Below are 55,783 nucleotides of genomic sequence, written 5' to 3'. Positions count from 1 at the left end.
TTTTGGCCTACTTCCGTTTTTCAATTTAATTCCAAGCAACTAATTCAATGCTTGTAGCATTCTAACTCAATTATGTCGAAAAATACAGAAAAACGGTTCTGTCGTTTATCTTTCCTCATCTCCAATACAATTATGTCATAATAATTCAATTTTGCGCAGTGTTTTTTGTTCTCGTCTGTGAAGTTGTTATTGATGACACAGGAGGTTAGCCGCCACAAACAATTTATCTAAATATTATTTTTTAAAAGTGTCATTTTGTTATTTTTTATTCCATAATAAATTTAACGCTAACATTTGCTTGTTGTTTGTTTTGACTAAAAATCGATACAGGCGATATTGTGTCAGGATTGTTATTAATGATCCTCTGGATCACATTAAAAGATTGTCCGTCATTTCTACAAATAGCTTCCATATCGAACTAGTCAATCTTAAAATAGTAGTTATATTTTATAAATATCAATAATGAGTAATACTTTTAGTATACCTGCTACTTGATACCCAATAACCAATGTGTTTTCTATGAGATTGGGTATCTTAAAGACTTAAACATTAATACATTTGTCAGGAACACATATTTTATAAATAAAATAAAAATGTTAACTTTAAAATAACGCAGCAAGTTACTGATGGCGTAAAACCAAAGTTTTTTTAGTAGGATATGAATGTTAAAAGGCATCTACATAATTTGAGCAATATTGCTGTACAATACCTACAGTTACTTGAAATATTATGTACACGACATTTTCGCATTCAGACGCCATAGAGAGGTTTTTGACGCTTATACTGGTAGTCCTCCTACAGTGAGAATTGTAACTATATCTTGTGGTCAAGATTAATATTTCACAGAATCACGAGTGTTGCTGAAATTATTATAGTGAACTACCTTTAAAGTTGACAAGTATATAATACTAGTTAATGACTAGCATCGCTATTACAGAACAGAACAGAACAGAACTTTATTACACTCGGAGCCATCGTTCGATGGCATTTGAGGAATACAAGTATACATATATAATATAACAGCATCAAGATGACAGGGTTTGAAAAAACAATTCATAAACTGTGAATAATGAAAGTCTTAAGGGGAACAGAAATGTTTGTTGATAATAGTTCTAAATCTACACACGTGCCTATATTTTTACAATTAAAAATCTGCTTAAATTTGTTGTCTTGTAAAATAATATTTGTAAATATATTTACATCTATCTTCTGTAAATTTTGTACTTATAAATAATTCGTGAAATTCATCACCAACATCATCAGCAATACACTAGATACATTTCCTGTTTTCATATAAAATATTGGTCCATCTTCCTGTTTCAATAGGAAAAACGTGGTTAGCTATTTGAAATCTAAGAAATGTATTACACATAATTTTATCAAATATATTGAGATATGTTTCAAACACTAAGTTCTCTTTAAATAGTCTGTAAGTTAAACCTTTACTGGATTTTGAAATGTCACTTTGGCAATTCTGTAAAAATCGAGTCTTTGTTTGACTAATGTCTTTAATCATGTTACTAAACTCAACATTTGCTTGTCCCAGATATTATTTAGACCAAGCTTATAAAATATATCTCTAACACTGATAATCCATTTATGGTTTGTTCCACATTGTATATAGTCATAAAACAATAATTTGTAGATCTGTACTGATAGCTTGGAACATTTATCTGTTAGAAGACGAAATAGTTACAGTTTTGATGCAAACTCCGAGTAACAAGTGGATCAGATCGATATGCTGTGAAATCCTTATTTTCGTGGTTTTGCTAAAATACACTTTTTGTTAAGTATTTTAATTCATGAATAAAAAGGCAGTATTTTATTTTCGTTGTTTTTAAATTTGTCGACTAGACTGCACTCGTCCACGAAAATTAGATCACCACGAATAAAGATAATTCCACAGTAATATAGTACCACTTGTTTTCAAGCAGGTACTGGAGTCTAAATAGGGGTATCACTGTTCATGGATACAGTGATATTCACTGCCACGACATTACAGAGTTGGCTGCATCATTGTAAATGAACTGAACCTACCAACATAGTTGCCTCCCTTTCATCGTGCTAGCTTGACTTTTATACATTCATATGTTAATGACAAGGCCTTCAATCTAGATTACCATAGTATGTGAAATAGTTTTAAGGAAAGCCAAAGTATTTTCAAACTCTTTGATTCAATGTTTCGAAATGGTCGTACAATCAACTGACATTTAACACCAAAGTTTCAACACAAGCATAAACAATCGTACATTTTGATTATCACGAAAACAGTTTTCCTTTTCTTTTTACGTCAACCCAAAATGGAATGATTTACAAAAAAACATTTAATGTTTGCTAGAACGAGTATTATTTGTAGGACCGTAGATTTGATAAAACATATACATGGAAATATTTTAACTGATTAAAAGGGGAAAGGGAATTGTTCCCCCACTTTGATGAATGTTCTTATCCAAGAGCAGCAACAAGAACAGACAATGGAACACGGCAATACGACAGATAATCTGTTTTATTTGTTTTATAATCAAATGTAAACGATCGTGGTGTTACAGATTGCATAGAAAACGACTTGTCATACTCGAGACGGTCATAGCGCAGGCCCGTAGGAACTGGGGGGGGGGGGGGGGGGGGGCGAAAATGTACGTTGTTTGTCCTACTCTGTATATATAAAAACTGGCTTGTGTCCAAAGATAGTGTGTCCCCTACTCCAGATATCGTTCCTAAGGGCCTGTAGATCGCACTGTTAACAAGGCGAATGTGGCTGTGCGATGACACCAAAGCAGCTACACGTGTACATATAGTGAGAATAAACCTAGATATTTTATTAACAACACATCTCATATTTATGCAAAATACCCTGTTCATATATACAGTATGTAATATGTACAGTGTGTAATAGTCCTATGAATCTATATCATAAAGTATAATATAACTTTCTGAACACAACTTGCCTTTCCAGAAATCATGATTCCAGGGATCGAAACATTTACCCAGCAATATTGGTTTGTATTGTTTACATTTACTTTAACGGCATTAAAAAAAACTATCGCCAACTCTTTTCTCATTCCCCCAGTGAGCCAGTCGTCTGATATGATCACGACGTAACTGCTGCCACTTTCGATGAAATTCAGCCTTTAAGGCTGCCACAACATCTTCTACATGAAAGGCCTTTTAGGGATAAATCAAATAAAGTGTACACAAGTGTCCTTTATTTTTTCAATGGGTACTTAAAGAGACTGTCCCAAGTTTGCTACTATTGTAAAATGTTTTCAACTAACAAAGACCTTTTAACCACTACAGTTACATACTAAATATATTTTCTTCTTTAGATCAACAGTGGCTGTTAATTCAATGTGTGTGTGTGGTCGGCCTAGTGTTTGTAGTTGTCCAAACTGAATTTTACCTCCCAATAGGTTTACACATACGAAACAAATATAACAGCAAATACAACGACGTTTTAGCCACTACAGATATTAGAGTGATGAGAAACGTATTGAATATACAGACATTGGTATTCTAAACAAGAAAATGTATATAAGATGTAATTTTAGTCTTCAAAAAGGCTCTGTAGGAAGCATTTTAACAATGGAAACAAACTCAGGGCAGTCTCTTTAATTAATTTCTCTGTGTATATTTCTCCACTTACATTATATGGCCGTTATAATATATATATTTGCGATACGTTTATTACTAGTACCCAAAAAGTGGAAATTAAAGGTGCAACCCTGTTTCGTGAGTAAATATCAGTGTATATGAAAATACACAAACCTAGAGTTATAAAACTGTTTATTGTAATAGAACTGTAGATGTTTAATTAGTCGTGACATTTTATTTTATTTAATCTAAAACATCTAAAACATAGGGCTAATGATGGTAACTGACAATAATAAACTACACTGCAGTGCAATTAATAGTTCATTCCAAACTACGTACTTTCCAAATATAAACCATAATCTGTTATGGCGTAATATATTAATGCATTTGTATTCAAAGTAAAATATATATCCAGGACATTAAACAGCTTAAGCAATGATTTGCATTAAAATATAAAATTGGAAACCACATAATCATACGTTCTAAATATATGGATAGCGTATATAAAATACATCAGCACACTGAAAACAGGATAAAGAACATATTATGAAATATACAGCTATGATAATGTTTATAAACATTATAAAGGTTTCGTGATGGAAATTCCACAACTGAACTATATACATGTTAAACGCCAAATGAGTAACTTGTGAACATGGAGTGTTAAATTTCTATTTCTCATTATTTAGATACCTTCCACAATGATTTTGATCATCATCTGAATCCTTAATGTCAACACTATCATTTGAATCCTGATCGTCAATACCATCATCACCACGATCATTCAAAAGGTTTTGTTGTAGACATTTGGAAATTATATCCACTGAATACGATGCATCACTGATCAAAATAATGACAGATGCTGTTCCATATTTTGAACTTGTGCATACCTTTTCAACTCTGGTGAAACTCTTGCATATTTTTTTTTTCATCGTTTCAGATGAAGAGACAGACTTGACAGCTGTGGTGAAAGTACTCATGATGGGTGTTATAGGTGGGACAGGATATTGTCAGCTTTCAAAAACACCTGATATCATCACTGTTTTGACAGTGATTCAACTTACTCCAGTGATCTCTGTCACATGCTAGGTTTGATTTAGCTAACTAGTCTGGAAGTGGCAGTCCTCTTTGCTCGGTGCCAAAAGAATGTATTGTTCACTAAAAGATCTCCTCGCGAGTCACTGGCCTCCTATAGATGAGGCACTGGATGTCCATTCGATTCTACGTTGTGTAAAGATACGGTCTTGAGTGTGGATGACGATTTTGTCGTTCAAAGTTATTTAAAGTCATCAGTATCATTAGCACTTAAAATCAGCAACGACGACAACAGATCCATCAACGTTTCCATAATCATCATTGAATTTGTACTTCATCATCATCATTTTAGTTAGGTGTGATTGTATATATATATATATATATATATATATATATATATAAAAAACAAAAAAACATTCACATTCTGAGAAATCAGTTAATTTTCAGTACAACAAAACTTGGAGTTTGAAAGTTAATTAATCATGAACGTGAAAATAATTAATCATTCTTAATACCGATATTCGCTCTATCGCTATATCGGTATTGCTTATATACAGCCGTATCCTGTGGGGTGAGGGTGGAATGAGAGAGTAGAGTAATGATATGTATTGTGTGATTCAGCAAGTCACAAAATCAGATGATGGCATCATCTTCTGGAGGTGACTATCCTCTAACAGAGTCTATATGTTAAGAATTTTCAATGTCAGGATCTGGTTCAAAATATATTAACTCTCTTTCGTTGCTGGGAAACCGGACCTGAAATATATATTAGAGGTTACTTATATTTTTATGATAAGTTTGTATCAAATGGCATAGTATGTATTTAAATCTTAATAAAATTACAAAATCAAATAAAACACATACACACGTACATACACATTACATTCATACTTTCATACATACATTCATCCATTCATCTGTTCATTCATTCATTCATTCATTCATTCATCAATTACTTCATTCATTCATACGTACGTACGTACGTACCTACCTACATACATACATAGATACGTACATAGATACATACAAAGAAACATAAATACATATATACATACATACAAACATACATGCAAATGGCCACTGTTGAAAAAAAAAATATTTCGATGATTCTTTGCTAGAATGGAACAATATATTTAATGCATTTAAGTGATTGCAGATAAGTTTAGATTGTTGACACATTTATAAAACAAAATGTCTGCATATTGCTGGAAACATAGGCATTTTACACTGGGGGTGGCGTGTAAAAACTAAATCTGTCCTGGAATGTATGTTCTGATTTTTGCATAACCACTGTATGTAGTATAAAATTACACAAAAAGTTAAACAAACTCATCAAAGATATAAAACACTTAACCCTCCTCAGGCAATAAGAACTAGACCCCCCACAATATATCAGAATGATCGATAATAACACAATTTTCTCTGACAATATTTAATTCCCTAGACTTAAAGTACGACAGCCCCCCTCCAGGTCCCCCACCATACACCCATGACTGACTGGAAACAAACTGAAACTAGGTCAAATTACTGACTGCCCCATTCCCACCAGGTGCCGGAGCCTGTCGTATAGAGGTCACGATATCCTCGTCAGGTCCAGGAACCGTGATTTGAACTGTTTTCTGAAATAAATGAACCTCATTTGAACTTGTGTTCTGAAACTTGTAAATCGTGATTTGATACTATTTTTCAAAATTAATACCAGTAACTGAAACTTTGCAGAAATACACGAACAACTGTGATTTGAACTATTTTCTGAAATAAACATATTCAACCATTTTGAGACATGTACAAACACAACGTAACTTAAGGGTTAAATATATACCTAGTATAAGCATACGAAGAAAAATGACGTTCAATACACTTTTAAAACCGTGCAATAATACATTCTCAATTTGCTAATTTAATCGAAGTAATCGAAATGAAATGTATCTCCTACTTAACAACCCCTACACACCCACCTTTTTCTACCCAAAACATGATAACTGGTAGAACTTGTACCTAGCATTAAGATGCCTGAACCTTCGGTGGCTATAGGCACGTTAATAGAGCTTACATTTTATTTCCATTTCCATGCACCTTTTATTCCAATTACCAAACATTTGTCATTTCCCTTTCAGTACATTTCTTATTCCTATTTCAGTGCATTTTTCATTCCCATTTTAATGCGTGGTTGTTTACTCATTTCATATTAAATGACTACTTCAAGCACCAAAAGTAAATAATATTATCTGTACGCATTATGTACATGTTATCACCTTGAAGGTTTTTTTTCTGCACCTTGTATGAAAGGCGTAGTCTGTAAACCGGATGATAATGGCGAGCACCAGACCACCAACGAGAATGTAGAATATACCAGACACGTTGCTCAGTGTCAGAGAACTCGTCTTCGTGTCCTGAAATATGTAGGTGTAATATATTACAAGAATTCAATACATCATCATTACGTCATAGCTTGCAGGAGCAACATGTATTACAATAATGCACTACACAAAGCAAGAGAATATAGATACTAGATTATTGCCGCAATAAAACGGCATAATAATGGTGTAATATTTAAAAATTTATATTCGCAATGTGACATTTAAAAAATTATTTTATGTAATAGCGAAATGATCATGTAGTGCATTATTGTAATATATTTTTATACCTGAAATCTGATATGCTAAGAAAAATAAGTAAGTTTTTTTTTTATCTAAGATGGAACTGCCCGTATGTATTAATGATATTCTTTCTTATTGTGAGACGGGATTGATTTCAGATCCATTCAAGGGAAACAACTTAACCTGTTTTCAGTGTATCTCAAATTTCTGATGCCATTAAAAGCATGGACAATTTTGAACCGTATTCGTTTATTTTAAATGTAGCATTTTAAAAAAGTTTGGAATTGAAATATATCTACGAAAATAAAGTGCAGAAGTTTAATCCGTGCAATTTTGCAAAACAATAGTGGAAACACTTAGAAAAAGCACCCTGATCGACCGACCTTGGAATTTTCTGCACCACATTGTCCTTTGTCATACCACCATTTCTGTTTGAGTCGATGCAACTCTCCGATCTCTCTGAGCTCCAGGACAGCTATGTTGATGGGTACTCTGAAAGTAAATAGCTAGGTCAACAGTAGTAAAAAAAAAAATTGTTTAACGACACCACTAGAGCACATTGATATATTAATCATCGGCTATTGGATATCAAACATTTGGTAATTTTGACATAGTCTAAGAAAGGAATCCTGCTACATTTTCCCATTAGTAGCAAAGAACTTTTATATGCACCATCCCATACACAGGATATAACATACCACGTAGCGCACTGGCTAGAGCAAGAAATAGACCAATAAGCCCACCGACGGGGATCGGTCCTAATCAACAGTAATTACTACTAAAATGCTCCCTTTCAATGACACGGTCTTTATACAAATCCTGTGTATCTTCCTCTTTTTGTGAACTATGGTTTGTGCCTGATAAATGTTAACGTCATACTGTTTTGTATATTAATTTATTCACAAACAGCGAACATTCTACCACTTGGCTAAAATCCTCACATGCAGCTGCTGAGAAAGAAATTACCACGTACTCAGTAATTTGATTACGGTTGTGTCGTACGCATTGCCACAGGAGACAGGCACATGTCAGTTAAGATCTAGAGTGATAGGGAGAGGGATGTGGAGCTTCACAGATTACAAAAAATATATACTGAAAGAGAATAGTCAAAACAGAGGATAAAATGGGGGAAAGTTAGATATAAACGATTTGATGATGTACGGAAAGGAGATAGCTGTACAAAGAGTTGGAACAAGTCGAGGGTGAGGGGGAAGTCTGCCGATATAGTTCCCTTTTAATGCAAAACCTTTTTTTCAAACACGTTTGTAAATATGTTTCGAAGTGTAGAGTGAAAGCGACCTCTAGCATATTATTTATTCAACCATAAATAACCTGGATGGAGAGGTTTTTACTTTATGTCAACCTATTTATTATTCGCATGGCTTACAATGAGTAGCTTCATACAAATTATCACTAGATTATAGGGGCGTGCTTGTTTGAAAACATTGGACGCGTTCAAACGATGAAAGAACGACAATGGCCTAACTCGAAAATACATTTTGCACTGGAGGAACAAAAAAACAACACTGAATGCATGTGAAAAGGTCGTGTGTTAAAACCAAACAAAACGTTTTGGATACAAAATGTCGTAACGAAAAAATAAGTTAAAAAAAAAAAAAAAGTTACAATAAAGCAAACGGCCGTACAAACATTAAACATTGCTATCCATATTATAAACTGAAGATATAAAGTTTCATGTGGTTCAACTAATGACATGGCAATGCAGTTTTTACTCCTGTCTGAAAATGGTAAAACTGAAGATATGACATTTTGGTCGACAACAGTTTTTACTAATGAATATTCGACAATGAGTAAAAAAATTCATCTGAGTAAAGGCGACATCACACGATATGAGTGTTGCGCATTGCATGGCAACCGATGAAATGGTAATGTTTGTCTTGCGCCAATAGGCTATTCTCGTACGAGTCACTCGTATTGTATGGCGTCGCCTTAAGAGGTCAATGAGTAAAACCGTGATTTTCAACTGAGTAAGGGCGATTTCACACGATACGAGTGTATCGTACGAGAATAGTCTATTACACAAAGCAACCGACGAAACTGTAATGTTTGTCTGGTTTATTAGCTATTCTCATACGAGATATCGTGTGACGTCGCCTTAAGAGGTCTATCGGCAGATTAATACTGATGCCACAACAGTTTTAAAACAAATTTGCGTCAAAAGTGAGTTTGTTTGGCCTTTTTCGTCCAACAGCGACGAAGTGTGATGTAAACCTCAAGTCTGATCCCATCGGGGTGGCGATGCCGTATCCCTTGGAGTCGAGGTTCCGCCCTGCCTTCATGGTGTTGCAGGGCAGACGCTGGTTCTGGTACTCGTTCATGGGCGAGTCGATGAAGTAGGCGTACTTCCCCTTGGAGTTCTGGACTCGTCGTATACCCTCAGCCACACTCCTGGTGAACACAGAGGGAACGGCGTCCATCATCACGTTCCACATCTTGGCATACACTGACACTTCAGAGTTCTTCAAAGAAATCACAGTCAAAATACATGTATATACTGATGGAAAGAAATAAGGGATCATGCAAATAATAACCGCCAATAATAACAGCATCTAAAACCCTCAATCTACAGTACAGTGTCAGACGTTGACCGTGTAACTGGTAGTCAGTTCGTCGCTACCGACATTCAATCCCACATTACAAATTTTTTATGCAACAAACATTGCTATCCATTTAAATTAAATGCGTTATACATTTCCATGTGTTCTCTTGGTTTTTCTTCATCAGTATATAATTTATGAAAGATGTTTCCATAAGGTAATTATAAATTAAACACTAGTAGTATATTTCAATTCACGTTTTTTTAAAGGGGACGGCATGAAATGTTATTTTTATTTTTTTATTTTCAGGACATTGAAAATATCACACATTTCGCAATACGTATTTAACCAATAAAACACGCCTTCATCCTCGAGACGGGCAGGGATGAAAATGTATTATTTATTTTACAATCCTAGCAGTCATATTCTACCCACCACATCCTCAAAAATTGGGTTTGTTTATTTATTGTTTTTATGAGTACAATAAACACCACTCTATCACAGACTGTTTTCCGTACTGGATTCATGTAAAGTTACGTTGCCCAAGCGGTGACAAAATAATCTGAAATAACACAACTTGTATCCATCGGACGTCTATCTTGAGATAACATTTTACTATTATTCAACATTATCTCATATAAAGTAACTGGTGTTAATCAGGCTTATGTGTTTACAAGCCACCTTTTAGACCCTGTTGCTTAATAGAGGACTGAATGCATCTGTATGTGCACCTACCATCTATAAAGTCAACTTAACCAACCTTGAAGAATTCAAACGTCGAGCCGTTTTCTCTCGTTCCGTATCTGATTTCTGGGTGTTTCAGCAAGTCGTCTGCGGAGTCGATTGGTACCACGAGTCTTTCTATCGTAAGGAACGCCGCCAGGTTTGCGGTGTACGAGGATATGAGGATCAGCGTGAAGAACCACCAGGCGCTGCCAACTATTCTGCCTGACATGGATCTAAAAACATCTGACTAAGCACCGTTATGTCAACTGATGTTATTTTGTATTTCACACTTTCGTAATAAAATATCGTAATTTTTGAAACTATATAGATCATTAATTAGCACAATTATATTAATTAAAAAACTAGATTTTTTAATGTTAAAAATCTATGCACATAATGCATTTGAATTATGAAAGTTACAATGTCAAAATTCTGGTTATGAGTATGAGATAATACCCTTTTAGGTAAATATGTATAAATGGATGATGATGGTGATAGTGAGATCTTGGATGATAATGCAGACGATGCTGACTTGGTATTAGGATCTTTATGACTGATGTATTGTAATGACGATGATGCTAACGACGACGATGGTCAAAATGATGATGGTTGCAAAGCAAAGCAAAGGAATTTGGAAAAAATAACCGAACAAGTCCAGACATATAAAAGGCAGACTAATATAATATTAACTAGCTAATGCCAGTTTCATATACATGAATCTAAAATCCACGATGCAGAATCTTAATATTAATGCAAATAGAAACATACTTACCCCTATTCGTAAAGATCTGAGGTATAAAAATACATATACCTGGTAGTATGTACGGTGCCTTAATGCGCCCAGATTCTGATGTTGCCCCAATGTCAATCAAACGATATTTCTTATGGAAATAACACGTGACTATTGTTACTGGAAATGAAAACTACTTGCATATAACAGGTGTGTACGTTTGTGAATCAGTTTGTATACAGGTTTGTTGTGAACCAGAGTGAACACGGGTTTACAGAGAGTGTGCACAAAACAAACATACGACATACAGACAACTGTATCCTTGAATATTCTATTATATATATATATATATATATATATATATATATATATATATATATATATATATATATTAATTTAGTTATGTAAAACATGCGTGCTTGTGTGTATATGTGTGTGTAACGTAGTTGCTCTAAAGTACATAGATCCCCACTAATGTTTAGTATTGTTATATTATAGAAATTATTCACTTTACATGTATTTATTGGCCATATGTCATCGAAGAAGCTTAGATTTTAAAAAGCATGCAAAGAAGAATATTTTTGAACATATTTAAAAACATGCAACTAAAATGTATTTAAAAAATCCAGGAAAAGGACAATACATAAGAATGCTTATAGTTGATTATGACCTATTTATATATAAGGTCATGCAATTCGTGCTCAAGCAATTCACTCTCAAGTGTTTTACTTAACTCTGTGCGATTTCCCTGTACGCATTCATGCAGTTCAGTTTTCGAGCAATTTTAATAGTCCCGTTTTGCCATGCAGCTTCATTCCTCTCTGTAGGACAGACAACAGTCTATTTAGCCCATTTGCATTCCCGCTTGTTCATGAAGTTACATAGGTAATGCTATCGATCTCTTCATCTAAGCGATCCGATTCCCTGATGCCAATACTTTGAAACTCATTTAATAACAAATTGATTCAGATATAATTATCATTAAGCAATATTTTGAATTCCCATCTAGCAATATTTTAATTCCCATCTGGCTATATACCAATGCCAAATTGTTGGATTCCCATCTAGCAGTGTTTTTACATTCCAATATTTAATTTAATTTAGCGACACACCTGCCAATGGTAAGATCCTCACCTACTCATACTAATTTGATTCCTCTATCCTTTGAGAGGATTGAAAAAGCTTTGAGTCAATTTAGCAATACACTGATTCCCATCTACCAGTCAACTGATCGGCACTTACTCATATTCAAATGAACCCTTATCCCTTGAGAGGATTAGCGTTACGACTGTTGGTTATGTATTGCACTATACTCTCTCCTGTCTATTCTGTCCATGCAATTCAATGTCAGCATGCAGACTCATGATGCACGTAGTTTTCAAAGAAACTAACTTGGACAAACTATTTCAGTCCAATCTTGGGACCAACCTTGGGGATATATCAGAGCCCTGCTGCATTAGGGCCCCGAGTGTGAACCAGAGTGTGTTTCTCATGTTGAACGAGTTCTGCGCCTCAGCTCCCGTCTCATCGACGTTCCACTCGAAAGGGCTAAAGCGGCCGACGAGGAAGAGGATGGTGCTGACGGCGAGGAAGCCGACGGTGATGCACACCCACACGGTGTTGGAGAAGGGCGCCATGAAGCTGAACACGCCAGGTTTCTGCTTCTCGGGTTTCCGGATCATGATGCTGATGCCGGACTCCATGAACGGCTTGGAGAAGTCCACCACTCGTTCTCGCATCTGTATTATAGACAGAGGTGCGATGGCTATGTCCGCCTCCTGGAAAATACATAATAATTACAAAAACTAAAAAAACCCAACAACAACAAATGAATCAGGGTTTGTACCAGACTGTACGGAGGATAACGTATTAATATATTGGAAATAAATAAATATTTATTTATTTATATATATATATATATATATATATATATATATGCTGTTTAAAATTTGTCAAAGTACATGAAATGCAGTGTCATTTCAAACCCATAACCACATAGTAGAGGAATGTATGGCCCGGTGTTTTTTTTATTAATCACCCTCAAATTATTTTCCAGCAGACTGCGAATGTATCCAAAAATAGTTTTGTGACTGGATATTCGTATTAACAACATGAACAATAGATCAGCTAGTAAACATCCAAGACTATTGTCATAATGGTTTGTTGGTTGGCATTTTTGTAATGGATGCCTTATTTTAACGTTGGCTACCAAAGAAAAAAGAAAAATCTTATTTTTCTGATTTATGGCTATGTAGCTTTAATTCAATGAAAACGAAAATATCAATAACTAAAGAGAAGGTTGCGTTTTAGACGGTTAAAAGAAGTACATTCTGAAAAATAAAACTATGGTCCATTCCACCAAGGAAAGTCGTTTTCTTACCACGTAGGAAGGTGCCAAAAGTGGGGCACACACACACACACACACACACACACACACACACACACACGCGCACACACACGCGCACACACGCGCACACACGAACATATATATGTATAAAAACCATCGCTGCTGCTACGCCAGTGCTTATTTATTTCTTAGCTGATTGTTTTCTAAATTGCACACATAGTGGGTTTTAAAAACATTTATTTCCAAACCACTTTTACTTTTCTTCATACGTCATATCAGACTGAAATTATTTACAAAAAACAATATTCATGGAGGCTGTAAAGGACTATAACTGTAGATATATATTTCAAATAACATTTTGTATGTCAACATCCCGTGCTATTATGCCGTTAACTACAGGTTGAGAAGCGGGACCTAGCCCAGTGGTAAAGCGCTCACTCGATCTGGGCTATTTCTTGTTCCAGCCAGTGCACCACGACTGGTACATCAAAGGCCATGGTATGCACTACCCTGTCTGTGGGATGGTGCATATAAAAGATCCCTTGCTGCTAATTGACGCCATATAACCGTAAAACAAATGTGCTGAGTGCGTCGTTAAACAAAACATTTAATTAACTACAGATTGTGTACTGTTGTTACCTCAGATTGATACTTACGTCATTCATGAGTTCGCCAATCATTCCATTCCACGACCCGTCTTTCTGTCTTCCGCCGTAGTTGCCGTCCTTGACGAGTCTCAGAACGTAGTCGAAACCGACCACCTCGGCCACCATGCGGGCGACGTCCACACAGAAACCTTCATACCGCGGCGTGCCAGTACACGGTGTCCCGTCCCGTAAACACCGGTCCATTGTGAAGGGACTTTCCTAGTGATAACAGAATAAACCCTACAGAATGTGCTATTTTTTACTTTAATATTCTTTTTTACTATTTTGTTCCTATTGAACACGACAACAGTTCATATAAAACAATAAAGAAAAGAGATGGGAAAAGACGTGGATTCTCCACCCAAACTGCTGAATTAAAAATAATAATGGGGATGCTGTAACTCTCCCATCCAGGACAATAACCAACAATGTACCCTTTGAAATGTCTTTTTTGTCTAAAGAAAGCCCTGTATTATTACCCATAGCACGTATGGTAGGCCTAGTTAACCGCATGAACAGATCCAGACTACTAGCGCATTCTGTAGGAAATAAATTTTGCAACAACGATTATGTCCCTTGCAAGATATCATCACTGACTAGTTACATTGTGATTAACAATGGCTAAGAAAGAAATATGACGTCTCCCATATATAATAATAAATGTGCACGCAGCACGGTTTTAAATATAACCCAATGCCTATGATAAAATGTATAAATACGGAAAATGTCGAGATGAATATGTATCTTTGTTTTCTCTTGGTCAAAATATAGTGATAAACGGCCATGTTTGTTTATAGTAGCAAAGAAATATGTAAGAAGCTACACAGTTAGCCCACCTTTTTCAATAGTGAGCCAGTGAAATGAGACTAATCCCGGACCGGTTTATGTGAGTAACTATGCTAAGGTACGAAAGCCAGTATATTATACCGAATGGTACCTTGGATTGCGAAAATGTATATTACTGTGATCTGATTTTTGTTTTTCTGTTCACAGTTGTTTTAAACTGGGTATGGCTCTGAAACAGCACACATTTTCAATATACATTTACTATTGCAAGCATTGCAAACAGTATTAGGATGACATTAATTGAAGTCGGACTTTTAAATGACATAATTTCAACTGAAATTTCCTACAAAGTCGAAAAAATTGTTTAGTTTTACCAAAATGGTCGTCACAATCCGTGTTCTGTTTGGACACTTCGACTGAGATTGATCCGGTCTTGTCATGTTTGTCGTTATTCCGATGGCCTTTGACCACGTGCCAACCTGCAGTTTAAAATGCTCGTCACGATGCAGCAGCATGAAGACACATTTGACGATATGCACAATGCACAAATTAAGACAAAAATGTTGTAATGAAGAAACCAATTTCAGTCATTTTCTTTTATTCCTGACTGTTAACCTATTGCTTTGATATACTGGTGCTGATGATATGGTGTTATGCCAGTACTCTAGTGGTGTTGTCAAACAAAACACAATTTAAACTTTGCAACAAAATAATTGTATTCCCCTAATATCCATGCATATTTCGCGGACAATGTTTTCAGTTTATTTGTGTACTTTGGTATTTATATTACCCGTAAACAAAAGTTCAAGCACAGTGTTGTTGGCATGTACCCTGAACATAAATTGATAAATAAAAGGCAATATAAAAGTTACGCAACAAATTGTATTCCCCTAATATCCATGCATATTGTCTCGGACAATATTTTTAGTTTACTTGTGTGCTTTGGTATGTAAATTATCCGTAAACAATAAAGGTTCAACACAATGTTCTTTACTTGTACCCAGAACAGATTTGATATATAAAAGGCAATGCATGTCTAAAATTGTATTTCAAGCTGTTGCCATGGAGAATAGTTTACAAGTATTATCTTACCTTGGTCAGTGGTTGTTTGTACGATAGGTGCATGATGTTTAAACTGTGATTATTCCGCGTTCCGCCCGAACTGAATGTCACGTCGCCAGTGTACCCGTTTATCAGATTCACCTACATTTCATGACAAAACATATGTATACAGCATAATCAATTTATTTATATACTTCTATTTAAATTGCCTTTCTGCCCATACACCCTATTTGGATGAATGGAGCTTATTACATTCTACATTCCATTTATCTATTTATTTATTTATTTGTTTTTAAATGTATTCAAAACAAGTATATACTACCGAAAACATTATCACTCAGTTTCTCACTCTGTCTTTCTATTTCACACTTTCTGAGAGAGAGAGAGAGAGAGAGAGAGAGAGAGAGAGAGAGAGAGAGAGAGAGAGAGAGAGAGAGAGAGAGAGAGAGATAGAGAGAGAAGGTGTGTGTGTATGTGCGTGTGCGCACGTGTGCATGCGTGCGTGTGTGTGTTTGAGAAGGTCTGCAATAAAATGACAGACTCGATGACGACCAAATATACGGATATCTCACGTTAACACCCCCCCCCCAAAAAAAAAAAAAAACCCAACAAAAAAACCCCACAAATTGCAAGAGCACTCGAATCACAATGGATCGGTAACGAATCTGCTATCTGTTAGCTGACGATTGTGGCACAATCGCAGTCTGATGCAGACAATGAATGGGCAACTGTCCTGTGAAATCGCAAGGTCCACACGAGCTAGTCTTAGAATGTGCCGAATTTTCCTTATACAAACATTCCTTTCCCTTCGTTTGACAGCCCTAACTGATCATTAGGTTCAGGTATTATTTTGATGACACCAAAGACAGTTTTTTGTGTTATCATCCACCCACGCTATTCATAAAACATCTGTTTTTGTATTTGCAATTATGTAGGAATTAGCTAATATTTTTTATCAAAAATGAAAAGAAGAAACCCCGCCGTAAATTAATAGTGACTATACAATAAATGTTTTATTGTCGTGAAGAATGCTGTTAAGTAACCGATATGGCGATGTAGAAATCACTGAGATTATGGTGCCAAATGAATTGCCATTTTATTGTTACAACATCGGAGATTTTATTGGTTCAATCTGCATTTTATCTGACATTATGTTACCTTCATCGCTAAAGAACGTGCACGCAACTAACTAATACTTTTCGAGAAGAAGAATATCACATGAAAAACAAACCTGAAAAAAACTCTACAAATCAACCGAAATTAATTATATTTTAATCACACAGAAGTTGTGCACAAGCAAATATAAAGAACTGCATTAAAGCATATCGTAAACATTCTGAAGGTTAAAAGTAAAATCAATGATACAAATAAACAACCCAGAAAGAAAAGTAATAAAACAATCGAACTGTCCGAACAAAACAATAACAGGAACAGACAAATAAGTAATTTACATATGCATGTACTAATATAGAAATTGAAAATCATCAACACAATCCATTTCGCTATGTACATACACATTTATCCTTATTATAGTAATAAATGTCCATTATTACATGTGAAATTAAATACTTTTGTACTATCACTCTACAGCATGAATGTTTTGTGGTAGGAGATTTTAACAGTCATTCCCCAAACTGGGGATATGCAGAGCAAGATAATAGAGATGAAGAAGTAGAAGATTGGTATACCAATATCAAGCTACAACTCATCAACAAACCCGATGATACACCCACCTTCTATTCTAGGCGATTGCTGACGACAACAGAAGCATTATCAACAACAGCCAATCGACATGTCTTGGACCAGCTAGCTGGTGGTGATCATCGTCCAATCAAACTAACCCGCAACATGCAACAACCACCACCAAAGCAATCAACGTTCCCAAGGTGAAATTATAAGAAAGCAAACTGGCAAATATTTTGTGCCTTGACAGATCGCTATGCTATTGCCATGAAAGCAAAGAGAACCAATGTAAATGGATCTGCAAGTGATATAACCACTGCAATACGCAATGCTGCCAAAGAAACCATACCCAAACTGAAAGGACTACAAATCATTCTGGACAGATGAACTTGAACAACCAAAAAGCCGAACAAAACAACACTGTTGAATATAATATCTCACTAAAAGCAGCAGCAGCCCAACTGAAGAAAACAATGAAGAAAAGTCAGAAAAAAGCTGGTATGAGAAAACGACAAGCCTTAACTACGACAAGGAAGGAAAAAAACTATGGAACCTTCTATCCAGGTTAAATGGACAAGACAACAAAACTGCACCAATTGTCATAGAAGAAGAACGAAGAACATTGACCGGAAAGTCAACTGCAGACCACTTTATGAAACAATACTCTAGTGTGAGTGACATCAAGATTTACAAGCATAGAAGAAAGCAAGTGAGGAAGGATATGCAAGAACTGAAATGCCAACAAACCATGTATGAAAATCAGAGTATCATGAACCAAAAATTCAGTATTATGAAGCAATAAATACACTGAAGCAGAGAAAAATCACCGGGGCCTGATGATGTTATAAACGAGATGATCCTTAACCTCGGTAAAGAGATGAAGAGAAAACTTCTTACACTCTGCACCACCAGCTGGAAGACAGGTGCTACACCTCAAGAATGGAGGAAGGCAACAATGATACCAGTCCACAAGAAAGGAAAACCCAACAATAAAGCAGCCAGTTACAGACCAATCAGCCTAACCAGTTGCACCTGCAAACTCATGGAGAGAATGATCAATACAAGACTGATGTGGTTCCTAGAGAGCAACCAAACACTCACTGAAGAGCATGCCGCATTCAGAAAATGCAGGTCAGAAGACCAAATTACCTACATTGCACAAAACATAGAGAATGCTCTTCAAGAAAGGAAACAGACAATAGTAGTGTGGGTAGATATAGATAAAGCCTTTGACAGTGTGGAAGGATGGATTGCTACTGAAACTGCAGCAAAGTTACATAAGTAAACGGATTAAGCAATACCTCAGCAACAGGAATGCTCGAGCTAAGATCCACAAGGAGGTGTATTGTCACCTATACTCTTCCCCGTGTATGTTAATGATATCAAGAAATCATCCCGAAAGGAGTGAAGGCTGCTATGTATGCAGATGATCTTGCTATATGAAGTTCAGAGGAATATGTGGGAACATCTCAAATTAGACTACAAACGGCATTAAACAAACTTCAAGTATGGAGAAATGACTGGATGATGAATGTAAATAGAAAAAAAAAGTAATAAAAAATTAAAATGTTTTTTTTTTTTTTAAATTACACAATCTTCTCTCTGTCGACAAAGCTTCAATTAGCTGTACTAAAAATCAATGACGAAACCCTACTGTATGAAGAAACATGCACCTACCTCGGTGTTACCTTTGACAAAAGGATGACATGGAAACAGCAGTTTGAAAAATGTCAGACAAAAGATAATATAAGAACAGAACGTATACGAAAACTAACTGGAACAGATTGGGGATCAGATTCAAGAACACTCAAGAAAGCATATGGCATGACAGCCTGGGGAACAGCTGCAAAGAGCAACTTTCAAAAAGTAGAAAATACCCAGAATTAGAACCTGGGAATTATAACAGAAGGACTCCGATCAACACCAATAGGTTACATGGACACAACAACAGAAATACAGTCAGTGGAGGACAGAAGAGATGGGCAAATCCTTACACAGCGGAAAAATATACAGCACTGATAAACCATCCAATGGGAAAGAGAATGCACGAACCAATAAAAAAAATAATAATAAAAAAGACTAAAAAGATCAAGTTTCTTACACAAAGCAAAACAACTGGAACAAACTCACCCGGCGGCAGCCAAACTGAAAATAATCGAACCTCTAATAACATACAGTACCCACCCACCCAACATGGGAAAGAGAAAGATTCCCAAAGATTATCGAATCCCTACCAGACATAGACATTTTTTTTAAATTATACACCACAGCAATTGAAAGGCATCACAATGGAAATGCTGATGACACACTATCCCAAAGACTCGTGGGCAAGGGTGTACACAGATGGTTCCACCAAAGATGCTGTTCAAGATGGAGGAACGGGAATATACATCGAAATGCCCAATATTACAAACCTCCATTGCCACAGGCTCCAATTGCACTAACTAAAAAGCTGAAATGGAAGCACTAATTGAAGCCACCAACATGCTGTTATTGCAAGGAGAAACAAACAATGGTGAAGTCGTCCTCTTAAGCGATGCTAGGTCTGTCCTGCAAGCCCTAAAAGATCCACAAAACACAGACACAAATAAACTTGCAACATCTCTAATAGATATTGGATCAAAAACAAAGACGATAATACTTCAATGGATACCGGAACACTGTAAAGTGGCTGGAAACGAAAAAGCTAACAAATTAGCGAAAGAGGAATCAACGAAAGAACAAGTCGACAACAATATCTCTTTCCGAAAAGCTAAATCTACCATAAGGTCTGCCATGAAAACAAAATGGAGCAGACATCACCCACTCTATGATAAACATGATGCCTTTATCAACTCAGCCGTAGAGAACAAGTAATAATCTTCCGACTAAGACATCATATGCACAAAACATTCAAAATTGGCGATTCCGAAGACTACCCTTGTGAACAAGCAGCTGAAACACCTGAACATATCCTATAAACACTGCAGCCTACACAACACACCCAGACAATTAATACGGCCAAACACAACAACACTCGCCACAAAACTGCATGAAGTTAGGTCAGGTCATAGGGCTTTACGTGCACATTCAGAGCAAGCTGTTGTAGCGCACGCCTAAACTGCATGAAACAGTCACTGAACTAATGAACACCGCCTCTTTTGTGGGAATGACTGGTCTGATGATTTGACTAACGAAGAACGAGAAGAAGAAGAAGTACTGCGCTGTTTGCATATATTACGTTCAACAAAGGACCTGTTTTTTCCAATTATTAATTATATCGCCTTAATGACGTCCGTTGGAAACATTTATTATAACATTTATTTTACGTAGTTTACATAAATAATTTTATCAAGCTAATAAAACAGACACTAATAGAACTAACATTAAAACCCGATCTCTAGTAGTATAGAAGTGTGGCGCTATATGACTTCTGTAGCAATGTTATCAGTGAATATCGGGATGGTGGGAGGATACACATAGCAAAAGGTAATACTGTAGTGATGATTACGGTAATTAGTTCAGCTATTAGACTCATCTGCCTAACATCGCCGGAACGTATCAATAACGTTTATCAACATGACTGAGTACGCTCCTTTATAATTAATGAAATTCAAAGTGCAGTACATAATATACTATAGAGCGCTCTTATAAATTCTGCACTGAACACTGTTACCATCAACTGATGGAAGAATTAGATAAAGGTCCTATGTCAAAGTTGAAACTACAATATTTCGTTATTTTCACATTTAATTGTAATAAATAACTACAAATCAATCTATGTCATGCATAATATTTCCATAATTTACTTTAGAATAATATTTTTAAAAAGTCTTACACTGGACGACAAGAGGTGTTCCAAATTATTGTTTGGCTAAATACAGCATTGCCACCATATTTTTTCTTTTATCAGCTGACTGCAAATAAGTCTGGATCAATTTAGTTTGTTGAATGTGACGTCACTAGTTAATGTGTGTGACACACACAAGATTTCTGTCTCGACTTTTTTCTTATTGTAAATGGAATTATTTGGTTGCACTTTTTTATAAGCATATAGCTGAAGATTAAACTTTATGTTTCAAATAAAAAAAAGAATAAATATTTTTAGCGGGAACCACCATAATGGAACTTCGATGTGTCATATGGATATGGTTTGGCTACTGATTTGTTAACTGCTCGTTGTACAACGCTTCCATATTTCCTATTAATTCGGTGTTTATTGTATATCTTCACACACATGTACCTGTTTAATAGCATCTTTTATGACCTCGCCATGCACCCACGGTTTTGGATTCTTTGCCCTACATTTTATTCCTTTCGTTTCGTTATTGTACAACTCTCCCCTACGGAACGCCTTGTACACCTGTCTGTTGGTTGGACTGTCCAGTAGAAGATTGAATGCCCGGATGAGGATACGTATCCCATCTGCTGCCAGGGCGGCATCTGTCTGCAATTACAATACAGCATGCTACATCCTAGTAACCAGCAGTATCTAAGTTTGCCATTGAAATTTTGAAACATTATTCAAACATTGCATCATAAGATATAAAACCACCTTGAACACAAATGTTAAATTAATGTGAGATTACTTTTTTTTGTTTTTGACAACATATTTGTTAAGGTAGAAATATCGCGGCAAAATCAAGACCAAACCAAAAATGGAATAAAGAAATTGTTAAAATAACAAGAATATATTTTAAACAAGGAAACAAATGAATAAAGTTATTAATACACATTTCTTTATTAAGCATTTTATCGCGCTTTTAGCGTCCTGTATATTAAGATTAATTAAAGGCGTTATTCCAACTGTGCAACCATTACGCAAATCGAAATAAATGTAAGGCAATATTGCCTCTTTACGTGCTTTTCTAGAAACATAAGTCGTTATAGAACCTCTAAATTAATACCAGTCGTAGTACGTGAAGAGTGTGATTTTCATAATTTTACAACTTTCGTCTCTTAACGGCTCATCGAGTGCATTACTCACCGAGACTCGCACTGAAAGGGGTCGTGGCTTCGCGCGCCGTTTGCCTTTGTTCGAAGACGGCGCGGAGGCCATACTAGACGGTGACGTCATCAGATGATGCGTACTCAGCGGAATGAGTGTAAATCCCGTGATATTTACACCGCCGTGTATAAAAGATTTCAGATCAAGGATGTCGATGTCCTGAAAGAGAAAATATACACTGTTTTGGAATTTTTCGATATTTTGGATGTGTATTTTAATAAATAGAAAGAGGTAACCAACACACACACATACACCAGGCCCGTATGAACGATAATATTCTTAAGTGTTTGGGGTGATGAGGGCAAAAATATCTAGTTCGGTTTTTACAAAAATATATTATTTTTTAGTACAAAAAGTAGAACAAACCTACACAGAATAAATACACACAATACTATAGCGACAGCATTCATTTATTAGTGATAGATATACGGATAACATAATACACAACAATTACATTAATTCTTACCGGACCTCCTATAATGTAATGGTAATTTTCACGATTCATCCCTACATCCACAATCTGAAACAAAGTATATTACAACAGTAAAAGAACAACTATAACGTAAACAGCATTTTTATTTCGCGCTATGTTATACTTCAGTGGCATGTTCAGAAGGCACCAACACCCAATAACCAATATATTTTTGTGCTGGGATGTTAAATAATATTCATTCATTTATTCATTTATTCATGTATTCATTCACTCATTTGCTCGTTCGTTCAGGAGGTCGAGCGCTCGCTTACAATTCCACTGGTGTCGTCTTCTATTACATTCACTTAATGTTAGACGCAAAAAAACCTAAAAAACCCCAACCCCAGTCTAGGGAGAGAGCACGATCGCTCACCCTTCTGAACATGCCTCAGGTGTTTTAGCTACCTAAATATAACGTGGTATTTGAAACAACATGTTGAAGATGTTTGTCATAGGTGATATACACATATTTAGCTATGCGATGACTCGTTAGGTCGAGGTTCGATAGGTCTCAGGATCAAACCTCCTCGTAGTATACACTCACACACACACACACACACACACACACACACACACACACACACACACACACACAATAATTTCTGTTGTTTATGCAAAAGAATATGTTTTCAATAAAATAAAACAAAATTCAGTAGACTCGTTCTCTATCAATTTCCCGATTTCTCTGAAAATGGTATATCAAGTTCGATAATAGGAAAGAGTAATCTTGCTTTAGAGTTGTTTTACTGACGCGTTATTCCATGTATAATATCATTTGACATACTGTCCTGACTTGGCAATGTCCCAGTGTGTGATAGTCATCATCAATCTAATTAAAATTAGCTCCACTATTACATGTGGATCTAACACCAGCCAGTTGGAGCTCATGCCCACCAATCAAAACCTTACTTGCAGAATCATGCCAGTGATTTGAAAATAATTTGAAAATATTCCGAATTATCCTGAGGATATACGATATGTTTCATGTGAATTACGAATGCCTTATTTAGACCAGTAGAACTAATTTTAATCGGATTGCTAACAACACTGCGTAGTCTCCAATGTCCAGGTAACATTTCGTCTGTAAATAATAATTTAAATATTGACCAATCACACTTCGCCTTCTATAACGTTATTTGGGAGCATACAAATTCTAAAAATATCGGGCGAGTCTATTTTAGAGGCCGCAATAAAGCGAACCATACCAGTCTTCAATTTTACATTACAAATTATTTATTTATTTATAAAAAAAAACCCAACTAAATAAGTCTTCAGTTTTACATTACAAATTATTTATTTGATAAAATAAAACATGTTTTAAGGCATTCGTAATTCACACGAAACATGTCGTATACCCTCAGGATAATTCGGAATGTTTTCAAATTATTTTTAAATCACTGGCAGGATTCTGCAAGTAAGGTTTTGATTGGTGGACATGAGCTCCAACTGGCTGGTGTTAGATCCACATGTAATAGTGGAGCTAATTTTAATTAGATTGAGTCATCATGTACCACCTTACCAAGTGCCACCATTACCAATTACACTAAAGGTTCACACTGAAAGCGAAAAGTGTTTACAAAGAGAAATGCCAGAGTAATGCATGTTATTTTAATTAAAAATCTGCAAATAACTGTTACTCAGTTAAAAATCAATTTAGCGATACATTTAAAAATACTTCTTAGCACTCATCACTAACATGTTTAAGCTTTTTTGAAGAAAAGCCAAGTAAATCCCTAAAACGTTATTTCAGGGTTTACAACGTGATTACAAAATATTAAAAAAATTCATCTGTGACATTTTGACCGTAGAATTTCAATGTTTAATTCTAGTCATGATGTGCCTGTTTGGATAGCAGGACGCAGGAGTGGCAGCGGAAAGACCTTAAAACACCGCAATGACACGTCCGTCAATATTTTGCGCCACTTTCCGTGAAGTCAAGGAACTCTGCTCCAGAAATCTAAACAGACCAGCGTTAACTAAATTTGACTAAAGATTTTTGAACGAGGTATAATGGAGCTGTCATGCCGTTTACTGGTCCCGGATGTTAATGTGTAAATATGTACAATATTCCACAGCGAGTCCACATTGGATTAAGACCAAATCGAATTGGCAATCTCCGCCAATCTCACACCAGAGCCGTAACTAGTGTAGGTTATTTCCATAAACCATATATCTTAAAAGTAAAACTTCGAATAGCGTGACATTTAATACATAACATTATTACAAATAATCTCCATTGGTAATGCTATTACAGTTGAGATTGTGTTGAATTTAAAGTTTGTTTTTATTTAACGACGCCACTAGAGCACATTGATTTTTTATCCTATCATCGGCTATTGGACGTCAAACATATGGTCATTCCGACACTGTTTTTTCTTTAGAGGAAACCCGCTGTCGCCACATAGGCTACTATTTTACGACAGGCAGCAAGGGATCTTTTATTTGCGCTTCCCACAGGCAGGATAGCACAAACCATGACCTATGTTGAACCAGTTATGGATCACTGGTCGGTGCAAGTGGTTTACACCTACCCATTGAGCCTTGCGGAGCACTCACTCAGGGTTTGGAGTCGGTATCTGGATTAAAAGTTCCATGCCTCGACTGTGATCCGAACCCAGTACCTACCAGCCTGTAGTGTTGAATTTTGTCAAATGACTCATAGACACCATGACCAGTTCTCCCTCTATTGGGAGAAATGAAGTTAGCTACAGAACTGAACGCTATGCAAGGACAGTCGTTGCTGTAAATGTAGATATGTTAGCTTATAGTAAATTCGGAGTCTCGGATCAGAAGATTCCTTGGAGGAGGTTGATTTGTATGCTATCTAAATCATTTATCCACACGCCTTCTAACTAAGATTTAGGTTTAGCCTCGACAACTCGTCACCCTACTAATACACCACCAATGCTACTCCTTAATATATTAAAACACAAATAAAACAAAATATAGACATTGTATTCTATGAATATTGTGGGGTTTTTTTTTATTTTGCCTTTGGTGGGATCGTTTTTGGTTTGGTCTACCAGACTGATAGAAACGTGTTTTGAAGTGGTAAATTATCCTGTCTCTTCCTTAGGGAAGAAATAGGAATCATCTGCGCTTTTCAGCCAATCATTGACAGACGAGCTGCTTGACATCATGCATAAAATGTGTATTTGGGAAGAAAAGAAACATCTATTATTACTGCAGACAGAACCAGTTGAACCCTCAAGATACAACCGAACTTTACGTCTGCAACAACAGACAACTCAGCTGTATCTGGCGTGTTGAGATTTCGCCGTCTGCAATATGATAGATTCTCCTTGCTGCCGACGTCTTCCGTTTCTGCATATCTCGATCTGCCCTTCTTGATAAGGCTGAAAAAAGCCAACTACAGCCGTTGTTGCAACATTAATTTTAATTTTGGAACTTGCGGCTCCCTTGTGCCTCGTGTAGCCATTAAAACAATTTGTTCAATACTCTCACTGAAGTAGTAATATGTTCTGATTTGAAATGTGTGTGACACGGATGATTATTTTACACCAGTTCGTTTGTTTTTATCAGCCAATCAATACACAAAGGACCGAGAAATCAAAAGAGGCGCAATAAACATTTTCTGTCACTTTCACCGATTATGATCGAATTTCTTCTGCGTCTTAATGAAGTTATTTGGGAACACATACTTTCTATTTCTTATTTTTAAAAGAACAAATTTAAATGGGACTCCGGTTGACAATTTTAGTTTGTAAAAAACATACTATAAATAAAATAGGTCGAAATTACGAAGCCTGTTTTTAACTTATTTACATTTACAATGCTAAAACGCCTACATGTAAGAAAAACAGTCGTTGTATATTCGGCTCAATAAAATAACATGTTGCATGTCCACTTCTTGTCCGCCAGAGAGATACATCTATGATTTGTGATGCCATAGGCTATGCTATCCAATTCTCGTCGACTTCAACAGCCAAAGTCCTTTTGCTACGCAGAGTTCATCTAATTAAGTTTATTTTCGCACTAATATCCAATTAAGGCTGAACATCGAAGTCCCGGGCGCCAGTACCAGCTGTCTGATCTGTCTTAGTAGTGTCTGATGCGAACAAAACCCACACATTGACCTTGCATAGCCACGGTGAGCTGTCACCTCGCCATGGGTTCGAACCTGTACTGGGCACATGCCCCAGCTATCAGGACAGAGGTTAATGAAGGAAGGAAGGAAACACTGTTTTACTTAAAGACGTACTCAACACATTAATTTATGTGGCGTCTGACATATCGTTAAGGACCACACACATAATGAGAGAGGAGTTATGGAGCACTGGTTGAAAAGAGAAATTACCCAGAGAGCCCACCGATGGGGATCGATCCTAGACCGACGAGCGCTTTACCATTTGACTGCGTCCTACCCCACTAAAGGTTAATTGTATTTCACGAGGGAGTCGATATAATTACCTTATACAGACACACCTGTGTCAAGCAGTCACCAAAGGAAGTATTTAAAATTGCCTTTTAAAAGACAGGAGGCTGCTTAATGCAGGTCAGTATATACTATATTAATGGTTTGAAATAATATTTTAACACGGGGGTCATTAGAAGAGGTTTGGCTGTACTTCCCACCTGAGCTAGAACAGATACTGTAATCAGAATCCAGCACCCGCCTAATATAAACTCGAGGTCTTATCGACTATCTCATCGAGGGCAGTTACGTCGTTTAAAATTTTTCTTGTTTCTAAAATTTGCTGTACTATGTACCAGATACAAAATGTGGCGAGTGCTTAAAAGTGTAAACATTGTCAAAAAAATCAAATATTTGCCAAAGTAGACAAAGCATATATCAAGCAAACAATTTTATCTTTCATGTTAGATAAAACAAATAATCCAACAAAAACACGAACTATTTTCTTTATCTGATATGTTTATAATACAATCTTCCATTAAATACCTGATTTAGAAAAATTTGATATGCATCAACATTTGTTAATGAAACAATGATGCGCTTCTTGTCATCCGGATCACTTCGGTCCAGTCGCCGTAACACTTCGTGCGATCGGTCTAATGTGCGCAGGCGCCGTGCATCCACGACGAGATTAAACGAAGGATCACGGAAGGCATCGTATAGCTTTTGTAGCTGCCACAACCCTGTTAAGAAAGAAATGTTTTATTTAACGACGCACTCAACACATTTTATTTACGGTTATATGGCGTCAGACATATGGTTAAGGACCACACAGATTTTGAGAGGAAACCCGCTGTCGCCACTACATGGGCTACTCTTCCGATTAGCAGCAAGGGATCTTTTATTTGCGCTTCCCACAGGCAGGATAGCACAAACCATGGCCTTTGTTGAACCAGTTATGGATCACTGGTCGGTGCAAGTGGTTTACACCTACACATTGAGCCTTGCGGAGCACTCACTCAGGGTTTGGAGTCGGTATCTGGATTAAAAACCCCGTGCCTCAACTGGGATCCGAACCCAGTACCTACCAGCCTGTAGACCGATGGCTAACCACGACGCCACCGAGGCCGGTCAACCCTGTTAAGGGACAACGGAACGAATTTAATTAAATAAGATTAATCGAATATGGATATAAAGAAAGTGATTACAATATTACATTGTAGGACATGCATTTTCAGCGATGACGATAATGAAGCAATCGTTTTGTATTTACATATATGTAGACATAAATCGTTTTTATTAATTAGATAACATGTCGACATTTTCCAAGGTACGTAAACGTCATCACAACGTATATGTTATGTTTCGTTGGGTATAGGTTTTGTTGTTGTTGGGTTGTTGTTATTTTGTTTTGTTTTGTTTTTGTAGTTTTTTGTTTTGTTTTTTGTGTGCAGTGGCGGATCCAGAAAATCCATTTGGAGTGGGGGGTGGGGGGTGGGGGTTATGGTGGTGGTGGTGTGTGTGTGTGGGGGGGGGGGGGGGGGCGCAATGACATGTGACCGAAGGCCACAAACGTTTCCGAACGGATTCCTCGGATTCTCCAAAATTAAAAAAAAAATGTTTGCGTGTATGATGGAAATACGTTGCCAGATTATCAATTCAAAATATAGTTTACATTTCTTCTTTTAACGTTCCAGAATTTTTAAATTTCAGATCAGCAAAAAACATTTCTCATATTTTACTTGTATACTTTATTATACCATGACAATGGCAGCGCAGTGTCATTAATTCAAAAGACGCATCACTTAAACCAGAACACAAGAAAGCAATGGAAATTCTCCTGACGGTTAACACAGATCGATCTTAATAAATGACATTCTAATAAATAGTTTTATATAATTATTAGTAGCTCTGATAGCTATACATCATTCATCTCGATGTGATTTGTTTGTCAAAGTAATCGAATTCTGTAATATCAACTGTCAGTTCAGAAATATTCTAATATCAAAAACGTATCCGTATATTAGTTTTTTGTGTACATTTGCACGAAATAAAAATGAAGTAAAAATTCAGGTTCTTTTTGTTCACTTAACCTCCTTCTCCGTGGAATTTGTTTGTGTTGACACTTTTAAAGAGCTGTAAATAAATATTGTCGGTATGGTCTATTCGCCTAACATTTGTACCATTAATGCGCGACAATAACTTAAAATCGTCAATACGCAGCAGTGACTTGGCATGGCATGACTAATGGCCAATGTTTACTTGGTATAGTCAGTACCAAACGATGACATCCCATGGCCATTGCGTAATAATAGAGGGGTACGATCAGTGCGCAATAGTTACGTGGCTTGGTCGGTACGCGATAATGACTTGGTATAGTCGGTGCGCGACAATGAATTGGTATGCTTAGTGCACGATAGTGAGTTAATATTGTCAAACAGACAAACAAACAGACAGACAGACGGACATATCATTTAGGCCGTGCGCGCAAAAAGCCAAGGTATTGCCAATGCTTCACACTGCTAGCATATCCTTAAAACATAACAATAATGTACTGGTGATATCAAAAGAATGTATGTATGGATGTAAAACAGTTAATACCGTAATGGCCGCTTTTCATGTGCGTGGTTTTTGACGCGGGGCAGGCGCGCTTACCAGAAACCTTGCCGCGCATATAAAAACTCCTATTAATAACCAGACAACCGATTTTTTGTCCGTTCTACGCCCGCTCCGCGCCAAAACCAGCTACCATGAAAAACGACCCCAATACTGCTTACCATCATCTGAGTCAAACAAATAATATACTTTTTTCCAACTAAAATATTTGATGATGTCTATTATTGCTTCGATGTAGGACGGACTGAGAGTGATGTCGAACGTGTAGCCGTCTGCTGGCGCGTTGCGACTCGTCGAATAGATGACATAGGGCACGTTCAGAGCCTGGCTGTATGACTGGATGGTGTTGTAAGACAGGGAGGTACTTCCCCCGAATAACACGAACACGCCGATGTCCAGCTGGGTACAAACTGAAATGATAGACCGAACATAGTGAGTTAAAGACAATGACCCTTGTTATTAGGCAGTGTAAAATATGGCCATGTATCACAGCTTTTTAAACCGTTACACTACACATTACATATGATTTTTTATTTAAATTAAAAAACAACAAACAAAACCAAAATAAATCAACAACAAATTCAAGACAAATCTATATCTGGTAGCTCTGGTACATGCAGTAGCTTCATATGCATTTTATGTCAACGGTACTGTAATTATGAGTGGGAGAATGGCTGCTTTCTATGTCAAGCTCATAGCAGAAAAAAAACCCAACGAAAAACAGTGATTAGCTTCATACCTTGGCATTTGGCACAGAGTTTCAAAGCGACATACGCTATTGTCCATCTGAAGATTGATTTCAACAACATTATTAATGAAAGGTCAATTCATACTCTTGTCGCCGAACTAGCACGACACTGAAATTTAGGTCAACACACTGGAACCGGAAGAGCGTTAAACGTACCAGCCAAATATGAATTACCATTAAAATACACGCTCAGATTTTCTGGGAAAAAAAGTCGGAATAGGAATGAAGAGAATCAGGACTGAGTCAGTTGACTGCTAGCCAACTAGAGTCGGAGATAAAGGATAAATCTACCCTTACATCCAGAAACCCTTGACAGCTTTCAAAATGGTTATTGGTACCATTAAAAATCCTGTCCACCTCAAACTCACTCTCCCATTCTACCCGGTATTCGGTCGCTGGTGATGAATGAGGCTAAGTACCGGGATGACATGTCTGAACCTTAAATGGATAGGGTCACGGGAATCCTGTTTGGACTTGGACTTCATACAGCCTTTTCGTTATGTAAAACATTTAGAAATTTGATTATCTATGCTAAATTTTTTCATCATTTGGTTAAACGACTAAAATGCATGCAGTGGCTGACAGACATATTTATGGGATGGGGCCAAGGGAAAGAGAACACATTGAGCATCTCCCTGAGAAGAGCACTTCAACTGAAATTGTAAATACATTGTTAAAAAAGGGGAAACTTTAATTAGGGTTGATATCTCCTGGTCCCTTCCCTTGGATCCGCCCTTGAAATGCTCTGCTTACGACGGCTGCCACAGATAGAATATAAATGAAAACACCAATTTTGTATTCAAGGGATATATTCAGGCATTCATCAATCACTGTCAGTCGAGTGGTAGCACTGGGTATTCCGTTTTATCAAAGTTTTAATGGACGCGAGTGATTATTGATATACTGTTTGAATAGGCACTGTTTTATTGTTCAGATAAAGCTTGTAACAATTGATATTGTAAATCAAATTATTACAAACCCCCAAAACTATTTTTATTGTCATCAATCAAGAGTTGATATGCGTTATCACAAGCAACGCGCAATATGTATGTTCCTATGGGAAATGCAGTATCTGCTTTATATTTTCTTTTGCATTTTCCAAATTCAATAATAATAATAATAATAATAATAATAATAATAATATCTGATTATGTTATTAGTAGTAGCATTATAGTTAGTATTAGCAGTATTAGTAGTAATATTATAGTAGTCGTAATAGTAGTAATATTATAGTAGTAGTAGTTCGAAGCGGACGTAGAAATTGTGTGGTTCTTAAGGAAAATATTCACTTAATGTGCGCCTTGCACTATATGTCGTCGTCGTAGTAGTAATGGTAGTAGTAATAGTAGTAAAACTTATTGTATTACATAATTTATGATGATTATGATGATGATGATGACGATGATGATGACGATGTTGATGAAGAAGATGACGAAGGAGATGACGATGATGATGATAAAGATGATAATGAAGATGATGATGGATATTATTATTATTATTATTACTAGTACTATTATTATTATTATTATTATTATTATTATTATTATTACTATTGTTGTTGTTGTTGTTGTTGTTGTTTTAATTAACATTATTTGCTATTTACATTGTAATTATTTCAAATAATGTTTTTAAAAAATTCTAAAATAACTTTATTATTTTATTAGAACGATGAATAATGTCCAATATGTAACTTTGAAATTAAGCTGTACATAACAGAAACTGTATTAAAACTATTCACGAGAGATTCGGACTGGTTATTGAGTCAAAATGCGGACCATTTCCGACATTAGCCTTGCATGGGCGGTGTGAGGGGTGGGGGGGGGGATCCCATGGAGATATGTGCTGCGAACGATGATGATGTAATTATATCTGGCAAGTGGCAATTAACAATAGACCATGCTTGGCTCTCTAACAAAAATTACTTAATTAAGTTTCTTCTTTTTATCAATGATTAACAAAATTGGTTTTGTCTACACGTTGCAATCTTGTGGGGTTTTCATCTTTTCCCCCCTTTTAAGTCATGGTATTTTACATTAGGCAATCTTCTGCTTGATCGCCTATAGCTAACATGACATTTGTGTACCGAGCTGCTAGAATGACTTAAAATTAGTTGCATTCACACGTATCCTTTAAACTAGCCTAAATAACTAAACTGGTATAATTAAATAAGTTTAAAATGTGAGTATGAACGCGATCTTTTCGCTATACCAGTATAACAAAATCATTTCGGTAGGTGGTTTAGTTAAACACTTTTTTTTTGCTTTGCTTAATGCTGGCCCTGGTCTTTGTGTATAGGGAACGGATCCAGTCATTTGAAGTCGTTGCCTCATCCACCCAATCACACTCTGACTGACATTAAAGTGCCTCGCGACTTCTCGTTGACTGTGTTCAACCTGTATCCGACCTACTCCCTTCTCAACATTAGTCAAAACACAACGCATTTTCAACTGAAGTGTGCGTGAATATGTGGATGGCAATCATGCACACTTTTATACCCATGGTGGGAACGCATTGCACGGGCACAACATACAGAATTTCAGACATGGGTACGTTGAGACAACCTATTTGTTGGGGTGATAATAGGTACATGTGTTTGCATAACATTTACCATTTTGTTGTGGCCTATAACCGGAAGTACCATTACTCATATTGAAATCCAAATGTTATTTAGGAAACTTCACTCTGGGCCTAATCCACGAGGCCATAAATTCCTTCTTTCATAATTAGTGTGTTGGACGGGCATCGTTAACATGTGTAGTACTAACAATATGAGTGATCCTTCAATAGTGACGCTCAGTATATATATATATATTGTGTTAGTTAAATAAGGCGAAAATGGAAATGACAGTGAGCAGTTAGTGCGTTACCAACGACCTAACAGACTCGTAATCCATTGTTATTTTGGTGCCTTGCGCATGTGCGGATAACTACACTTCCGCCTTATAGGTAGCACTAAACCAAATACCTTCCTGCTGGGTCAAAGTTCGAGGTGCACCGAACTTTTGATAGAGAATATAACACCACAAGTCATGTGAATGGTTATAAATGTGAGTGTGTTGGTTGTAAAAAAATGAGTTTCATTCTAAAAATGTTTGCAATTTTCTTTCATCTAGTACCACTGTACCAAGTAGCCTTATGCTTTACACATATATGGCGTACCTGTTAAAAAAAGTACTCAAATTTTGTGCGAAACTAGGGGTGTTGTACAAAAATCTGGTTATACCGAAAATGAGCTATGAAAGGTACCATTTTCTTCAATTAATACTTTGAGGTAGGGGTTGTAGTACTGATATATATGGGTCATAGTTTAGTTGATATATTGCATATAGTGTTTTTAAACATGGTCGCCTATGGGATTGTATTTGGTATAGTACTACCTATACCGGTATAGCTATTACACATTCGAACGCTTGTCATTTCCAATAAAACATGTCTTAAGTACACCAGTATAGTAAAACCAGTTGAAACTTGTGCACGTGTGAGCACATCTTTTATATAGATATGGATGTAGTATGGTAAACTTAGATTTTAAAATAATATTAAAGGCGTGTGTGTTCAGCGGGGGTTGGGGAGGGGGTGGGGGTGTCTAGACAGTGTTTTTAGGGTGGGCAGGGTTATGCTTCTCCAGAAAATACATTGAAAAAAGAAACTTTACTTGGAGTGGACTGTGTGTGTGTGTGTATGTGTGTGTGTGTATGTGTGTGTATGTGTGTGTGTGTGTGTGTGTATGTGTGTATGTGTGTATTCACACGCGACAGTATTAATAAATCAATAGGTATGCGCCGTATAGAGTCGAAGTACTGGTCGATTGAATAAGAATATTTGATTAAAAAAAAAAAAAAGGTTGATGGTTTTATTACCAGCTGAAACCTGTTTGGAAATACTTGCAAACACTGAACAACACGAAACGTGGGATACTCTGGAATAACAATTACACTGAAGATGTCGGCGATAAACTAGTGCCAGTGCCATAAATGGAAATACTCTCCAGTTGTAAAACCTGGAAACCGCTTGTAGTTTCTGTTCATTATTTTTAGTGATCACGGTTATTGTTATTGGTTTTCTGCGAATGCAGGGTTTATTGTTGTGCAGGTTATAGTTCAATAAATGAAACATAATAATCATATGATTTGTTTGGCAATTGTTATTCCAGTAGATAAAACGATGCAGTAAAATGGTAAACTGCAATCACCACTGCAAATAATTTGATTAGATTTCGTTTTCTAATGTCTTGATTAATACATTATATATTCGCGTGAACACACGGGAAATAATTACTAGATATAATTATAATATATCTACTTGTTTCCCGTGCTGACATGCATGTGAACTGAATGGCAGTCCTCTTATATGTAAACTAGAACGTGTCGTGGTAAAAGGCAGTTCTAATGGTTAGACACCTGACAGACCAACCAGAGCAGTCACGATACTGTCTTGTACATGTATACGATTTTAAAAAGGTTAATGGTTTTGTCTTTCAGATAATATCTTACATTAAACTGAGTACCATTGTACAGTTGGCTACGGCAATTAATTTCGAGAAATATGAAGCGGCGACGAATAACAGTTTTATTAAAGATGACATTTCAAAGCGACTCATTACATACAGACAACCTATCAGACACACGTTATATTGTCTTAATGCTCAAAATAGATTCTGTGCAATATTTGCCAGAAAAAATGGTTAATTGATAATGATGTTACAATAAAAAGTCAATTTGTGTTTTTTGCCAAAAGTGTTGTTAATGGAATGCTCAATATATTAAAATCCCTTGGTGAAGTTTTTTCTTTACATTTTTTCTATATATTTTTTTTAATGAATTAGTTCTTTTTATGTTTAAAATAAAAATGTTTTTAATAGTCAAAAGTTTTTGTTTGATTTCTTTGTTTCATTAAGTTGTAATTCTTGTAAACTGGCACTAAGTACTGCGTTCTTGGATGGTTGCGTTTAAACATATCGCTTTCGGCATTTATTCAGTGAATTATTTATGTTTATACAATATGCTATTTGTAAAGTGGAGTGGCACAGAGGCAGTTGCTACCCCAATGCTTCGAAGGAAGGAAATGTTTTATTTAACGACGCACTCAACACATTTTATTTACGGTTATATGGCGTCTGTCATATGGCGTCTGTCATATGGTTAAGGACCACACATATATTGAGAGAGGAAACCCGCTGTCGCCACTTTATGGGCTACTCTTTTCAGTTAGCAGCAAGGTATCTTTTATATGCACCATCCCAGAGACAGGATAGCACATACCACGGCCTTTATTACATCAGTTGTGGAGCACTGGCTGGAACGAGAAATAGCCCAATGAGACTACCGACAGGGATCGACCCTAGACCGACCGCGCATCAAGCGAACGCTTTACCATTGGGCTACGTCCCACCCCCAATGATTCGAATACCATGTGATATTATTATGTCAAAAAGTTTTTACTTCAACTCACACTCCACCATGTTCTCTAAATTGAACGGTCATCTCCCCAACCCTTCATTCGGGTAGCCACAACCTTGTCTTTCGGTGAATGCCTATGTCTGAGTACTTCAGTCCATCAATGTATATGTGTTGACGTTTTTGAGTCAATAATTCTGTATTTGTAAAATCGTTGTCACCAAGTATACATGAATTCCAATTTACTGTAAAGAACAGTACTAGGAATAATGGTGCCGCTTCAACCCCCCCTCCCTCCTTCCCCAACAATGCCTAACTCGGAGCGTTGGCGGTTTATTGTGGTAGTGTTGTTATACAGTGTTCCTACTGGCAGTAGTTATTGGAGGTTTTTATATGTGCCCAGTGGGTAAAGCACTGGATTCTTACGTAGAAGGCCCGTGGTTCAAATCCTCACAGTTGAAGTTGATTTATCTATTACACTATATCCATGACCACATTTGTATCATTATGTCCAATATTTCATGAAATGGACTGTGGTACAAGTAATGCCAATACGATTTGAAAGGGACGTTATTTTAGGTAAGTCTAGCACGTACAAATGTAACTGTATTGAGACGGGCTGATCTCGCGTGTCAGTCATTTAGACTAGAACCCCGCAACGTGAACACCTGCTATACGCAAGAGGTGCATGGAAAAGAACATTTCGTGCACAATTTGAGACCTGTGCATAGCAGATTTCACGAGGCTGACCACTTACATGATTTCCGGGCTGTGCACCGATCTGTGGCCAACGTCGACTCGTATCCTTAACATTCTCATCACAGTATCGGCTGTCAGGATATTGAACTGCGTCTAGTTGCCGCGTGTGCAGGAAATTGTACAGGGGGTCGAAGTGTGGCAAGCGAAGTTTCTAGGTGGGTTCGTATCATCCTACCCCGAACAAAAATCGTTTACAGCAGGAAGGGTAGGAGTTCAATCACAAACTCAGAAAAGCCTCTATACTCTGCACACGCGCGTAACCAAAGTGAGACTTTGGCAAAAAGATACATAATTAAACATTACTCTTACATCACTCTTATATCAAAATAAAAGGCGCGACTGGCGTGTAGATTATTGCTTAATAAGTAAATAAATATAGGTCCAGACATCATTTGCAAAATACAATCTGCAATGCAAACGTAACGTTGGTTGCCTTTGGCATCACCACATAGTGAGGTGTAAATGGAGCTGCGATAGAATGTGACATACATCTTGAACCGGACTCAGCATGAGATACAGAGAAAACAACTTTCTTAATATCTCCATTAGCACCTTTTCCGTCATCCTGCTTCCCAGGCTGATGACCGCCTGCAGGACAAATTGTTTGCTGACAATTACCATTCAATGGACTGGGAACTAATTTTTATAGATGACTAATCCCAATCATTGCTTTTATTTGACTACCAAATTGCTTCTTTGCCTGCGCATCGAGAGAGCTGTTTGGAATTTGTGTTTCGTATGCATGAGTGTCGGATGTCTCAACGCGTCGGGGTGTTATGGTGACAAGACGTTTTCCCATCACAGAGGAGTCCTTTTAACAACATTAGATGTGCCAGATAGTCTTAGGATATCTTCTGGCTCGATGCACAGCGTTATCGTTGATCGTGGTACGAAAAACGCGAAAACGCGAAACAGAAAAAGGTACAAATTGCAGTCCAACACAAACTGACGGCAGACATCACATTTGATATAAAAATTAAATGATTTAAGCAAACTAAATTCCACAGCTGTAGAGTTATATAGATTTTAATTCTCAAAGGACTATATTTTCTGTTAGCCGTCTCGTTTGGCTTAACGCACGCACATACAATTATAGGTTTTCGTCTGTATTCTAGATTTCAAAAACGACGAAACACAACGTCCAGAAATTCATATAAAATATGGCCGTAACATTTATTGTATGTTTATATTCTTCAATATGTTGCTTTACGTCGCGTTACGTTATCCATACAGTAGAAACTATTACATAGAAATATTTAGTTAGCTTCGAAATAAATAAGTCTTGACCGATACTTACTAGCTTCACTTAGCTTTAAGCTGTCTTCCATATTGACGGTGCTGTAGGTGGCGTTGAGGAATATTCTAGAGTTAGACTGGTTCCTGTTGTTGTGTTCAATGGTTTTCTCAATAGCCAGTCTCACGTCGTCTGCTGATTTGTCCAAAATAATACCTGATGAAACAAACATACATTTTAAACAAAGATTTATTCATAATAATACCTGATAAAATAAATCTGAAATTTAAACAAAGATTTATCCAGCACAATACCTGATAAAACAAACCTAAATTTTAAACAGAAATGTATCGAAAATAATACCTGATAAAACCAACCTAATGAAATAAAGATTAAATCTGAAGAAAGATTTATCCATAATAATGCCTGATGAAATACATATTACATTAAAACAAAAATGAGGCATTTGTTACATATGGATTCCTAAAACATGCGACTACAGTTATAGCACACTGAAAATGAGCTCCTTTTGGTGTGGATGTCTAGTTTTAATTTCACTTTCGTGGTTATATCCAATTAATGTCCAATCACACTGTCCTGGGCATACAGTTCAGCTATTTGTTCTGTGTATTCAGGACTAGGGCTAATGACCATTTAGTCAGACCTCGCCGTTTAAGGGGAGCTATCACTCCCACTCCCCATCACTCCCCTGAAACTAGTTCAAGGAGTGATTTTTAGCTTTCCCTTAACAGGTGAATTTATATGACATCAACATGGTAATATCGTAAATTGCTCCCCGTAATATAAGTTAAGGGATCAATGAATCACTCCCCTCAATGTGTTCACGTCGTGACCTGACTGATCAGTTGTTAGTGATAGAGAGACGGTGTAGTGTCTCACATCTTTCAACTGAACGCTAAAACTTGCTCTAGGTGGACTCCGGTACAGAGATGCGAACCAAGTACCTATCATATTTAAAGTCCAAGTCTTAACCCTTACGTCATGGAGAACGACGTGCTTGCAGTGCTTTATAGATGACCATCTGTGAAACCTATCTAAACGTTTAGATAGTGTACGTGTTCCTTTGTATATTAATTGTCTCTGCCGCTTTATTTATGGAAAAGTGATATTAAAATATTCATTGATTCTAAACGGTAGAAATAAAGAAATAAAGAAAAAAAAGAAGGAAAGAAAGAAAGTATGAACAAGAAAAATTTAAATGAATAAAACAAAAACACTAAATATTAACACAACGTTTATAATGTCCTGTTATGTGTATGGTACAAAGATATTAATTACAGATTTTTACCATGCAACCACTGTTTCTATTGGCCAATTATGATGACCGATTAAATCAAAGCACATTCATTAATCATCGGCTATTGGATGTCAAACACGTGGTAATTATGACTCGTAGTCAACAAAGAAAACCTGCTACATTTTTTCTAATGCAGCAAGGGATCTTTCACATAGACAGGAAAACACATACCACGGCCTTTGTCCAGTTGTGGTGCACTGGTTGGAACGAGAAAAAACAACAAGCTTAATGGATCCACCGAGATGGTTCGATCCTGCGACGCATGCATCTCAAGCAAACACTGAACCGACTGAGCTAAATGACTTTCGACGTGATGCATATGACGATTTACAGATGTGTAATATGTGACGAGACTTCACGATTGAAAATTAAATAACCAGCAATAGCACTTACGTTTAACATATGTCAGAGAGAACCACATGCCGACCTTTTAACATGTTTTATCAGAAAATCCCAAGCAAACAGTTTGCGTTTTATGGAAAAACTGTGTTTGCAGATTTCTCTTTGCTAGGCGGAGATCGAAGATGATGGGAGAACAGGTCAGTGGACGCCTCGGTTTTGTTGATCTAACATCTCAATCGGATTCACTTGCGTCATTTATCTGTGCTATCTGTAATTGCTACGTGTCACCGTCGTCCAAACGTAAACACACGCAATGCCCATAGCGTATTTATTTTTGATTACACACATTTTATTAATTTAACTGATTATGTTTATCGTACAGACCACTGCACCGTTTTGACTTTAAGGTTCTTTGATTTCTAATACTGAATATTAGACGCGTCTAGACCCTGGAGTTATGTGTGAAATTGTTTTGACAGAAGAGTGGTGTCGAACTAAACAGTAAATTTACACCCAGACGCATCTAATCTACAATACCAGAAATCAAACATACAGAAAGCCAACACTGTGCAAACATCTACTCAGCAAACATCTTCAGTTAAATTAACGAAATGCTTTCATTTATAAGGTTAACGACACCACTAGAGCACATTGATTAATTAGTCATCGACCATTAGCTGTCAAACATTTGATAATTTTGACACGTAGTCTTCATAAAATCACGCAATATTTTTTCATTAGCAGCAAGGGGTCTTTTATATATACTTTCAGGGCACCGAATGAGGCGAAATAAATCTAAAAGGTCCGTCAATGAGGTCCGATCCTACGACTCGTGCACTTCAGGCCAGCTAAATCCCACCCTGTAATGCCTAAATTCCTTGTAGTTTTTAAGGTTGGATCTGCAATCTCGATTCTTGATTACATAACACCTTTAGCACTGAAAAACACAGACATTACAAAAGTATAATAGACTCGAGTATCAACAGATGTTATTAGCTGCTTCTCGTAATTGTTACAGGAAATATGTATAATTCCTGAAAATTTCAGAAAATATGTGTAATGTCTGATTCACTCAGAAAATATGTGTAATTCCTGAAAATTCCAGGAATTATACATATTTCCTGAAATCTGATAGTGTAAATTATACATATTTCCTGAAAGCATTCTCTTGGGCCATGAAGAGTAAACCCATAGTAATCAAAGAGCAGTATTTGATGTAAAGTAGCAATTTGTTAAAAAAAACAAGAGAGAATACTTCTTCATCTTGTGGGAAAAGGCTTGTTAATTACTTCAAACATACTTAAGGATTAGCTGTGACAAATCCTTAGATGGCTTCCTCATTAATGGTGTTCAAAAGAGATTAGTAATCAAAACACTTGAGGTTGACTGGTATAAATGTCCCTCGGTTTTAATTATACGCTTGCAATTATGGAGCACCAGGATACGTTTCGAGAGAACCTTTTCAAGACTTATGAAGATAACAAGAGAGTTCTGATCCCTAAAGAAGAGTATGGCAAAATTATCAGTGAACTGCTGGAAGCCGCCAGTGTCTCCAAGAAGACATCGCACCAATACTATCTTCTTAAGAAGTATGAAGTTCTTCAGTTCGGTGACAGTAAAAGACTGATAAGACGACGTGAGCACACAGATGAAGCTCCTCTGTACTTCGTGTCAATTGAAGAGACGTATGATGTGTTTAAACGTGCCCACATTGCAACCGGCCATAGTGGTCGAGACAAGATGGTGTACGAGTTGACCAAGAAATACAATAGAAGCATCACAATAGAAGCACTGAACCTCTTCAAGTCCCTGTGTCTGGAGTGCCAGGGAAAGAGAAAGAGACCAACTACAAAAGCCGATCATCTCCAAAGACTTCAACTCCAGAGCCCATGTCGATCTAATCGACATGCAGTCAATGAACCAAGGACAGTTTAAATGGATCATGGTCTATCAAGATGACCTCACAAAATTTTGTGTTTTGCGCCCCTTGACATCGAAACGTGCCGCTGAGGTTGCATTTCAACTGCTAGACATCTTTCTCCTACTTGGTACTCCCGTGCTGCAAAGTGACAATGGTTCCGAATTTACAGCACATGTAATCACTGAACTGAAATAATGTGACCAGAGTTGGTGATGGTCCATGGGAAACCTAGGCATCCACAGAACCAAGGGTCCATAGAAAGAGCAAACTGTGACATTAAGGACATGCTTGTTTGTTGGTTAGGAGATAACAATACAATTGAATGGACTGTTGGACTCAAATTTGTTCAGTTTCAGAAGATCTCCAGTCTTTATAGTGGAATTAAGTGTTCCCCATTTGCGGTACTGTTGGGTTCTGGTGCTCGCACTGGCCTGCTATCATCTAGCCTCCCTCCTGAAATTATCCATCAATTGCAGTCAGAGGATGATCTACTTGCAGCTATAGCATTGCCAGTTCCTGATGAAGATGCTGATCGTGTGACCACTGCAACTGACTCCTCTATACCTGACCCGGCAAGTCCTCCCAACTACATCCGATGAAGTTACTGTCAACGCTCAAGTAGAACTTGTCTCCTCTTGCCAAGAAGCGATTCTTATACAGCGAAAGAGAGCTAATGAAGCCCAAACTATGCAAGCTGAACGCATGGTAAAAAGAAGTAAGGCTATCTTTGCACCCATATAAGTCGGTGACAATGTGACTATACCTAACCCCCATGTTGACAGAGGTACAACTGACCCACGGAATATCATCGGCGTTGTGACTGAATGTAGTGATAATGACATGTACAGCATTGCTGTGAAAGGTGGCACTCCCAGTGGTAAATATTCACGCAACCAAATTGATGTGTGTGCTACCAACTTGACTTTAACTGTGGTGGGCAGGCTTTTACCAAGTGCCATGCAAGACAGGCGTATTCCATTCCATGACGTCAGCCTATGCGGAATAAATCGGTCTTGCATGACCATGTGACTTCTGTTGTTTGAGCTGATATAAACATTGGGTGATGTCACTTAACGGCAAAATAACGCAAGAAATGTTTTTTATATTTTATAAAAACAAGGAAACCTGCTGTCATAATGAAATTAAACTATCATTTTCGGTTTATATTTTTAGTATATTGTATATTAGTATATTGTAAGATAAAAAAAAACAATGTAGGTTTTTCACGTTTTCCGAAAATGCTTGTTTTTCATCTACTGGATGGGAGAAAAATAATCCTCCATTATGTATTCATGTGCGACAGGGCTATTCCACCCTCTGGTACATAATATGATGTCAGGGACGACATCAATTCAGTATGATAGATACAGAATTACGGTAATTAGAGTGTCATTCCACTATTATAGATTCAGTTTTACAGTATATAATTAAGTAACATTTGAGTAATATAGATACAGTATTTCGATAAACAGAGCAAGGGCATCATTTCAGTATTTTGGATACAGTATTACGGAATTTATAAAGTCGATTTACTTAGTCTATACAAATCACTTCACTTTACTGCAACTTATTTTCGTGCTTATATCCAATTAAGGTTCAAGCACACTGTCCTGAGCACACACCTCAGCCATCTGGGCTGTCTGTCCAAGGCAGTGTGTTAGTTGTTAGTGAGAGAGAAGAGGGTGTAGTGGTCTTTAAAACTCGCTCTGGGTGAGAGCCTGTACCGGGCTGCGAACCCTGTACCTACCAGCCTTATGTCCAATGGCTTAACCACGACGCCACCGAGGCCGGTTATACAAATTAAATGATGTCCAGTGAGCATGTATCAATTAATCAACTAACCAGTTAGTCAGCCAACTAGTCGGTCAGTCAGTCAGTCCATCCACTGATTAATTAACAAGTTCATCGTTGCATCGAAAATGGCAGAAGAGAAGGTTCAAGAGATTTTTCGACAAAAGTCACTGTCAATACAATAATGACTCTGGATATTGGCGAAAGATGAGAGTAAATTAAAAGAGTTAATATGAAGACACCATGTTCTCAGCAATGAAGCGATCGAAGTCTATGCGTTAGTGAATATCAATCATTTGTGTGGATACTATTTCTATCACGTTTTCTAACGCCACTGATCTCCGAGCTATAATTAGTTCCAGTGTAACACAGTCACGTGCTAACTGGGAAATGATCGGCAGAAAGTTTATTGTTCAAACCAGTCGCTTTATTCATATCATACTTAATGCATTCACTTTATTCAGCACATCACGAGTTTTTCATTAATGTCATTTCCTAAGTCTGCAGTGTGCGTTGGAAGTGTCGGTGAAATACCCAAGTAGTCTTTAGACGTACGATAACAACAGTCGCTCTTTTCTATTAAGTATTAATTATGGATGGATACTATGACAATTTTTGTATCGCGATATGAATTCCCTGTATCATGATAAGTATCATAGTGTTATTTACAGCAACATCAACTAGTTCTAGAAAAAGGCTTCTAAAATAAAATAAAAAAATACATGATAAGATGCAGTTTATTATTTAAAACATGCAACATATGGACCACTTCAGTGTATCAAAGCTTGTTTAATATTATTAAGACCATTTCTCTTTTTCACGTCTATGAAAACAGTTGAGAAAACCAGTCGAATCTATGAGATCGGGGTTTTCGACTGACAACGAACTTGAAGTACGGAAATTACCGGTTGTCTTGGTACCAGCAGGATGATGTTTCGGGGTACGTCTTATTTACGCTTTGAATCTGTATCTGTATACAGGTAATAGTATATTCTGAGTTTTTACAACAGATATTAAATACTGGTTTTCATATCTCAGAGTCGGCTACAATTCGAAGTTGATACACAGCTCGGTGAGAACACTAGGTGGATTTATTTTCCACCAACCATCAATCTCTGTCCTTAACAGACGTCCTCATTTAACTGATATGTGTGTTCTGAAAAAAATGTGTTTTGTTTAACGACATCACAGGACCACATTGATTAATTAATCATCGTCAAACATTTGGTAAATCTGAGTCATCAGAGGAGACACGCTACATTTTTTTATTAGTAACAAGGGGTCTTTTATATGTACTTTCCCATAGACAGGAAAGCACATACCATAACATTTGCCTAGTTGTGGTGTTTGGGTTCAGTTATAGCCAATACAGTGAATGGATGTTTAACGACACCCAAGCACAAAGATATAGATCGGCTATTGGGTGTCAAACAAGGTAAGTACATCAATATTATCATTTCCATTCAAAACAAAAATTGTATAACTATGTAATGAATACAAGGAATAGTAGTGATTTATGTGTGGTGAAACCCATTTCAGTCTGCCTATTCAGTCCAGGAATGGTAATGCTAGCAATACATAATTTTAATATGCTCTATTCATAATAAATGTGTTTACGAAATCAGCAAAATGGTTGAAAATGGTAAAATACAGAATATGCGGGCATTAAATGAGGACGAGAAAATATTGTTTTGAAGATAATTGCTATTTATCGTTATTCAGTTGAACGAAATGTGTAAGACATTTGAGTGCAATGCTTAACAAGCATTCTGAGAGTACTGCTAAAGTAATATATGTCCCCTACCAGGCCTGACTAAGTGTTATGTATCCTGAACCTGATCTGTAACAGTACGTCATAAAGCTATATACACAATTTCAGCTCAATATCTTGAGGCATTGCTAAAACAAAAAGAATCGGGGGAAATAAATAAGCATATTATCTCCTAAGAACAAGGGCCATAATTCTGTCAAAAACGTGATTTGTACCTGTACATAATAAGTCTATACACAAACAATACTGCTCAATATCTTGAGACATTATGAAAACAAATTCGAAAAGCTATATGTGGGACAGACGGACAAAAATACAGAAAGAAAGACAGACAGACAAAATGATGGATGCGAAACCTATAGACCGGTTCGAACAATAGTGGACTAATAACGACACCCATGGTATTCATAAGTACATTAAAAGGCATTATAATACTGGCAAGATTCCTCTGAGAGAGAGAGAGAGAGAGAGAGAGAGAGAGAGAGAGAGAGAGAGAGAGAGAGAGAGAGAGAGAGAGAGAGAGATGTATATATATATGGTGTATAATGTTGAATCTAGCCACATATGTTACCATTGACGTCTATGATATCTGAGTTGGTGGTATGTACTCAAAGACCACAACAAGTTTCATATCTGATTAACACGCACCATAATTTCTAGATTACAGACTATATTTGTTAAATAATTAATACACTAATTTGGTTTCTGTGTTGTACTAAGGAATTCCCGCGGAGTGTCTATAATAAAAACACCTTTGTCTTAATAAACTATTTCACGAGCTACTGATTCAGTTCTGTTCAAGCAATTGTTATGTAACATAAAATAACATAACACATATTTGCCTTTGAATGTGTAATTGTGGGACAAAATGTTGCTCAATAGTAACACTGTCGCCTGAGGTGCGATGGGTTGTAAGGTCGATTGTCATCGATGGACCTTTGCTTTTTTATCCCAACCACTTGGCACATGAAAGGCCTTGGCATGTAGTCAATAGGAAAATGGATATAAAAAAATCCCTTGCTGCTTTTCGGTAGGAATTACTTTAGCCTATATGGAAGCCATATATAGTTTCCGTTTTCTCTCTCTAGTGTTGACACATCCCATAATATTTGTATTAATGTGCTGAAGTCTCGTTAAACAAATAATTCAACCACGCGCCACAATTCGTGTATTAGTGAAAAACTATAGAATAGTATGTAAACATTGTATAGCTGTATTGATTGCATGTTGTTTGTATTGCATTATTTAACGTTTAATATGCACAACTGCATTATATGTGGTTATAACCGGATATTCGGTATGCAACGCTGAAATACACTGCAGAATAAATGAATGTTTAGTGTGTACAACTGCACTACGGTTCGGGATATGCCAATGTTTAGAATATATAACACTAGTAAGTTTCAAGATAACTGTTTAGTGTGTACTAGTGCACTACAGTCCAGGATATGCAAGGGTTTAAAATATCTTAGTACGTTTTTCGGATATGCAGTTCAGAATAATGTAGTGTGTAGAAGAAAGCTATAGTTCGGGGTAATCGAGTTTCTTGTATAGGTTTAAAATTGTCGAACGGTCTTAAGGGTGGCAGTCCTGCTCACGGATCAGGGCCCAAATTCACAAAACATCGTAAGCTTAGTTTTGCTCGTAAACGTAAATCTACGACCAAAACACAATTCTTATTACTATTATAGTAAAACAAATATAGTTTTAAGTACAAATATTGTATTTTGTTTTGTCATTAAAATGCTTCATATTCCGTAATGATGTAATTTTCTGTATGAAATAGATGTCAAACACATGTAAACGCATGCCCGGTATAACTGCTAGTCGCAGACTTAAACTTACGATGTTTTGCGAAATTGGCCCCAATAATGCTTTATCGTCCTGGAGAGTGGCAGTCTATCTTTAGACAAATCACATAACTGTGCTTCATGATAAGTGTCAAGACATCGGCCTTGGTGGTGTGGGTAAGCCATCGGACATAAGGCTGGTAGGTACTGGGTTCAAAGCCCGGTACCGGATCCCACCCAAGAGGGCGGGATGTAGCTCAGTGGTGAAGCACTCGCTTGATGCGCGGTCGGTTTGGGACCGATCTCTGTGGGCCCATTGGACTATTTCTCATTCCAGCCAATGCGCAACGACTGGTATATTAAAGGCCGTGGTATGTGCTATCCTGTCTGTAAGATGGTGCATATAAAAGATACATTGATACTAATGGAAAAATGCAGCGGGTTTTTTCTCTAAGACTATATGTCAAAATTACCAAATGTTTGACATCCAATAGCCGGTGATTAATAAATCAATGTGCTGTAGTGGTGGCGTTAAACAAAACAAACAAACAACAAACAAAGAAATTTTGGCTCCCACTCAGAGAGCCTTTTAACGACTTCTCTCTCACTATCCACTAACAACTAATCACTAACCCTCTGTCTTGGACAGATAGCTGAGGTGTGTGCCCATGACAGCGTGTTTTAATCTTAATTGGAAATAAGCACGAACATAAGTATGAATGAATGAAGGATCAAGACCTTGTCAAAACGACCCTTGACTATTTTATGCAGAAATATGAGGCCAGGTGTTCAAACGCTAGTTAGCTTGACCAGTGATTAACGGAACTTTCAAAAGCAAAGACTAAATAAACTGAAAACATAATGTTAAAACTTGATTTAGAACAACTAAACTCATCAATACGTGATCAAGTTTGTATTTTGTGCAAAAATAATTAGAAGGAAAATATTAACCCAAGGTTATGAACGACTGGGAAATGTTTTTGTGTTTTGTCGTTCAGATTTAGTATATATATTTCCAATATACAAAATGTTTGCTAATCAGTAACAAACTGTTAATATACCTTTGGACGTTTAAGCTGTTTAACCCTCGAGAGTTAGCATTGTCTAATGTCACCTTGCGCACCTTTCATATGTTAGTTACATTATTTGTACACATGTTCCATGTAGCAATGTTTATTTGTCTCCATAGTTCTATAGCTACACATTTGTATAAATACTGTAATAAAGCGGAACTATTTATGTCTTCTGATAACACAGACTACTGTAGAAATAGTATACAATCGAGGCAAACTAATTAAAAGAACATTGCAAAAACGTTTTTATTTATTTTTAACCATTATTGTCTATGTCAAGAATTATTTAAATCTTCATATATATGCACTACAGTTCAGGATATGATGAGACAGCGATCAGTATGAACAACACCAATACAGTTTACAACAAGCAAGTATGGAATTATACCAACAAGTTCCTTGATTTGTTACCAGAAACCTAGCCATGCTGCTATTTGATGTTGTCTCCAACAGCGTGCTTAACTGTCGTCAAACTCCATGATCCCTGAAATGAGCGAATTTGATGATCGCGGCTTGGTCAATACAACACTTCTGAAGGTATTATGGACTGTTTGAAACCGACCAGATAGCGCTGTTGGATACATGACGCTGTTCATTGTTGGCTGTCAGAGCTAAGCCCAGACCACGAGGTCTGACACGCGCCGTCCATTAGATACCATTATTCAGTATTTACAGAAAGGCCTGGGGGGATTCCAGTCGTAATGTCTGTTTAAAGTAATTAAGTTTAACATCCACGTTTCTCTTTATTCAGTCTGTAAGTAAGAGACGTTCTATCGTGGTTTATTGTTGACGGTAATATTTCTTATCAAAACCAATTAGTGCATAACGTGCAGAAACAGTTGTAGCTGCATTCAGCAATAATCCAGGTGGCAGTATTTCTAAATCGGTTCACGTGATTTTTACCTAAATAACCGATTGTTCGGTTATGTGAGGTACATTTGTGTAACGTATTCATTTTACTCAAACGTTTATTGAACTCGCATTTTAATGACAGTATTTCCAGCTGATACTGTAATGTTAAGTAAACTAAACTATGTAAAATAAAATATTTGATTGCATTTCATTAACGAACAGTTTCTTTGATATTGGTTAAGTGACTTTGATAGCATGTAATGGTTTACCACGTAACCGACTGACGGTTCGTGCGAAGTTAAATTTGCGTATCCAACACGCGAACAGAACGATTTTTCGCATGAAATATTATGTCCTACAATAACAAAAGTATCCCCATTTAATACTTAAGGTTTTATCATCACAAGGTGTACTTTAACTCTCATCAAGTCGTAAAAATAGATGTAGACTATCGTCCGCCGTTTTATTATATTGATAAACAGATCAACGTGAAAAGAGATTGTACAAGGATTAACAGTACTCAAAAATAGACACAGGTCGCGGTTAAATAGTGGTGAATCCATCCGACTTAAGCTTGTTTGCATCCTGGTACCGGTCTCCATTCTACTCCAAGATTGAGTTTTAATGGCTCACTAGGGAGGTGTGAGGCGACTACACCAACTTCTCTTTCATTAACAACTGACCATTAACCCACAGACGGTCGGGTAGTTGAGCTGTTTGTTCAAGGCTGGACGACTGAATCTTAAGCAGGGACTTCAAGTTAAAAAGAAATTAAAACAGACAACAGTTACCGGATTATGGCTAGGTATTCTAGACGAATTATGTTGAAACGGATATATTTAACACTGCTTGATCTGCACTCCCTATCTTTGTTTTCTATATGTTACTTTATTCCATGTTCCTTTCATTCTGTCACTATAGATGTCAGAATACAAGGGATATAAAACATCATTTAAAATAAATCCTTCAAAACATACATTTCGTGGAGAAATAGGAAAATAACAATTTTTTTTATTTTTTATTCATGGTTAAAACGAAAATGAAACTTTCCGATGAAACATAGTTTAATGATGCAGATCAATAAGCAATTCGCTTGCTACACGGATATTCGAATTGTTATAGAAGTTCGACAAAATGTTCATCCATGAAAAAAGCTTCCTGACATTGAACATAATTCTTACATAGTCCACTGAACGAGGAGAGTGAGATGTAAAACAGATTTATCACTAAGACTACACCCAGAGCTAAAGACGTTAAGTCTTCGAAATATACCGATCTAACAAAACCGTTATGCAGTATAGGACACAGCAAATGAACAGTTAAAGGAACATTCCTGAGTTTGCTGCAATGTTTAAGATGTTATAGACTAACAGAGACTTTTTAACGATTGTAATTATAATATATTTAATATGTAACATATTACAATGGAGCAAACTCAGGAATGTCCCTTTAACTCTTCGTAAAACAATATTTATGAACAAATTAAAAAGAGTCAGTTTCAGTTCGTGTATTTATATGACATAATATAACAATCAGTACGAATGAATGAATGGAAGTTTAACGACACCCCAGCACCAAAAAATACACATCGACTATTGGGTGTCAAACAAAGATAAGTATGTGTATACGATTATCATTCAGTACAAATTCAGTGTCAGACAAACATTAATATCAGAACAGACGGACGTATAAACAGACACAGTCGTAATTCTTCACGAGGCAATGAAATGTTATCATCCAATTTGTACATAAATATAGTCCTTAGGGCGTTGTTAATTCTAGATCGCTGGTGGTGAAAGTTAATAATAATTTATACACTACTTACCTATTGGTACGCGCTGGAAGGAGCTCCAAGCCGAGGGACAAATGCACATTGCTAAGATAACGTGCAGGATCCATGGACACATTTTACGATTGTAACTAATTACCATTTGCTGACAGTGTCTCCTCGTGGATCACAGATTGCAGCGCGTTCACTTCATGACTTGTTTGAACAGCGACACAACCAATTCTGTTCCGGCTTTCAGAAAACAACACTAACACTCCATCGAATCCAGTAACTATTGTCGGGAAATTAAATTTACGTCTAAGAATCGTGTTCTGCCAAAATAACATGACGGCCAATTGTTGCTCGGCTGAATCCTTCGCAAGTAAACGTCACATCGGTGTATGCTTACAGCTATCAACAAGCATATCCGACTGTAGTGCTTCACTTAATCAAATAACAGAATGTAGAATAAATTGCATTTTGCTGGATCTGCCGTCTGTAGGTAAAACTGCCCAGAGGAGCACCTCATGAAAGATTAAACAAATGATTTCTTGCTTCGCTGGCCAATAACGCTCTCACATTTCGCCACACACCAGGCCGACAGGAAAATTAGTCAGTTTTTGTATTCAATCATAAAGTTAATTTTGGAAAATGCTCCGTTTTCTCTGCGTATTGATTGACAATATTTGAAAGACATGTTACCACTCACGTTTTAAGTGTTAGGCCCCGGGTTAAACATTTAGCAGACTAAACGAATCGATCAACGAGCTTGTCCAAACTTATAGCAGACCTGATGGTTCTTAGCCGCTCATCAAGTACTTCTCTTCACATTGATTGTCCGAAAGATGGCATCCAATTGGAAAAATCTCTCATTTTATTCAACCGTGATGTAGCATCGGAAAGCGTCTTCAATGGTTCGTATAATTCTATTCTAAGAGAGAGGAAAGTCGCTGATTTCCAATGAATGGTTTCAAAGCTTTAGGGGCTTCTTTAATAGTCCGTCTGGCTCATTTAGGCTTCTTTAAGAGTAGTGTTTTTAAGACAGTCGATGCCTCGTTTAGAAAGAAAACTACTTTTGAAAACACTGACTGATAAATCGAATTACATTTCGTTGGAAGCTTGCACGAATTCAAAAATATAACGGTAGAGCTTAGCTGTTTTTGACTGAGTGGGAAATGGTCATAATACCGATGACATACAGCCGACATACACCATCAGAAATTGACGCCCATTCGCGTCCTTCATCGAAAAGGAAACACATTTGTAATAAAATAGATTTAGTATGATGCCATGTGTAATACAAAATTAGCGCTTTGTGAAAATGAACAACTATAGTTTGCAAACAGGTTTAGGAGTAACTGTCTCCTCGATATATATATATATATATATATATATATATATATATATATATATATATATATATATATATATATCTTAAATAAGTCAAAAATAGAAGTAAAAATAACAGAAGAAAAAGGTGCAAGAAGGATACCAAGACTAAGACACCAGTAAATAAAAAAGGCAATAAAATAACACAATATTCAGGGGCTTTTCTATTCAAAAGAAGAAAGGTGTCAAAAACTGGAAATTTCCACCAGATCACATCTTTACTAGACACCGCCTCCCTAAAAAAAAAAAAAAAAAACTCCAACAATCCCAAACAAACAAAAACCAACAACAACAAAACAACAAAAACATTAAATGTACATGAAACAAAATTAAAGGCACAAATAACATAAGTTATTTTCTACTGTTCAATCTTTGATGCAATTTCGGATTCTTACGACTTTGTAACGCGTTGCACAATGTGGTTTGATTTACAAATATTGTGCTTAGTCAAATAAGATTCAAGCAATCTATCCTTGGCACTCGACCCATGAGTGGAGCATGTATAACAAGTGCACAAACGTACAGCATCAAAGGCATAACATCACTGACAAGGGAAGGACGACTGGAAGCGTGAACGTGTGTTAGACATTTTTGGAACTTGATGAATAATGTCAAAGACACCTTCTCGAGCAGGTAGTCTTGTTCAGGAAGTCCGTACTGCAACAAAGTCCAGGCTGGCGTGACCCAGACATTAGCGTAGGTAAGACACAACTGTATGGAGATAACCTCCACAGTACTAATGTACTCGGCACATTTTGTACAGACAACAATTGGGACGTAAGAAATCAAATCGAGACGCGTTGATATGGTGTATCACTAGGAAAATCGCCTTCCGTCACAGGCTTTACAACTGAAACTTGATATTATAATGACCTAATTCTAAAGCAAAACGCAAAATCGTAGCGAGCTCAAAACCACACCCCTAAATTGTATTTAATATTAGGTTATTTAACAATATACAATTAAAAAAAAACCCTGTATTTTATACCTGAGTAGAAAGAGTTGTAATCTTCTACTGCAATTTGATATTACGTGGCCTTTCCAGCATTTACGGTTTAATCCTTCCCCACTATCCCCACGACAATAGCCCTGACTCAACATAATACATTCCACAAAGTTATCAGCAAAAACACGTTCACATCAAGTCACGCGATCTTATTCAATTTTCTTTTTTTTCTGTTTTTGTTTTTAATTTTCACATCTTGCACCGATTTGCAACATATATGATGTCACCGAACCCAGCTATTAGTTGTGAGTTTAGGACGACCATTGTAGTTATTAAACGCCAGTGAATCAGTGATTAACTGACTTGAGAACGGAGTCGAACCGTGGGTGTTTTGAGGTTGAAAATTTGAGCGAAAACGTCAAGGCTGTGTTCCAAAATGACGCCACTGGAGAAACAACCTGGCGGGGCAATGATCTCATTGGAGGATGGGACGGGACGTAGCCCAGTGGTACATCGCTCGCTTGATGCGCGGTCGGTATAGGATCGATCCCCCTATTTCTCGTTCCAACCAGTGTACCACGACTGGTATTTCAAAGGCTATGGTATGCGATATTCTGTATGTGGGATGGTGCATATAAAAGCTCCCTTGCTGCTAATCGAAAAGAGTAGCCCATGAAGTGGCGACAGCGGGTTTCCTATCTCAATATCTGTGTGGTCCATAACCATATGTCCGACGTCATATAACCGTAAATAAAATATGTTGAGAGCGTCGGTAAATAAAACATTTCCTTTCCTTCCATTGGAGGACAGAGACCATACTGGGTGGGCAGTAACCTCATTGGAGGACACAAACCATACTGGATGGGCAGTAACCTCATTGGAGGACAAAGACCATACTGGATGGGCAGTAACCTCATTGGAGGACACAAACCATACTGGATGGGCAGTAACCTCATTGGAGGACAAAGACCATACTGGATGGGCAGTAACCTCATTGGAGGACAAAGACCATACTGGATGGGCAGTAACCTCATTGGAGGACAAAGACCATACTGGATGGGCAGTAACCTCATTGGAGGACACAAACCATACTGGATGGGCAGTAACCTCATTGGAGGACAAAGACCATACTGGATGGGCAGTAACCTCATTGGAAGACAAAGACCATACTGGATGGGCAGTAACCTCATTGGAGGACAAAGACCATGTAGTAATACCACTAGAGGAACAAAGACCATACTGAATTGGTTGTAACCTTATTGGGGAGCAATGACCTCATTAGGGAGCAATGACCTTATTGGAGGAGCAGTGACTCCCACTGCAGGTGCAATGACCTCAGTGGAGGAGCAGTGACTCCATTGGACGAGTGATGGCCATCGTGCTTGTTATTTTACATGTCGTGCCTTTTGTAATTTCATTGTTTTATATAAGACTGACTTTAGAAAACAAAAATGTACTTGGAGTACAGAAAAAAATGAAAATTCGATAAGCTTTAGTTAATTACGGGAAATTAATGGACTATACAAGATTGTGTACATGTCCTCAGTCATGCAGTAACTTAACTCGTATATTGCTAATATATTGTTAGACAAAATGTCAACATTTATAAATCATACTTTTATTTGTTCTACTGGCAAGCGGTACGTATCCCAGTGGTAACGTTCTCGCTTGATGCGTGGCCGGTTTGGAATCGATCCCCGTCTGTGGGCCCATTGGGCTATTTTTCCTTGCAGTCAGTGCACTATGACTGGTATATCAAAGGCCGTCATATGTGATATTCTGTCTGTGGGATGGTGCATGTAAAAGATCCCTTGCTACTAAAGGAAAATAATGCGGGTTTCCTCTCTTATACTATAAGCAAAAATAGCCGATGATTAATAAATCAATATACTCTAGATGTGTCATTAAACAAAACAAACTGGTTTTTATGTTCCACTGTAAAAGTCAAAAGAGGTTGGCATTCTGTGTTAAAAATAACCAAATTCGTATTCAATTTAACACTTTTGTAGTTTGCTTTGAATAGTATAATCGTGGTTTTTTTGTCAGCTGATGTTGAACATCTTTCGATCTGCTGGAATATAATTTGCATATCTGAATTTCGAAAAATAAATCCAGCTTTAGCCGCTAAAAGATCACGACATTTTATCGATTCGGTGAAGTTTCAACAAATCCCACACATATCAAAGGGCAAAAGGGAAATTAAATTGGTTTAAAAAGGAAGAATTAGAGTTGCAAAGTCACCTTTTAGGATGAAAAACGGGAACATCACATCCATCACAAACGCAAATATGTTTCTGTTATCAACAGTTCGCAACGTCAGTCAGCTTAATGAAATATTAGATGTATGAGTTACCCGTATGTTAACACAGTCAAGACAACAGAAGGAATGAAGAAATGTTTTGTTTAACGACGCATTCGGCACATTTTAATTACTGCTATATGACATGGGACATATGTTTAAGGACCATGT

General features: G+C 36.9%; 1 protein-coding gene across 1 annotated transcript; it reads right to left on the bottom strand.

Moving 5' to 3' along the window:
• Positions 1–4,972: 4,972 nt before the first annotated feature.
• LOC121374379 (glutamate receptor 2-like) lies at positions 4,973–40,091 on the bottom strand. Its single transcript, XM_041501481.1, has 18 exons — positions 40,064–40,091; positions 38,416–38,568; positions 37,608–37,706; positions 30,377–30,625; positions 28,146–28,342; positions 23,219–23,272; positions 22,732–22,911; positions 21,988–22,191; positions 16,113–16,223; positions 15,395–15,499; positions 14,244–14,453; positions 12,669–13,018; positions 10,545–10,743; positions 9,459–9,706; positions 7,610–7,718; positions 6,882–7,019; positions 6,159–6,245; positions 4,973–5,382 (listed from the first exon to the last, which is right to left on the bottom strand). The coding sequence occupies exons 1-18, from the start codon at positions 40,089–40,091 to the stop codon at positions 5,314–5,316; spliced, it is 2,790 nt and encodes a 929-aa protein (XP_041357415.1). The 3' UTR covers positions 4,973–5,313.
• Positions 40,092–55,783: the final 15,692 nt, after the last annotated feature.

This window comes from Gigantopelta aegis, chromosome 6, assembly GCF_016097555.1.
Source record: "Gigantopelta aegis isolate Gae_Host chromosome 6, Gae_host_genome, whole genome shotgun sequence".
Taxonomy (NCBI): Eukaryota; Metazoa; Mollusca; class Gastropoda; order Neomphalida; family Peltospiridae; genus Gigantopelta; species Gigantopelta aegis.
The sequence above is the reverse complement of the archived record's forward strand: the minus strand, read 5'-3'. Positions and strand labels throughout refer to the sequence as shown.

Excerpts from the sequence above, each read along its gene's own strand:
- LOC121374379 (XM_041501481.1), bottom strand. The coding sequence starts at position 40,091 with ATGTGGTTCTCTCTGACATATGTTAAAC. Across the intron at positions 23,273-28,145 it reads ATCAAATTTTTCTAAATCAG|ATTGTGGATGTAGGGATGAA; the intron begins GTATTTAATGGA and ends ACTTTGTTTCAG. Across the intron at positions 22,192-22,731 it reads CCCTTTCAGTGCGAGTCTCG|ACAGATGCCGCCCTGGCAGC; the intron begins GTGAGTAATGCA and ends TTGTAATTGCAG.